General features: G+C 36.1%; 2 protein-coding genes across 3 annotated transcripts in view; one reads left to right on the plus strand and one right to left on the minus strand.

Annotated features, from left to right (window-relative positions):
* The first annotated feature begins 4,728 nt into the window (after positions 1-4,728).
* HSF2 (heat shock transcription factor 2) lies at positions 4,729-43,277 on the plus strand. 2 transcript variants are annotated; one of them, XM_033234433.1, is made up of 13 exons: positions 4,729-5,007; positions 22,046-22,154; positions 22,311-22,438; positions 23,199-23,323; positions 25,942-26,017; positions 28,921-28,982; positions 29,880-29,967; positions 31,897-32,045; positions 32,467-32,706; positions 33,317-33,422; positions 37,610-37,663; positions 41,443-41,527; positions 42,242-43,277. In XM_033234433.1, exons 1-13 carry the CDS (start codon positions 4,915-4,917, stop codon positions 42,535-42,537), a joined length of 1,611 nt encoding a protein of 536 aa, XP_033090324.1. In that variant the 5' UTR covers positions 4,729-4,914; the 3' UTR covers positions 42,538-43,277. The 2 variants fall into 2 exon arrangements, with proteins under 2 accessions (XP_033090324.1, XP_033090325.1); XM_033234434.1 differs by lacking the exon at positions 37,610-37,663.
* A 9,334-nt stretch (positions 43,278-52,611) lies between these two features.
* The window catches only part of SERINC1 (serine incorporator 1), a 28,418-nt gene continuing 8,940 nt past the window's right edge, over positions 52,612-72,089 (minus strand). The window contains exons 2-10 of the mRNA XM_033234435.1: positions 67,600-67,761; positions 65,564-65,733; positions 63,237-63,316; positions 62,844-62,981; positions 60,981-61,150; positions 60,755-60,845; positions 56,181-56,325; positions 55,834-56,064; positions 52,612-54,443 (exon numbers count right to left, since the gene is read on the minus strand). Coding sequence (XP_033090326.1) covers positions 54,308-54,443; positions 55,834-56,064; positions 56,181-56,325; positions 60,755-60,845; positions 60,981-61,150; positions 62,844-62,981; positions 63,237-63,316; positions 65,564-65,733; positions 67,600-67,761 — 1,323 coding nt within the window. The 3' untranslated portion in view covers positions 52,612-54,307. The remainder of the gene's footprint in view (positions 54,444-55,833; positions 56,065-56,180; positions 56,326-60,754; positions 60,846-60,980; positions 61,151-62,843; positions 62,982-63,236; positions 63,317-65,563; positions 65,734-67,599; positions 67,762-72,089) is intronic.

The following is a 72,089-nucleotide window of genomic DNA, read 5'->3' on the forward strand; positions in this document are numbered from 1 at the left end:
CTATAGCATTCTGTTAACATCTGGCATTTCCAGGATTCTAATATTTGTTCAGTTACTAACAGCTCCTCGTTCGCGTGCTTCTCAGTTGAGCTATCCTTAAGCTCTTCTCTTCATTTTCTTCTCTTGTAAACAAAAAGTTTTCTACTGACTGAGAATAAATTGTAAGGGGTTTCTTTATTATTAGGTAGGGCACATTTTATCCAAAGGATTTCAAAAGCTAAAATTATTCATTCAACAAATATTTATCAAGCGGCTCCTATGTTATTATTAGCACTGTGTTGAGTGCTCAGGATACAAGAGTGAACAATGCAAGCACAATCTGCTAGTCTAGTAAGGATTGCTGAGAAGTAAATGAGCAGCAATAGTGTGGTAAAAACTGTGAAAGTCAAGTTCCAGAAGTTATAGGAGAACGTGGGAGGAAAAACTAACCCAGATTTGGGGGTCATGCAAGAATAAACGGATGGTTAGCACTTACCTGTTCATGTATTCATTTATTAATTCAACAAATATTTATTGATATTTTAACATGTATCATGCACTGTGAATGTCATTGTAAATAAATGAATGTACATATGACATAGTATTTATGTTGAAGCAGTTTCATAGTCTAGAATGAAAAATACATGTAAATAAATAATTATAATATGATGTAGTAAGTGCTATAATAAATGTTACCAAGGAAGATTTCACCAAAGAACTTAGGTTTGTACAGGATTGTACTTGACCTGGAAGGCTGAAGAAGAATTTAGAGAAAAACGGTGAAGAAGAAGGGCTCTGCGGGCACAGACAACAGCCTATGGAAATATAGAGAGGTATAAAAGAATATGACCAGCAAGGTAACTACAATCATTTAGGTGTGGCTAAGGGAAGGGTGTTGTAAACAATGGTAGACAATAACTGAAATGGTAGGTGACATCAGATCAGAGAAGGCCTTTTATGCCCCTTCAGGGGTTTGAATTTATTCCAGAAATTATGGGAAGTCACTGAATAGTTTTAAGTCTGGAAGTGACCTTTTCAGATTTGTGTTTTAGAAAGAGATCCATAAAGATTGTGAAAGTGGACTGGAGGAAGAGACGATTTCTTTGATCTTCAAAACCACCCTGTGAAGTGAGTATAGCAGATATTTTTCACTCACATCTTATATATAAGGAACAAGGACTGGAAAATGTTAGGTGATTTGCCTAACGTCCCCTAAGTCATTCCAAAATTGAAGAAAATCAACACTTTGTCCAGACAGCAATATAGGTGGAAACCTCTATGTAGTTCACCTTTGGATTTAATCATCCTATCCTCGAAAAAAATCTTTAAAAGCTAATACTGGTTGCACTGTTGATTCCAATTAGTTTTGCAAAATTGATTGGATAGAATTCATGACATCACCTGATGATCTGAAGCATCAAATTGCTCCATAATATGCTTTTCTAGTTCCTAGACAAAGGTCTTGGTCATTCATATTTTCGAATGTTATTCTAAATCTAAGTCTTACATTGTAGGCTGCAAATACACCATGAAAATAATACAACTTTTAAAATTGGAGTTAATAGGAGGCAACTTCTTTAAGAAAGGGACATTTTTATTTTCTTGTGTTATGAACAGGTCAAAATTGCTGCCACTGGCTCAAATCTGTTACTTCTGATATTTTAGGGATATTATAGGTGGCAAATAATTGTGAGATAAAGCTTGATTTTGTTTTCTTCCCCTCTCAGTTTTATAAATAAGTGCAAACAAGCCAACAAGTTATAATTTTATTTTCCCCCAAAAATGTCTTCATCCAATACTTAGTTTTTCAGAAAATGTATTAATTATAATAAATATTAATGATTAAGTTCATAGAAAAACAAAACATAGTAGTTTAAGTTATTCCTGGAACATCTGGATTTTATTAAGAGATGAAGCATGGCCAGGTGCAGTGGCTCACACCTATAATCTTATCACTTTGGGAGGCCAAGGTGGCGGATCACTGAGCTCAGGAGTTCAAGACCAGCCCGGCCAACACGGTCAAACCCTATCTTTTCTAAGAATACAAAAATTAGCCGGGTTTCATGGTGCAGCCCTGTAATCCCAGCTACTCAGGAGGCTGAGGCAGGAAAATCGCTTGAACCCGGGAGGCAGATTTTGCAGTGAGCCAAGATCACACCGCTGCACTCCAGCCTGGACGACAGAGTAAGACTCTGTTAAAACAAACAAACAAACAAACAAACAATAACAAAAAAAGAAGTGAAGCATAACAATTAATCAATACATGTTAGTAGTAAGGGAAGGTCAGTTTACTAATTTTTCCTCTATAACAGCAGTTCTCAAAATGTGGTCCCAGGGCCGGTAGCATCTACCTCATCTGGGACTTGTTAAAAATAAAAATTCTTAACCTGTATCCCAGACTTACTGAGTGCCATGGAAGCAGAAGCAGCAATTTGTTTTTTAAGAAGCCATACAGATGATTCTGCGCTAAAGTTTGAGGCGCATTGGTGTAAATTTAAAAAGCATGTTTCAGACTACGAAAGACCTGGTTTCAATTCCAACCTTAGCTAGATGATTTTGGATACATCATCTAATTTCCTGGTACCAAGGTTTTCTTACCTGGTTAATAACTTATCCTTGTCGCTGCCCTTATAAATATTACAAATACTACCTGAGAAGTGATATTGCTCATCTGCTTACTGGAAGGCTCCCCTCTCCAAGTGATTCAGACACATGCTTAAGTTTAAGAGACACTTGTTTCAAACTTACGGTCTATAAGATGCCATGCACTGGAAACAGAATCAGCTACATAATTTGCAAGGTCCATTGCAAAATGAAAATGCAGAGTCCCTTGTTCAAAAATTGAGAATTTCAAGAGGATGAGAGCAGAGTATTAAACCAAGTATGGCACCCCACTAAGCCCAGCCCTATGAATGCCCAGCCTTTGAATGTCCAAAGACAAGTTTCCACTTCTATCTAACCACACCTTATTTTTTTAGAAGAAAATAATATAATGCCATGAAAGTAGGCCACATTTCCTCCTTAGACACTGCCAATCTTACCTCTGAGCTGTTGCCCTCCATAGACAGACATGATCATTAGCTTCCTGGTTTTTGCTTATTCTGGTGTTTTCCTTTTAGCTATTCAAATATATTTGTAACTCAAGATCCAACTTAAGGTCCCTATCCTCCATGAAGTCTTTCCTTATCACCTTAACCTACTAGTCTGTCTTTTTAAACTCACCTAGTACTTATTTTATACCAAACATTTAGCTCTTTTTGTATATATTAACAAGTGCTGATCACTGCGGTCATGTTGTTTCTTGAGTTTGAATATAAGCATATTGAGCTTTGAAACAGTGTCATCATTGTACAATGGAAAGGGCACATACTTTTGAGCTCAATAAAGCTTGGGTGTAAATACTCTCTCCCATTTACTTGCTGTGACTGGGGAAATTAATCAACTTTTGAGTCTCAGAATCTTCACTGGGAAAATGGGATAATAAAACCGAATTCACTGGATTGTTGTGAGGATTCAATAATATATGTAAAGCCCTTGGCATATATAGGGGCTCATCAAATACTAGTTCCTCTATCACATGTATGCCTCCATATATCTGATTTTGCTTCAGCCAACATCCCAGTGCTGAACACAAAGGCAGCATTCAATAAATATTTCCTCATTGGAAGATACTATATATATATATTTAATGTACTATTTTACATTTACCCAAGAAGTAAACCAATCCTATGTTGAATTTTTGTATAATGTGTTAGCTCTGACTTGTTTGTAAGTTTTTGCCGTCACATGCTGACTTCTGTAAAAAAAAAAAAAAGTCGAATTTTGTAGACTTCATATTTTCAAAGCATTTGCACAGCCATTATAGCATTAAAGACACTCTCAATGGGTAAAAAGATAGATCTTATTCCCAATCAAGAAATGGGAAACACTGGCACTGGTGGCTAAGGAATTGCTCTAAGTGACAGTACCAGTGTATTTTAATATACAGAAAAATGTTCAAGAGGCTTTATCTAAACTCAGATCTACTGACTCCTTCTCCATTATTTTTTTTCACTATACCAATCTCTCAGGCAAAAAAGAATGTATCTGTAAAGTATACGCAGGAACAACTATTTTAATTAACTAAAATAGTATAAACAGTCTATTTCCTTTCATTCTGGGTGTAAAGTATGCACTTGATGACTGGATTAAAAACAGCACATGATACATCAATTGCATTTCCTGGTTTACAGTTTTAAGTAATAGAGAGTGAGTTATTTAAACTGCTCTTTTTGATAAACATACTATAAAGAGGGCTTTTTGTCCCAGTGATAATGTAAGAACAAGGTTCATTATTTTTAAGACAATTTCAATTCGGGGCCTAGCACATCATGCTTGAGAGCTGGTTTTTTCCTTCTGCGAATGGATCTTCTCTAAACTGGTGCAAACCACACTTTGCCTGCCAAACTTATGACTCAAAGGCCCCGAAGGGCTTTTTGTAGCCTCCCAGCCACAGCCCAGAAACCATAAGCTGTTTCCACGTGAAACGTCCAAACACGGTCTCTCAAGCCGAAGATCCGCTACCATCAAAGCTTCTGTATAAAAGGCAAATGAGGAGGCAGCGCCCCCTTCTGCTCCCACCCCCTTCTGCTCCCACCCCCTTCATGTCAGCAGCAGCCAATCGCTTTTCTCCATCTTGTGGCAGGCCCCTGGGATTGGCCAGGGACGGGACCGGCGCGGAACCACTGCGCGCACAGGCGGAGCGCGGGGACTTGTCCGTCACGTGCGGCCGCCCGGCCTCTCGGCCTCGCCGCGCGCCTGGCGGGGTTGGGGGGCGGGGACCAAGATCTGCTGCGCCTGCGTTGTGGGCGTTCTCGGGGAGCTGCTGCCTGAGCTGCTGCCGCCGCTACCCCCGCGTTCGGGTGTAGAATTTGGAATCCCTGCGCCGCGTTAACAATGAAGCAGAGTTCGAACGTGCCGGCTTTCCTCAGCAAGCTGTGGACGCTTGTGGAGGAAACCCACACTAACGAGTTCATCACCTGGAGCCAGGTACGGTCAGGCCACGGCGGCCTCTGAACCCCCTGAATAACCGCGTCCTCACTCGCTCTCCCGCGGGGTGGTCTCTCGCGGCCTTGCGGCTCGACGCTGCCTCCGAGGCCCGCGGTACGGGGCTTTGGCGTTCGGTCTCGCGGGGGACCCCCTGTATTGTTCGCTAGGGGAGCCCCGGGGGCCCGGCCGGCAGCTCCGCTCGCCCCAGGCCGCGGTGGGGGAGGGGCGGCCCGCGTGGGGCGTAGCGGCCCTGGCAGCCCCTTAACGGTCTGGTCCGCGTTCGGAACCGGCCCGGCGTCGCGAGGGGAATCGGCGAGCCGAGGGCGCAGGAGCCTCTTTACTGCACACTCATCCTCCGTCGTCCCGCCCGGCTCAGGGGTTACAAATCACAGAGGGGACGGGGAGTCCAGGGCCAGGATCATCGACCTGGTGCTTTACAGGAGGCGATCTTTACCTCAGCGACCGATCACCCCCTCCCCGTTCCCCCAACACTGCTTTGCATCTGGGATCTTTATGTGGAGAGCAGTCAGGGAAATAGACATGTTCAAACGCAGGTTACTGCTTATCAGTTGGTTTTAAAAATATATAGAAATTAACACATTCTTTCGAGTTTCTGTGCTATTTGTATAGTCGGATTATTAGGATTGTTTTAATAAAGTCCTAATAGGTGGTCAGTAACTTAGTAGTTACTAAATTTCACTGAACTGTTAAATTTAGGGGCATATCGATGTGTTGATTATTGGTCTGATCTCAACTCTGCTTGTAAACAAGGATGACCTTAGTCCAGCTCCTTTTGTTGTCTGGCCTAAGTTAAATCCGTAAGATGGATGGGTTGCCTAGGTGACCCAAGACCTCTTTCAGTTCCAAATACGAGATTCTAGGCAGAATGATTATTTACATCCACACTACCTTTACATTCGAATACAATCCTAGGCTGTTGGAATCATTTTATGAAGCGAAGTGATTAATTCTTATTGTAGATGATCACCTATTAAGGCATATTTTCATGTGTGTAGTTCTTGAGAAGAGTAAGTGAAAACTACCTGCATAGTGCCTGGCACCTGTTAAGTGCTGAGTAAATGTTATCTCTCGTCGTCCTCTCTTTCCTGTTCTCCTCCTATTATAGGAACTCTCAGTTTTATTTACTTTTATCTTAACAGGGAGTGAGCACCATATTAAGACCCTGAAGTTTTGACTGCTGTAATACCATAGTTTGCCTTGTGTTATTATTTGTTCTTTTTTCTAACTTCCTTCTAGGGTTTAATTTTTGTGTGTTCCTTATGAGCAACTGAGTTATCCTTTTAGACCCACTCCCTGCTTGGAGTTGAGTGCGGGGAGGTGGTGGGGCGGGGGCATCGTGTGAGTGTTTGTATTAAGAATTTAATGAGTTCTGTACAATTGTACAAAGCTAGGTGAAAATAAGAAAGCCAGCCACTAGCATGTACTTAAAATAAACACATGTCTCATGCTTTTCATCAGTTAGAAGGATTAAAAGTTGACAAGAAGGGTCAGCACAGACTGTTATTCAGACATGTATTCGTGTTAGAGATCGGACTGAGATTCTCTCCCCACGAAAGCTGACTTTATCATACCTTTTTGTCTTTTACGGGCCAGAAATAGGGGCCATATATATTGGCAGTTGCTTTTAATCAGAGTATCATGTCAGTCGTAGGCCTATTAAATTCTGATTAGTAACAGTGTTTTAATAGCGTTCTTATTTTCTGAGCAGTGTCAAATGTAAAGAGTTTCGTGCTGATCCATAAATGCATCATTCTGTGAGTTCTAAGCCAAATAAACAAGCCACTTAATCATTTTTTAATCCCATTATTAACTTTAAGCTTATGTGTTAACTAATTTTCTAATATGCCTATGGGACAATCAAAATGTAAGCTCAGTGAGATCACTGTGGCGGAGACACAGTAGATGTTTAATAATTGATGAATAAATGAGATCCCTCGAAAATGTAATGGAGTGGTAGGAATGATGAAGATAAAATTATATTTGAAATGAATCTTAGAGATCATCTAGGTTAGCCTCTTCATTGTATAGATAAGGATTTGAGGCTTGGACAGGTGAGATTATTTATCCATAATTATACAGCTCGCCAAGATTGGAGATGAGACTCTAACATAAGCTTGTCCAACCCGAAGCCCACATGTGGCCAAGGATGGGTTTGAATGCGGTCCAACACAAATTCATAAAGTTTCTTAAAGAAACATGAGATATTTTTGCAGTTTTGCTTTTAAGCTTATCAGTTATCATTAGTGTTAGTGTATTTTATGTGTGGCCCAAGACAGTTCTTCCAGTGTTGCCCAGGAAAACCCGAAGATTGGACACCCCCACCCTAATAGATTTCTGAGCTCCCAGATCAGTCTTCCACCAATAGAACTAGACAATACAAGTTGACATCATATTTAGTTTTATACCAAAATGTTGCTTGCCACAAGCCAGTGGACAATTCTGAATAAATGTTGTCTAGGGCTAAGCCTAGTTGCTTAGTCAGTTGTCTCACTCGTGCTCTCCATTAATTTTTCTAAAAGCAGTACTAACACTGAAAAGTAAAACTTTAACAATAATGTTAGGTGGAAAAACCAAAATAAGTTACTTTCATCTTTCTCTTTTCTTTGATGAATAAATGAAATCCCTAGAAAATGTAATGAGAGTGGTAGGAATGATGATATAATAGTCCTCAGCAGGCTTTGAATTTCTAAGTGGCAGAGACTATATCACATTCTTTTTTTTTTTTTTTTTTTTTTTTTGTAGTAGATTATCACTCTGTCACCCTGGAGTACAGTGGCACGATCTCAGCTCCCTGCAACCTCTGCCTCCTGGGCTCAAAGGATTCTTCTGCCTTAGCCTCTTGAGTAGTTGTGATTACAGATGCACACCACCATGCCTGGCTAATTTTTGTATTTTTGGTAGAGAGGGTGTTTCATCATGTTGGCCAGGCAGTCTCAAACTGCTGACCTCAAGTGATCCGCCTGTCTTGGCCTCCCAAAGTGTTGAGATTACAGGTGTGAGCCACCGGTGCCCAGGTACTCTCATTTTTTGAAAGTGGCTATTTATGGTGGTTTCTGGTTTCCTTAAAACTTGTGTTGTACTTCTGTTGAGCTAATTTAGCATTTATACTATGAAAATCATTGAGAACTTTTAGAAGAAGCAGTTGTTTTGGGAACCAGACAACCTTTTGTGCAATTTTTTTTCAGTGGTGGAAAATAATTTATTTCTCTACCTTGAGTGTAAGGCAAGGGGAAAAAACTCTTACCAACGGCGTTTTTCCAAAACCAACTGCGTTATCCAAATTATCTCTGGATAATATCTCTGGAGACTTATATAACTTTAATTTTCCTTGAAGTTTGCAATATGACAAAATTGAAAAGTGAAATAAACCTCTCACCATTAAATACAAGAATATAATGGTCTGAACAATTGAAATTGTACTTAAATGTGTTACTGACTCTAAAATAATAGAAATGCCTTAATTCCAGACTGTCTTTAAGAAAGCATAACGTGACTAGGTGCGGTGGCTCATGCCTGTAATCCCAGCACTTTGGGAGGCCAAGATGGGCAGATGGCCTGAGCTCAGGAGTTTGAGACCAGCCTGGGTAACATGGCGAAACCCTGTCTCCACAAAAAAATACAGAAGGTAGCCAGGTATGGTGGCATGCATCTTTAGTCCCAGCTACGCAGGAAGCTGAAGAGGGAAGATGGCTTGAGTCCACGAGGCAGAGGTTGCAGTGAGCTGAGATCACACCACTGCAAGCCAGCCTGAGCAACAGAACAAAATCCTATCTCAAAACTACGACGACAACAACAACAAACAGAAAAGAAAGAGTGTTTTACATATTTCCATTTTATCCTTACTCTTCTGAAAAACAAAAATGAAAAGTTTCATTTTTTAACATTTCCTTTAAATGTAAAATTTTATATATCTGCTCTTGGCTTTGGTAGTCTGTTGTCAGAATCAAGTACAGAGATTGTACTGTCAGACAACCTAAAGCTGTTTTAAATCTTAAGTGTCCTAAAGAGAGGGCACGTATTAGCTTGGAAGCAACTGGTGAAACTTGATATTCAGAGAAGAGAATGTAGAGATTAAATGAAGTTATATAGTAAAAAACAACCTTTACAAGTTAATGAAATGTGGTAACCAGTGTACGCTGAAGTGAAGCAGTATAAAAGAAGGAAAGAACTGGAGGGTCATTCTTTCGTCAGTGTTGTTACCTTTGTCTCTGTTTTTCAGATTGTTTGAGAAAATGAAGTGATTTCCACCAAAGACTTCATACCCAGCTTTTCCCCCCTTGTGTGTCCTTTGGCATTCTCTGCTTCTCTATCCCCCTCATGTCAGCAGAAATGAATTAGGAAATAGGTAGGAGGGAGAGAGAGCAAAAACAGAATTTTTCCGTTGTTTTCTAGCTGTTTTGGATGAATTTGAGCAGTAGGCCCTTGGACTTCACAAAGTACTAGTATTGTTTTGAACATCCCAGCAACCATTGCATTATTTCAGTGTTTCAAAGTCAAAATAAGAAAGACTGCAAGTGTGGGAAGATGGGGGTAAAATCCAACTTAGATAGACCTGCAGAAAAGTTGAAAGATTGATTTTCAAGTATTTTTATTTGTATATATAAGAGAAAGAATGAGCTAAAGACTCCAAAGGAGTGGCTGGTACATATTAAAAAATTATAGATTGGTAAGTCACAAATTTCTGTTCTGAAAAATGTTTTAAAGTAATGTGGCTGAAGTATTAGATTATTAGGAATATTTTGAGTGTTCTAAACCAAGAGTGCCAAATGGTTAATTTGGAGAGTAACTACCGTTTCTACTCTTTGGAATCTTGCCAACATTTGTGGGTAGGGTTTAAGGAGAAGGTGCCTGTCTTTCCCACCTCACTCAGTAGTAGTTTTCTGATCCTTGTAAATACTTAGAGAGAGGGAGATTCTGTGTTGTATTGCTTGAACCTCACAGGTTTAAAAGGGAGGAAGATGAATTTTTGCACTCAAGTTATTTACTAATTTTAGAATAGAGACTGAGGGAATACAATAAGCAGAGATAGAGTGATGTGAATGAATAAGGAGTGTTTGTGAGAGAGAGTGAGCACAGGTCTAAGCAAGAGATTATTGTCATCTCCCTATTTTATATAATCAAATAGTTGAAACTCTAAAAATTCAGTTTGTTTGGCCAAAGATTAAGTTAGTCAGTCACAGATATTTGTTATGAATCTGTTATGACCTGATAGTGTGCTGGGTATTAGGAATTCATTCAGTAGTGAACCAAAGTGCCTACCTTCATGGAGCTTACATTTGAGTGGTGGATATTAATAAGTAAAAAGTAAGCAAATACAGGCTGGGTGTGGTGGTGCATGTCTGTAGTCCCAGGTACTGGGGAGGCTGAGTTGGGAGGATTGCTTGAGCCCAGGAGTTTGAGGCTGGCCTGGGTAACATACTGAGACCCCTGTCTCTTAAAAGAAAAAAAAAAAATTAAAAGCAAGCAAAACACAATTAATATAATTTCAGTTAGTGATAAATGCCTTTAAAAAAGCAAGATAAACTGTGTATTGATTAAGGTCCAATCATAAGTCAGAAGCCACAGGTATTTTCAAGAGGGTAAGTTTAATAGAGTTACTGATTTTATCAGGGAAATTAAAGAAAATTCAAGGAATACAGGAATAGTTTTAAGAAGCAGCTACTACTGATAGGGCTGAGATAGAGTGCCCAAGTAAGAACGCTTTTTGCCAAGGCTAAGATTCTTACCTTGTTGGAGAGGATATGGCCATGACTCAGTAGCAGAGAAGTCACTGGTGTTGCTTTGGTGGAACTTACTGGAAATGCATCCTTCAAAACTTGCTGGAGAATATGCCCTCTAGGTGAGAGATTGGCAAACTACAGTCCTTTTGCCAGCTGTTTTATAAATAAAGTTTAATTAGAACACAGCTATGCCCAATCTATTTACATATTGTCTGTATCTCTTTCTCACTACAAAGGTAGAGTTATGATGTTATAATCTGCAAGCCTAATTTACTATTTGTTCCATTAAGAAAAAGTTTATAAATCCCTGTTCTGGAGTACCCTAAAAAACTGTTTATGGGGAGATATCTTGTTAGAGATATTCTGCTTTGAAACCTCCCCAGAGAGGGAGAACCAGGGAAAGCTGATGGCCTTTGAGTGTCGCTGACCACCATTAATATCAAGAGGTAGGCACTAGAGAACCTTCCTCCACTGCAGAAGCTTGCCAAGGATACATGAGTCAGGAACAAGAACTCCTTTTTCTTGGAATATCTCTGTAGTATCCCATACTGACAAAATTTAACATTATGGCACCTAGAAAAATAAAGATATTGATTTAAGGGACCTAGCTCTATGCTTGTAGAGCAGACAATGAAGAATGAATTTGGAGCAATACATTGATAACTGACCCATAAACAAACTAGGATTTGTGGATATTTTAGGTAAGGTGATGAGGAAAGCCTCTCCAAGGAGATGATATTTGAGCAGAGATCTAAATGATTAGAAAAGATGGGCCAGACAGAGGGGAATGACAAAAGGAAAGGCCTTGAATGTGGCTGTTCAAGGAAGCAGGAAGGCCCATGTGGTTAGAGTATCTTTAGGGAATAGGAGAGTGAGAGTAGGGAGGTAGGGATGAGCAGATGGTATAGGGCCCTAGATCTGTAGTAAGAAAATTGGAAATGAGGGGACCGGTTAGAAGACTATCACAGTTTTCCTATATGGTATTGAAAATATTGGTGGTTGAGACTAAGGTAGCAGCAGTCGAGGTATTGAGAAGTAGTCAGCTTTGAAATATTCTTTGAAGGCAGAGCTGCAGGATTTGCTGATAAATTGATAAATTGGCTATGGTTGGAGGAACGACAATTAAAAATGATTCATAAATTTGGTTTGAACTACAGGATAAATCCATTTGCTGAGGGAAGATAAGTTAGAGATTCTTTTTGGCCTATTCACTTTGAGATTAAAAATGGATCTGTAGTAGTATTTGAAATTTGAAAATTGTTTAATTTTTCTTAAGTTTGACCATGCCTAGTCATATGGCCACATCTGATTTCAAAAGGGATGGGTAAGTGCAGTGCTAGAAAAAAAAAAAAGAATTTTTTGAACAGCTTGACTGACTTCCATACTCCAGGATGTCCAAGTGGAAATGTTGAATAGGTTGTTGAGTATAAGACTTTGGCATTCATGGTGGAGTTTGGACCTTGTAACTGGTAAAGCCATGAGACTAAATGAAATCATCATCTGTGAAGATAGAAGGAACCAAAAGATTTATTATTCCAACATAGAGAGTATGAAGACAAAAGTCAGCAAAGGACACTGAGAAGGAACAGTGAAAAAGAAGGAAAAATCAAGGGAGTGAACTCATAGAAAGTAATGAAAGAAAATGCTCAGGAAGGAGATCAACTGTGTCACATGCAGTTAGGAATATTCTTGTATATCTCTCCTGATGTATATAAGCAAGTTTCTCTAAGGTCTGTACACTCACATCAATTGCTGGGATATAGGGTATGAAATGTTTAACCTCAGGATAGTGCAAGTTATCTTCCAAAGAGACCACACCAGCTTATTCCACTCTTAGCCATTTAGGAGATTTTTCTGTTAATCTACCTCTTCAAAACTGTGTATTAGTTATTGTTCTTAATTTTTACCAATCTAATTGATGTAAAGCATTGTCTCAATGAGGTTTTGATTTATATTTTCTTGATTATTAATGAGTTCTAAAACCTTTTCACGTTTCTTGGCCATTTGTGTTTCCTGTTCTGTGAAATGTTTGTTTTGCCATTTTTCTGGTTTTTTTTATTATTTGTGAGAATTCCTATATATTCTACATACTCACTTTTCAAGTTTATGTGTTGGCCATATCTTCCAGTTTGTGTTTTTTTACCTTTTAGTTTTCTAGCACCTTTACTGAGTAGTTCCTCCTTTTCTAGTGATGTGTATTGCCACTTCTGTCTTATGTCACAAGTACATATAGATATTGTCTTAATCAGTTGGGCTGCTGTAGCAAAATAACATAGACCAGGTGGCTTCAACAACAGAGATTTATTTTTTACAGTTCTGGAGGCAGAGAAGTCCAAGATGAAGGCACTGGTCATTTCAGTTCCTGCGTCAGAGCTTTCTCTGCTTTGCAGAGAGCTGCCTTTTCTCTGTGTCTTCACAATGGCAGAGAGAGAGAGAGAGAGAGAGAGAAGAGAGAGAGAGAGAGAGTGAGTGAGTGTATGTGTGTTCTGGTCTCTCTCATCTTATAAGGACACTAAACCTAACTTGGGGGTCGTATCTTCATTACCTCTTCTGAACCTAATTACCTCCCAAAGGCCCTGCCTCCAAATACCATCATATCAGGGGCAAGGGTTTCAACATAGAATTTTGGGGGACACAAACATTCAGTGGTTTTGTTTCTGGAGTCTTTATGCCATTCCATTGGACAATTTATCCTGTGCCTGTCTTCTGCTATCTTAATTACTGTAGCTTCAGAAAAAGTATTTTGGTAGGGTAATCTATTCTTCAGGAGTGCCTTAACTATTTTTGGTCTTTAGCTCTTCCATATACGTTTTAAAATCAAGTTTCATTAAAAAAAAAAAAAAAAACCTTTTGGATTCTTGCTGCAATTGCATCAAAACGATATAAATCAGATTCGGGAAAATCGATATCTCTATGTTGTGTATTCTCATGACAAGGCATATTTCTAAATTCATTTTGTTGATTTATAAATGTTTCCTATTAGGCCTTGTGGATCTTTGTTCATTTTCTTCCTGGATGTCTTATATGTGTTTTAAATGGTGTTCTTGACTTAAAAATAGATTTCTAACTGTTGCTGGTAATTAGAAATACAAGTAATTTTTGTATATTGATAATCAGTGAGCAAATCATTTTACCGATTTCAGTTTTCTGAGTACACCCATAGTATCTGTGATTGATATTTATTTTCTTCCTTTCAGACCTTTATGCCTTCAGTTTTTCTTTTGGCAGTAACTAAGAGTGAATAGTAGCAATTATCATGGGATTTCGGCTTTGTTCTTAATTTTTAAAGGGAATGTTTTTAATGTTTCCCCCTTACTAGCTGTTAGAATTGAGAGTTTTTAACTTCGTGTTTTCTTCTTGACATCAAATGTCGAGTAACTTAGTGGGGAAGGGACTTACTAGAATGGAAGACACAAGAAAAGATTGACTTCAGGGGAAACAGGAAATGGGTTGAGAACATACTGAGTTAACATAGTGTAAAAAATGTTAAAAATTTTAAATTGAAGTGTGTAATTTGAGGTGATCATGGACAGGGATGTAGATGTGTTTATCATCATATAAAATAATAATAAGATACCCTACTGTGGATATAAATATTCTTTTATATATATATATATATAATATATTCTTTCCTTTGTCTTTCCTTTGTCTAAGGAAAGAATATGAATGATGCCATAATCAAGGATAAAAACCTAAAAAACACAACTACTTCTTATTTGATAGGTGGAAGAAATTGAAAGGAAATATGAGAGATAAGAGACTCAATAGTGTTTAACATCAAAGCCCAGAGAGTAGAACATTTAAGGAGGTAATTGTTAGTTGTACCAAATGAAATGCCACAGAGAGGTATAGGAAGATCAGGACTGAAAAGAGGGCATTGAATTTGACATTTGACATTTTAGAAATCTGGTTTCAGTCAAGTGAGGGAACCAAAACCAGTTTTCAGTGAGAGTAAGTGGATGGTCCTAAATTGGAGAAGGGGGGTTTAAAATACCTGCTTGTTAAATTTTGCAGTTAAGGAAGAGACAAATGGGTAGATTGAAAAAGAAAGTGTAAGAGGGAAAGTTCTTTTAAGATAAGAAAAGATGTATGCATTTTAATTTTGATAATTACCTAGTTGCCAATACTGGTTATTGTCAAAGGTTGTAAATTTAATCTAATAAGGGAAAATCATTATTTGTTTTGCTTTACATTGTTCAATTATGAGTCTGGGCTTCTGCTAAATTTCACAGTGTGTTTTTCATCAAAATTGTGTTTCTGTTAGGAAGAAAGTAGAGGAGAGTAGAGATAGAGTAAGAAGCTAGCAGTCTCCCTGGATAAATTTATATTTTATCTATATGTCTTCTTTGTTTATTATGTCATGTCTCCAAAAGCTTGGTTGTAAAGAGTGAGAGGGCATTGAGCTCTTATTTTTCTTCCCAAATGGAAAATTTCTTAATCCTTTTTTGTCCTGATTATCCCCCAATTTGAATGCCATCTTGACTTATTACCTGGTAAATTCTCAAATAGAGTTGCTGGTTCATCTATCCTTTCTAGTCAGTCCATTCATCTATTTAATCACTTTTTCTTTTGTACTAAATTGTTGACACTATGATTTTATAATCTGTGTTGGGTAAGGTTAAAATACTCCCCATTGTTCTCAATATTTTCTTGTTTGTTGTTATGTAATTATTTTGACAAATGAACTTAAGTACCTAATGTTTGGTTATAATAGCATCAATTCATCTTTACTCCACAAGTCATTTGTTTAATAGAGAATTTAATGTATTGGTTAATTTAGAGAGGATTGACACCTTTACAATACTGCATTTGTCTTCCTTTTATATTTCTGTAGTTTTAATATTTTTAAAGTTCCTGTATATGTTTAAATTTTATTTTCAGATACTTAACATTTTTCTATTATTATTGGGTTTTTTATTCCATTTTAGTTTCTAATTTTTTTAATTATGGTAAAATATACATAAAATTAACCATTTTAAGTTTGTTAAGTTAGATTCACATTGTTAGACAACCATTATCACCACCCATCTCCAGAACAATTTTTATCTTTCCACGCTGAAACTTGATACACATTTCACAGTAACTTCCAACTCCTTCCTCTCCCCAGCCCCTGACAACCACCATTCTACTTTTTGTCTCTGAAATTGTCTATTATGGAAACTTCATATAAGGGAAATTGTACAGTGTTTGTTCTTTTGTGACTGGCTTATTTCACAGCATAAAGTTTTCAAAGTTCTTTCCATGTTGTAGCTGTGAGAATTTCCTTTTTAGGTGAAATAATATTTCATTGCATGTATATACCATATTTTATCCATAGATATTTCACAATGTGTTGGTGGATACTTAAGTTACTTCTACTTTTTGCCTATTGTGAAAAATGCTACTGTGAACATGGGGTACAAGTATCTGTTTAAGTCATTGCTTTTATGTTTTGTTGTTGTTGTTTGTTTGGTTTTTTTTTTGAGTGTATACCTAGGAGTGGAATAGCTAGATTATATGTTCTTTGTTTAATTTTTAAAGGAACTATCATATTGTTTTCCACAACAACTACACTATTTTAACATTCCCAACCAATATTGCACCAAGATTCCAATTTCTCCACATCCTTGCCAAAACTTTTTTAATGTGTTTTTGATAGTAGCCATTCTACTGGACGTGAAGTGGTATATTGTTTTAGTTTTGATTTTCATTTCCCTAATGATTTGTGTTACTGACCATCTTTTTATGTGCTTATTGGAAGTTTGTATATATTCTTTGGAGAAATATCTACTCAGTTCCTTGCTCGTTTTTTGATCGGGTTGTTTGGGGTTTTTTTGTCTTTTGTTGTTTTTGAATTTTAAGAGTTCTATCTATGTTCTGGATATTAACTTCTTATGAGATATATGATTTGCACTTTCTTTCCGTTCTGAGGGTTGTCTTTTAAATCTGTTGGTAGTCTTTTCATAAAAGTTTTTGGATTTGATGTAGTTCCATTTGTCTGTTTTTGCTTTTGTTGCCTGTACTTTTAGTGTTACATTTACTAAATCATTGCTAAATCTAATGTCATGCTTTACTACTGTTAAAAGTTTCTTTAGTGCTTGTGTTTAGGTCTTTGATTGATTTGAAGTTAGTTTTTATATATGGTATCAGCTAAGGGTCTAACTTCATTTTTTTTTGTATGTAGATATCCAGTTTTCCCAGCACCATTTGTTGAAAAGACTGTCCTTTTTTAATTGAATGGTCTTGACACTTGCCAAAAATCCTTTGGCAGGGTTTATTTCTGGGCTCTATTTTATTTCATTGATCTATATGTTTGTCTGTATGCCAGTACTGTGCTACTTTGATTACTTATTTTTATAGTGTTTCCAGGTGTTTGTTTTTTGTAGAGAAAAACACTAGTGACGTTTAATATTAATTTAGTAACCACGTATCTCACTGAATTCTTAAAGGATTTTTTAATTGATTGTACAGCGACTAGGATTGCAACCCCTGCCTTTTTTTTTGTTTTCCATTTGCTTGGTAGATCTTCCTCCATCCCTTTATTTTGAGCCTATGTGTGTCTCTGCACATGAGATGGGTCTCCTGAATACAGCACACTGATGGGTCTTGACTCTTTCTCCAATTTTCCAGTCTGTGTCTTTTAATTGGAGCATTTAGCCCATTTACATTTAAGGTTAATATTGTTATGTGTGAACTTGATCCTGTCGTTATGATGTTAGCTGGTTATTTTGCTCATTAGCTGATGCAGTTTCTTCCTAGCATCGATGCTCTTTACATTTTGGCATGTTTTTGCAGTGGCTGGTACCGGTTGTTCCTTTCCATGTTTAGTGCTTCCTTGAGGAGCTCTTGTAGGGCAGGCCTGGTGGTGACAAAATCTCTCAGCATTTGCTTGTCTGTAAAGGATTGTATTTCTCCTTCACTTATGCAACTTAGTTTGGCTGGATATGAAATTCTGGGTTGAAATTTCTTTTCTTTAAGAATGTTGAATATTGGCCTTCACTCTCTTCTGGCTTGTAGAGTTTCTGCCGAGAGATCCACTCTTAGTCTGATGAGCTTCCCTTTGTGGGTAACCTGACCTTTCTCTCTGGCTGCCCTTAACATTTTTTCCTTCATTTCAACTTTGGTAAATCTGACAGTTAAACCAACAAAGATCAAAAGAGACAAAGAAGGCCATTACATAATGGTAAAAGGATCAATTCGACCAGAAGAGCTATCTTAAATATACATGCATCCAATACAGGAGCACCCAGATTCATAAAGCAAGTCCTTAGAGACTTACAAAGAGACTTAGACTCCCACGCAATAATAATGGAAGACTTTAACACCTCACTGTCAACATTAGACAGATCAATGAGACAGAAAGTTAACAAGAATATCCAGGAATTGAACTCAGCTCTGCACCAAGTGGACCTAATAGACATCTACAGAACTCTCCACCCCAATCAACAGAATATACATTCTTCTCAGCACCACATCTCACTTATTCCAAAATTGACCACATAGTTGGAAGTAAAGCACTCCTCAGCAAATGTAAAAGAACAGAAATTATAACAAACTGTCTCTCAGACCACAGTACAATGAAACTAGAACTCAGGACTAAGAAACTCAATCAAAACCGCTCAATGACATGGAAACTGAACAACCTGCTCCTGAATGACTACTGGGTACACAACAAAATGAAGGCAGAAATAAAGATGTTCTTTGAAACCAATGAGAACAAAGATACAACATACCAGAATCTCCTGGACGCATTTAAAGCAGTGTGTAGAGGGAAATTTATAGCACTAAATGCCCACAAGAGAAAACCAGAAAGGTCTAAAATTGACACCTAACATCACAATTAAAAGAACCAGAGAAACAAGAGTGTTTACGTTCAAAAGCTAGCAGAAGGCAAGAAATAACTAAGATCAGATCAGAAGTGAAGGAGATAGAGACACAAAAAACCCTTCAAAAAATCAATGAATCCAGGAGCTGGTTTTTTGAAAAGATCAACAAAATTGATAGACCGCTAGCAAGACTAATAAGGAAGAAAAGAGAGAGGAATCAAATAGACACAATAAAAAATGATACAGGGGATATCACCACAGAACCCCCAGAAATACAAACTACCATCAGAGAGTACTGTAAACACCTCTACGCAAATAAACTAGAAAACCTAGAAGAAATGGACACATACACTCTCCCAAGACTAAACCAGGAAGAAGTTGAATCCCTGAATAGCCCAATAATAGGCTCTGAAATGAGGCAATAATTAATAGCCTACCAACCAAAAAAAGTCCAGGACCAGACGGATTCACAGCCGAGTTCTACCAGAGGTACAAGGGGGAGCTGATACCATTCCTTCTGAAACTGTTCCAATCAACAGAAAAAGACAGACTCCTTCTGACTCATTTTATGAGGCCAACATCATCCTGATAGCTAAGTCTGGCAGAGACACAACAAAAAAAGATAATTTTAAACTAATATCCCTGATGAACATCAATGTAAAAATCCTCAATAAAATACTGGCAAACCAAATCCAGCAGCACATCAGAAAGAAAGGTTATCCACCGTGATCAAGTGGACTTCATCCCTGGGATGCAAGGCTGGTTCAACATACGCAAATCAGTAAACATAATCCAGTATATAAACAGAACCAAAGACAAAAACCACATGATTATCTCAATAGATGCAGAAAACACCTTTGACAAAATTCAAAGCCCTTCATGCTAAAAACTCTCAATAAATTCGGTATTGATGGAACGTATCTCAAAATAATAAGAGCTATTTATGACAAACCTATAGCCAATATCATACTGCATGGGCAAAAACTGGAAGCGTTCCCTTTGAAAATGGGCATAAGACAGGAATGCCCTCTGTCACCACTCCTATTCAACATAGTGTTGGAAGTTCTGGCTAGGGCAATCAGGCAAGAGAAAGAAATCAAGGGTATTCAGTTAGGAAAAGAAGTCAAATTGTCCCTCTTTGCGGATGACATGATTGTATATTTAGAAAACCCCATCATCTCAGCCCAAAATCTCCTTAAGCTGATAAGCAACTTCACCAAAGTCTCAGGATACAAAATCAATGTACAAAAATCACAAGCATTCTTATACACCAATAACAGACAAACAGAGAGCCAAATCACGAGTGAACTCCCATTCACAATAGCTTCAAAGAGAATAAAATACCTAGGAATCCAACTTACAAGGGATGTGAAGGCCCTCTTCAAGGAGAACTATAAACCACTGCTCAGTGAAATAAAAGAGGACACAGACAAATGGAAGAACATTCCATGCTCATGGATAGGAAGAATCATTATCATGAAAATGGCCATACTGCCCAAGGTAATTTATAGATTCAGTGCCATCCCCATTAAGCTACCAATGACTTTCTTCACAGAATTGGGGAAAACTACTTTAACGTTCATATGGAACCAAAAAAGAGCCAGCATTGCCAAGACAATCCTAAGCCAAAAGAACAAAGCTGGAGGTATCACGCTACCTGACTTCAAACTATACTACAAGGCTACAGTAACCAAAAAAGCATGGTACTGGTACCACAACAGAGATATAGACCAATGGAACAGAACAGAGTGCTCAGAAATAATACCACACATCTACAGTCATCTGATCTTTAACCTGAAAAAAACAAGAAATGGGGAAAGGATTCACTATTTAATAATAGGCTAACCATATGTAGAAAGCTGAAACTGGATTCCTTCCTTACACCTTATACGAAAGTTAATTCAAGATGGATTAGAAACTTAAATGTTAGACCTAAAACCCTAAAAACCCTAGAAGTAAACCTAGGCAATACCATTCAGGACATAGGCGTGGGCAAGGACTTCATGACTAAAATGCCAAAAGCAATGGGAACAAAAGCCAAAATTGACAAATGGGATCTAATTAAACTAAAGAGTTTCTGCACAGCAAAAGAAACTACCATCAGAGTGAACAGGCAACCTACAGAATGGGAGATTATTTTTTCAATCTACTCATCTGACAAAGTAGAACCTACAAAGAACTCAGACAAATTTACAAGAAAAAAACAACCCCATCAAAAAGTGGGTAAAGGATATGAACAGACACTTCTCAAAAGAAGGCATTCATGCAGGCAACAGACACATGAAAAAATGCTCATCATCACTCGCCATCAGAGAAATGGAAATCAAAACCACAATGAGATACCATCTCACACCGGTTAGAATGGCGATCATTAAAAAGTCAGGAAACAACGTGCTGGAGAGGATGTGGAGAAATAGGAACTCTTTTACACTGTTGGTGGGACTGTAAACTAGTTCAACCATTGTGGAAGACAGTGTAGTGATTCCTCAAGGATCTAGAACTAGAAATACCATTTGACCCAGCCATCCCATTACTGGGTATATACCCAAAGGATTATAAATCATGCTACTATAAAGACACATGCACACGTATGTTTATTGCGGCACTATTCACAATAGCAAAGACTTGGAATCAACCCAAATGTCCATCAGTGACAGACTGGATTAAGAAAATGTGGCACATATACACCATGGAATACTATGCAGTCATAAAAAAGGACGAGTTTGTGTCCTTTGTAGGGACATGGATGCAGCTGGAAACCATCATTCTCAGCAAACTATCGCAAGAACAGAAAACCAAACACCACATGTTCCCACTCATAGGTGGGAATTGAACAATGAGAACACTTGGACACAGGAAGGGGAACATCACATACTGGGGCCTGTCGTGGGGTGGGGTGGCGGGCGAGGGATAGCATTAGGAGATATACCTAATGTAAATGATGAGTTAACGGGTACAGCACACCAACATGGCACATGTATACATATATAACAAACCAGCACATTGTGCACATGCACCCTAGAACTTAAAGTATAATAAAAAATAATAAATAAATAAATAGATTGTACAAAGATACAATTATGTCTACTGCAAGTAATTATAAAATGGTACTTCCTCTCAAAATCTTTTTTTTTTTTTTTTGGTCTTTATTGCACTAGTTTTAAAACAATGTTAATTCTGCTGGCTACATAATTGTATTTCATTTCCTCATTTCTGGTTTAGTGGAAATTCTTCTAATATTTCACCATAGAGTGTGATGTGGCATTTGGTTTGAGATATATTCCTAAACTTTTGAGGTTGACATCAAAAAGCTTAGTTGCAGTTTGGTATTTAATTGCAATTCATTTGTTGTTCCTGTTATCAAGAATAGAATGTTAGTCTGAAGACATCTAGGAAGGACTACTCAAGACAGTTCTGCGATGTATAAATATATCACCATGTGTCATAGGAACTTAACTAATTGACTTTTTCTTCTTTTTTTTTCCCTTGTAGAATGGCCAGAGTTTTCTGGTCTTGGATGAGCAACGATTTGCAAAAGAAATTCTTCCCAAATATTTCAAGCACAATAACATGGCAAGCTTTGTGAGGCAGCTGAATATGTGTGAGTATGGACAGCAGTTTATTTGGAATACTATTATCAGCTACTGATGAAGGCATTTTTTCCCCCATTAGGGTGGTAAAGGAAAATTATCCCATACCAGCACCACCAAATTTTGACTCATTTATTTTAGTTACTTGAATTTTGAATCTTTTTCAGATGGTTTCCGTAAAGTAGTACATATCGACTCTGGAATTGTAAAGCAGGAAAGAGATGGTCCTGTAGAATTTCAGCATCCTTACTTCAAACAAGGACAGGATGACTTGTTGGAGAACATTAAAAGGAAGGTGAGCTGTTGTGAACATGAGCTGATTCAGGTATTGACCTGGAGTGTGCTTGACCAAGATTTTTATTTCACCTGTTGAAAGTACAGAAATACACAACTGTTCCTTGTTGGGATGAATTAGGAAAATAAAGTTTTACTTGTTTCCCTGTATTTTTTTCCTAAGTTAGCTTAAAAATAAATAAAATAAAATAAGTTCCTGCTAGAATGTGAGCTCCTTGGAAGGCTTTTTCTATAGTTTGCTATTGTATATACAGTGCCTACAATAAGTCTTTTCTAATAATATAAATATGCCCACATAGTAGGCTTTCAGAAATACATTCAGTAATACATTTTTTAATGCATAATATCTTTTGGTAAAACAAGATATTTTACTAAATCTATAAAAGGAGTGGACCATGGAAGAAAATGGCCTAGCATGAACCTCTTACTGCATAAATTTAATTAAATGTGGAATGTGGCAATAAAGAGGCTTGGGGGAAACTGCAAGGAGTTTGGCATAAGGGGAGAATAAAAGACCCTAAGATATTCCTGCTTGTGGAAACTTTTTCACATTAAAAAACATTTTTTTAAGTACATTATTCCTTGCATTCCCTCCCATTGAGCTCTGAAGTTTATTCTTTCCCTAGCATTTCATCCCGGGCTTTTGGAACCAGATCTCACTTCCTGAACAGGCTACGAAAACCTCTTCTGATAGGGAAGCTTTGAGTTACAATCATGAGTGTTTACTGTTCCTTTGATTTTCTAAATTTACTTTTTCAAAGGTTTCATCTTCAAAACCAGAAGAAAATAAAATTCGTCAGGAAGATTTAACAAAAATTATAAGTAGTGCTCAGAAGGTTCAAATAAAACAGGAAACTATTGAGTCCAGGCTTTCTGAATTAAAAAGGTAAAGTTTTATTTCCAAATATAATTTTAATATGGGAATTGGGTATTTGTCTGTGTGTGTTGGGTTTGGAGGTTGTCTGATGTTTTATTGTAAGTACTCAGATCACTTTGTTGAAGCCAAGATCAAAGGTCATTTTTCTGCAAGTATTGGTTCCCTTTACTTTGATTTGTGGCCATAGACTTTACCCTAATATTGTTTTAATTATGATAGTCAGAAGAAGATATAAACCTAAGCATATCAAAACAATTTGATGTATAAGTCTTAGCGATAAACATTAGGTCTTTAAGATGATGTAGGAAATAGCATTCTACTTAGGTTAGCTCATATGGTATTCATAGACAATGGGGGCATATGACGTAAAAACCCTGTATGTTACCCATCCTTTGTTTAGTGGCTGTCGCTTAAGACTTCTCTGGGTGGGCTCTTAGGAAAAAGTAGGACACAAAAAAATCGGAAAACAATAATACAAGAGAGTTGCCCTGCTTAATACTTACTTCATATAGACTTGGAAAAGTGTTACTCAGACCTTTTATCTACAGAAAAATGCTTCATTGTATTTTACTACATTTCTTGGCACCATTATTCTAACTTGCCATACTAATAACTTGTATATAGAGTAGATGGTGTATTACTCTTCTTAGTAAGTAGCTGGAATTTTTCTGTATCCTAATAGGTGCCAAGGGCTTAAGAGTAGTTAGTTTACGTATTCTCTCTTCCATATCAAATGTGGGACATTACTTTAGTTAATCATAACTCAAATATCTTCATTAAAATGGGAACCTATGACTTTGATTTCTTTTTTAGTAAGCTTTAGGCTTTCCCTTTTTGTGTACTTTATTTAACAACTGGTTTACTGTATGTATCTTGTGTATACTAGCTGCTCTTTGACCCAGTTCCTTGGACCACAGTTTTAGCCCTTAAAGAAAGTGATCCCCAAATCATCTTTTGTGTCTTAGAGGAAGCTTTCTTCTTATCTTTTGTTTGTTTGTTTGTTTTTGTTTTTGTTTTGAGACACAGTCTCACTCTATTACCCAGTCTGGAGTGCAGTGACTTGATCTCACCTTACTGTAACCTCCGCCTCCTGGTTCAAGGGATTCTTGTGCCTCAGCCTCCCTAGTAGCTGGGATTACAGGCATGTGCCAGCTAATTTTTGTAGTTTTAGTTGAGACGAGGTTTCACCATGTTGGCCAGGCTGTTCTCAAACTTCTGACCTCAAGTGATCCGCCCACATTGGCCTTTCAAAGTGCTGGGATTACAGGCATGAGCCACCACACCCAGCCCTACGTATCTTTATTTAGTAAGCAGGTAACAACATTTTTAAATTTGAATCAGAAAAATACAGTAGTTATTCAGTAAATATTAAAATCTCCTTTGGTCTACCTTTATATGTAAATCTCCAGTTCCTTTTATATTAGTTTGGATTAAAGAAGAAGATTTGTGGAGATTAACAAAAGATGGAAAATTAAAGCATTTAATAAGTAGAGTGTCTGTCATGTCTTTTCAGCATTATCCACGCTGCTTACATTTAACAGCATAATGCAGTTTCAATTTAAAAAGGTGAACAAAGAAGAAGCTATTCATATTTGGCAAGTTATCGTGCAAGTTAATATCCATATTATTGGATATGCTTTTTCAGAATAACATTTTAGTGGTTTACATATGCTTTTGTTTGAGATAGATCTTAAGATAGTTTTAGAATCTGACAGACTTTAGTTTGACTTCAACACTTACCAAATTATTTGTATGATCCTGAGCAATTCCCTTCAATTCTCTGTACCTCAGTGTCCTCATCTATAGAATAGAGATAATGACTTATTTCTTGGTGGGTTTTAGAGAAGTTTTAAATAAGTAATACACATAAAATGTCTAGCATAGTGCTTGGAGTATAGTAAGTACTGGGTATATATCACTACCCTTTGTTTCCCAAGGTTAGATTAGGAAGGCCTGAATTCACTTGGTAGCCACAGTCGAAAGACTAGCTTATTTTTTTTTAAGCAAAAAGTAATGAGCCAGATTGTCAAAAGTAGTAAATTGCCAACTGCTATATGGATGTAGGCATATGTCTTTAAGTTTGTGTGTATATATTGCCACAGATAATACACTTAAGGAGGAATGATTCTGGTGCTGGGCGTGGTGGCTCACACCTGTAATCCCAGCACTTTGGGAGGCCGAGGTGGGTAGATCACCTGAGAGTCAGGAGTTTGAGATCAGTCTGGCCAACATGGTGAAACCCCGTTTCTACTAAAAATACAAAAAAATTAGCCAGTTGTGGTGACACATGCCTGTAATCCCAGCTACTTAGGAAGCTGAGGCACGAGAATTGCTTGAACCTTGGAGGCGAAGATTGCAATGAGCGGAGATCATACCACTGCACTTCAGCCTGGGTGACAGAGCAAAGCTCTGCCTTTTTTTTTTTTTTAAAAAAGGAATGATTCAGGAGTTGTGTCAAGGTAGTTGTCATTCCTATGTAATTGAACCAAAGTTGTCTTAGTCTCATAAATATATATATAGAGTAAAAATAAGTGTAGTTAAGTTGTCTGGTATTCTTAATTAAAGATATTGTGGTATGGTTTTCTGACTGATTTTTTTGTTTTATTTTGTTGCTTAATAAATTATAGTGAGAATGAGTCCCTTTGGAAGGAAGTGTCAGAATTACGAGCAAAGCATGCACAACAGCAACAGGTTATTCGAAAGGTAAGATGCTCTTTTCCCTAGAACCGAAATTTGCATTTGTTTAATGGGTACTGTATTGTGACCCAAAAAGGTCAGTATTGAGTGTCTGTGATTGATCTTAGTTTCTTACATATTGGATGCACAGATTGAAGTAAAAAATGAAATGAAATTAAGCCAAGTGTTACATATTTTTAATAAAAAATTTCTCACTAGCTAAAGATAGTTATTCCATACTTGCAGATAATGTCTCAGTAGCTTTTAGTAAATAATCTTTTGCCTAATGTAACAACTTTGAAATACTTTATTTTTATGGCCTTAATTAATACACTACCAATTTCTTTTACAATTAGAAAACATAGCCTTACTGGTTTTTTTTGTTGTTGTTGATTTTTATTATAAAAGGCATAGTTAAGGTCTCAGAAGATAAATGACAAATATTTTCAAATCAGTTGACCAAATTATGACTTCAAAAAATTTCTCAATGTATGCAGTTATTAGTCTGTGCAGAAAAGCAGTTAACATAGTAAAATGAATTTTAGATTTTAGTATGTGAGCTAAAAATTTAATAGAGGAGTTGGAATCCCTCCGTTTCATTGTGTCCTTGTGATTTAATCTTTGCATATCAGCTTTCATTTGCTAATAAGAGATGAAACATAGTAATTAAGGCAGCTATTTTTTGCTCATGAGTAAACTAGACTCTTGAGTTAAAGCAACAGGTTTTTTGAAGGGGAGCTTCTGATTGCTCCTGCTTAGAAGGCCCTTGAACTAAAAATAGGGTTGTGACTGACAGGATCAGGGTCTAATGGAGAAGGCTTAAAGCAGAGATGAATAGCAGTTGCAGCCTGTGGCCTATAGTCAACATAGATTTACTTTTTTTTTTTTTTTAAATTAGTGTGCAAGTGAATTGAATGTAGTAGAATTCAGTTCTAAGTGTTTAGTACAAGTACATATATTTTTAAAACTTTCATAGGCAACTAATGTGCAGCCTGGTTAAGAATAGTTGATTTAAAACAATAGATGTACCTTAACCTGTACTTTATGGAAACAGTCTGTTGATAGTTTTCAGAAACAGTGTTTTGGTAATATATTAACTTACAACACTCTATAATGTGTAGATTTTTTTGTTTTTTCCTGAAAGCAAGAATATTTGATAAAATAGCTATATGACATTTCCGTTTTTCATAAATGCTGACGTTCTGTCTTCTAAAATTTGAGTTTGAATCTCTGTGCTTTGTTGAGTGATGTTTATATAATGCATGATGACAACCAATAATTTTTACTCTGCTCCTGGAATTTACTGTCAGCCATGGATTAATTGAGAATAATATGTGTGATGGTCCAGTTATAGGACTTAACAGGTACAGAAGTTACATGCTGTAAGTGTTAGATGCCTTATCTTCTTCAGATAAAAATCCCTGTATAATGTGATCTGAAAGTGTCAAAAGAGAATTGAGATGTAGAATAAATTTAATTTAGCCACTGATTGATGTTCTTATAAATTCAACCTGTAGTTTTTAGAATTTTCCCATAACATTTATTAATTAAAAAAAAAACTGAAGTCGAGTTGTATCATAGACATCTTTAAGCTTACATATTGTCTTTTCATTAGCTGTTAGCATTTTCTCTTGAATAAGCAATTTGGCGGCTACCTTCCTTTTCATAGACTCTAATACTATCAAACTCTTCAGTTAAAATGTCTATATTTTGGTCCATTGAAAAATTGATATTGATTATAAGGCAGACCTCTTAGTAGCCTTTTTTTTGTGAGGAAATGCTCACTGTTAAAAGCTATACAGTAGGTATTCTTAATTGATAATACTCTATTTAATCATGTAATTTCACAAAGCTTGTAAGCACACTTTCTGCACAGAGTCTAAATAGTGCTCCAATCAATTTTGGCTTTTATTCATAGCTTCTCAGTGATACACTACTTTTTATAGTTTACCATATGATCCTCACCTTTTATAACACCTTTAGGAAGTTGGCAATGTAATTTCAAGACATACTCTTAAGCCAGTGGTTCTTATACTCACATCAGTATCCAGTCACACTTAAAGGGCTTTCTAAACACATGCATTACTGGATCCTATGATCTGAATTTCAGATTCAGCAATTCTGTAGTGGGATTGAGAATTTAACATATCCATAGTTCCTAAGCTAGTGTTGTGGTTTATGGGCCACACTTTAAGAAACACTACTATGAAATATGAAAGCTTGTTTGTGTGTCTTGACAGTTTTCTCTCTATATTTAATCAAATATTAAAGATTAGCTTCCCTTGTCAGTAGGAAGTTTTGACAGGTAGGTCTCAACATTAATCTTTATAGAATCAGGCAATAAACTTTTTTCTTTTTCTTTTTTTTCCTTTGGTTGCAAGCAGAGTTTGTTTGTTTGTTTGTTTGTTTAGAAATGGAGCATCACGATGTTGCCCAGGCTGGTCTTGGACTTCTGGGCTGAAGCAATCCTCCTACTTAGGCTTCCTAAAGTGTTGGGATTACAGGCATGAGCCACCATGCCTGGCCCATCAACTGTTTCTAACTTGAAAATTTTATGATTATTCTGAAGGAACTGAGAGTTTCTTTTGCCTCTGTTACCAGGTATAAGTAAAATGTTGCCTATCAAACACCAGTTTTCTCTTTTGCACCATAATGTAATCTTCTTTAAAGTATTTGAAGTAAAAAAGTTGGGATCTACACCCAGGCAACTTTGGTACTTATCACCAAAACAAATAAACTGCCTGGAAGCTGGTATATTTCTTTAGACAGCAGTTGTAAGGTGCACCTGGATTTCAAGTGGTAATATGTGAGAAATTATGAGACTTAGAATAGAGGACAAATTACTATATGAATTTGTTTTATAAGACTTGGTAATAGAGACAGAAGAATTAACAGTACAATGAAAGAATTTTTGTTTATATTTTTTTCAGATTGTCCAGTTTATTGTTACATTGGTTCAAAATAACCAACTTGTGAGTTTAAAACGTAAAAGGTAAGTTTTTATGATATAGCATTATGGCCTGTATATAGACAGACTTGTTAGCGTTTAACTATGAGTAGCCTACGTTAGCTGAGTATATGCTTGTTGTCCCAAAAGAACAATTCTCCTTTGTTAAATTATACTCTTAAAATCTCTAGAGTGATATTATTTTTTAGTTTTACCATTCTACTGATGTTTGTGAGAGATAAGGATAGCCTAAATGGTCACTTTATAGACATACATACAGTTAATAAAGAATATTCACTTTTCATTCACATTATTAAAGTAGCATTAGAAGGCCTGAGTGAGGGAAATTTAAAAAGAGGCCATATGTTCAAAAGAAAACATCAGCCTTTGTTTTACTTGACCTCTCAGTTTAATCTGCTCGTAGTCTTTTTAAATCTGTATCTCAACCATGGGTTGTGATACCTGTAAGTGTCAGTAGCTACTATCATCACAGCTAAAACATTAGAAGAATAATGGACAAAAGGAATAGTTTGAAAGGAAAAAATGATCTGTAACACTAAGATTTGGGGAAAACTTGATTATGATCAGAACTTTATGACCTTAACTACTTCCACTAATTAGTTCTTATGATATTATCTTTTTTTTTCTATATAAATACAGTTCATAGAGTTGTGTAGTTCAGTAAGCAATGAAGTATAACTGGAGAGAATAGTTTATTATAACAAAAAGAGTGTAGAAAAATGGAGAATTGAAAGTCCTAGATATTCTCATCCAGCAGTTTCTGTTCCTAAGATGTAATCATTTTTAAGTTTATTTATTGTTACTGAAATTTTTTATGCATTATTAAAGTGAGTGTGCATGTGTGTGTGTGTGGGTAAGTTAATAGAGGGAGTTTAAATTCCTTGTGTTTGTCACTGAACTGCATATTCTTCTGGTTTTCAGGCCTCTACTTCTAAACACTAATGGAGCCCAAAAGAAGAACCTGTTTCAGCACATAGTCAAAGAACCAACTGATAATCACCATCATAAAGTAATTTTTTAGTTAGAGTCTATTTTATATTTATTGTGTCAGACTAAATTTTATTATGGCAGTGTTTCATGCATTCAAAGAAGTGTGGTGAATAACAATTCAAGTGTTCATCCCACAGCTTTGTTAAACTGTGACATTTTTTATTATTTGCTTTAGATTATTGTAAGAAATAAATCATCACAAATCTAGTTGTTCCAGTTGCCTGTTTCCAGGTTTTTCTCTCTCCCCGTCTCTTGTCTCACCTCTATACTGTCCCTGCTTACCCTAGAGGTAGTCACTATCTTGAATTAGTATCTGTCATTCTCATGGCCATTTTGTATGTGTGAATCCAGGAGCAGTACTTGGTATTATTTTGCATATATCTAAACTTCGTATAAATAATATAATTTTGTGCATATCATTTGACAGTGTTGCTTTTTTTAACTTGGTGTTGCTTTTGAGATTTATTAAACATAGAGATTAGTTTATTCATTTCTTTTTTTTTTGTCTTACTGTTGTTTTTTTTTAATTTTTTTGAAACAGGGTTTCACTCTGTCACCCAGCCTGGAGTGCAGTGGTATGATCATGACTCACTGCAACCTCCACCTCCTGGGCCCAAGCAATTCTCTTGCCTCAGTCTCCTGAGTAGCTGGGACTACAGGTGTGTGCCACCACACCTGGCTAATTTTTGTATTTTTTGTAGAGATGGATTTTCATAATGTCACCTAGACTGGTCTCGAACTCCCAGACTCAAGCCATCTGCCTGCCTCAGCCTCCCAAAGTTTTGGGATTGCAGGCATGAGCCACTGCACCTGTCTTATTCATTTTAATATTATATAATAATTGAATATTTTGAAAATGTAATTATAATAATTTAATGTGATTATATATTCTTACATTGGTTATTTTATTTTCAACTTTTTTTTTAAATTGTGCACCAACTAGACTGCTTTTTACTCCAGCAATTTAAATTTTTACTTTCATTTTGTCACAGGCTCTCAGGATAATTTGTCAGATTTCTATCCAGTGACAAATTAGTCCAGTCCAAAGTCAGATCGTTTTTATTATCTTTTTGTTACTACTTTCAAACTTCAGAATTCAAAATAGTTCTTCAGATTTATTATTAAAGTAACAAGATTTTTGTTCTTGGACAATCAAACTTAACCTCACGTCTGATTTCTTTTCCCACTACTATTAGAAAAGAAGCATACCTATTTTGTTTTTAGGATTGAAGGCTCATGTAAGTGGATGAAGAGTTTTACATTTTTGACTGGGTTTATATATTTTAAAGTACTTCACATCCTTTGCCACTTTATTATCTAGTATTGGAATTTATAGATTTTTTGCATTTTAATCATGACTTTAGTTTGCTTTACAGGATTGAACTTACTTTGCTTATACAGCTATAGCCTGAATATATCTGTAGATTAAGTTTTAAAAAATCATTGCTAAAAAGCCAAGCTAACCTGTAACTGAGATAGGTGAAGTGCGTTTTTTTTCTCTTAGTGAAGCTATTTAATGAATAAGAATAAAACATATTTCAAAACAGAGCAGCTTGAGCTGAAACAATATCCCTGTCAGCACGGTGGCTGTCTGGTTGTGCTTGAAATTTCTAGTGAAGTCCTAAGACTTTTTTACTCTTTAGGCATAAAAAATACTGTAAAATTTGAAGATCTTTCCATAGAAACATTTTTAGGGATGTCATCTTCAGGGTCCCTTACAGTAAAAGTAGTAGTTAAGTGTAGAATACAGTTAACATACCTCATACCTCTGTGAATTGGTGCTACTAGTACCAATTAGTATGTAAGTTCCATAAGAGCAGAGAACATACTTGTTTTGCATACCCCGAGATTCAGTAAGTAGTAGTTGCCCAGTTATTTTGTAAATGATATCTTGTTTGGTAGTCAATGATTTTGATTTTTAGATATATTTTTCTCTCTGAATTTTTAGGTTCCACACAGTAGGACTGAAGGTTTAAAGCCAAGGGAGAGGATTTCAGATGACATCATTATTTATGATGTTACTGATGATAATGCAGATGAAGAAAATATCCCAGTTATTCCAGAAACTAATGAGGATGTTATATCTGATCCCTCCAAGTAAGGAGTTTGTGAGATAAAATGTATGAAAATATTGATTACTTTTCTTATTACAGAGCAAAATTCAAAACTACTTTGTTCTTTGAAAGACTAACAATCTTTCTCACATTTGGATTATTGAACTGAATAATTAAGCTAAATTATTCAACCAGATAAAGCCTCACCTCCTCTTCCTCTCAAAGGAGGTAATACTGAAAATTAATTGATTTTTAATTTTTATTTTGTAGTTAAGCACTTCTCATTGAATCGTTATGGTCTTTTATACTATGAAGTACCAATATTGTGATTAAGCTGCTCGCTCAAGAAATTTAAGCCTTTCAGTATGTGGTATGGGGAGAGAGTTTCCATTTAGAATGAATGGATAGTATGAACTTATTAAATTTGAAAATGTAATAGATTCTTTCTTTTATTGCTGATCTAGCTGTAGCCAGTACCCTGATATTGTCATCGTTGAAGATGACAATGAAGATGAGTATGCACCTGTTATTCAGAGTGGAGAGCAGAGTGAACCAGCCAGAGAATCCCTAAGTTCAGGCAGTGATGGCAGCAGCCCTCTCATGTCTAGTGCTGTCCAGCTAAATGGCTCATCCAGTCTGACCTCAGAAGATCCAGTGACCATGATGGATTCCATTTTGAATGATAACATCAATCTTTTGGGAAAGTAAGTGCTTATCTAGATGTCTAATAATTATTTGCTTTCTTTGTTCACTTCACGTGTTCTATTTCTCTTTTGAGTGATCTTTCAGATGATGAACCCACATAATCCACCTTTCTCTGTTTTGGTTAGTGTTGAATTCTGTAATGAATGGGATTTAATCATCCCAAGAGTAGTCCTGGTATTTTCCTGCTAGTTTCTCAGATTCGTTTGATGATATACTTACTTTGAGTGTACATACAGTGTTTGTGATTATATATATTTGTGTATCCGAACTGTAGAATATTGTAATTTCTAGTAAGGGACTTAAAGAAAACTTAGTAATAATCAGTAATGAGATTAAACATTTTATAATATATAGAGGAAAAAGGTAAATCAGACTGTTCCTGCAGGGTGTTTTTTTCTGTAAATACTGAAGTTTTCTGTAAAGGCTATGAATTTTCAGTCAACCAAATTTGCAGGAATTCCTATTCTTGAATAATATCTCTTAAGATTAAGAACCGGTAAAGATGCAGCAGCTGCTGGAAATATCTTGCCTAGCCAAGTTGTAATGGTGATTTTTAAACATAAAAACAAGGATATCTAATATTCGATTTAAATTTTTTTTTTCCCTTAGGGTTGAGCTGTTGGATTATCTTGACAGTATTGATTGCAGTTTAGAGGACTTCCAGGCCATGCTATCAGGAAGACAATTTAGCATAGACCCAGATCTCCTGGTTGATGTAGGTACTTTGGGTAATCTTTGCTTTACTGGTAGTTTGTGTATTTATGTATATTATTTAAAAATCAGTACGCCATTTTGTTTTGTATTCTACAGGTTGTTTTTGCATTTTCTTTTTTTAAATTAATGATTTTGTTTATCAGAAAGATAGGTTTGGGACATTGAAGGAGAGTGATTACCACCTGCCTTGGAGTAGCAATTGAGCTAATCTCCCTGTGGGAACATATCATATCTTTTCAGCAGTACTGTTAAGTTCAGGTCTTGTCTGGACTTGTTGCTGTTTTATGTTTTGCTCTAGAATGATTGTCAGTAAATAGGAATTTGTGGAAATTAGTAATAGAGGTACATAGCCGGGAAGTAGCATGGAGACAGCTTTTAATACTTTGGGGATTAACATTTTTTACTCAAATATATTTTAATATATTTGCCTTATTTTTTTACATTTTTACATTTTGAGTCACAAGATTCCCCTGCTCCAATCCACCATCCCTATGAAGTTGACCTCAATATTGACTGGACTGAGAATTCTTTTATCTACGGTTTCTGCCACTAACCACCTTTCTTACTCTGTTCTTTCTTGTCCCTGCTATTCCTCCCTTCTTTATCTAAAGCTTCCTACATGGCCTGGTCCCACTCAGATGAATCTTGTTCTGTCTCCTGTTTCCATTTTCTGATGTGAACAGTTTTCTCTCTTTATCCTGGAAAATTATGTTGTCTTTTTTCTGTGTTTCTTGCCTTACATTGCAGCTTCTCTTACCCTTTTAAAAGCCTCTCAGGCGAAACAAGAATTAGTTCTTTCTGCTGTTCAGTCTTATTTCAAGTTCATTAATTTACTGCATTACTCCTCTGCTTCTCACCAGTCCTTGTCGATGTCCCAAGGACTTACTCTTACTAAATCGTTAGCACCTCACAGAGTGAATTTTACTTTCTTTGAAGATTTCTTTTCCATTTTGACCTGTGTTTCTATCTTATGAATACGTGTTAATTTGAATTTTACATCCATGTTGATGACCTACTTCAACTTAGCAGTAACATGACAGTGTTTGTTGATCCTATCAGCCCTTCTCCCCTCTTTAGATCCAGAGATCTTTCAAAATAGTTTTCCTTTAGATCACCAAGAACGAAATAAAATTCCATAATTCTGGCCATGTTCAAACCCTTACAGTCTTCAGCTAGGTCATTTTAATTCAACTTTAAAACATTTGCCACATTTATTTGTCGTAAAGACCTTATCCAGTCAACAATCCCTTATTGACAGATGATAATTAACTATACTCTCATTCTTTCATAAGTAATGACTGTTTCCAATCTTGTATCCTTTCTTAGAATTCCTTAAACCAATTTGTCCCCCTGTCCTTTGCCTCTGTATTTGTCTCCTCTATCCTTGATCTTTCCCATCTGCCTTCAGTAGTTAGAGATCTGCCACATCTTAAAAAACAACCATTTTGACATCTGGCTTTGTTCATTTACCATTCTGCTTCTCTAACTCCTTTACTACAAAACTTTAGAAATGAGCAGCTGTATTTACCTCTTTTTTACTCTATTTTGTCTGAAGCTTTGTATTGTGTTGCTTATAACTCTAACTCTGCACTGCCTGTGTTGTTTTGTTTTTTTCCATTGTAAGTATGCTGTGTGTGATTTTTCTTTTCTTTTTTGCTGTATTAGTCCATTGGGCTAGTGGAAAGTTTGTTTTGAATCAGACAAGTTTGGGTTCTATTATTGGCTCATGTTACTTACTAGCTGTGTTACTAACCTTGGAAAAGTTACTCTCTCTTGCCTAGTTTCTCCATCTGTTAAATGTTGCTAATGTCTAACATGAAGGGCTATTGGCAAGAATTAGAAATAATTAACACTGTTATTAACATTATTGGGCATTCTGTGCAATAGATCTTTTATTGTTGATTTTGGAGGTGCTGTACTTTTTTGTTCTCTCCCTGTCTGCCTAATCTTCTGTGTTTTATCTAAGAGCTTTTCTTTTTTCTACTATCTTCTACTTAAGGGCATCCCCTAATGCACCCAATCTTTCAGTCTCTTTTATTTTTTCTATCTCTCATCTTTTTCCATTCTTCCTCTGTGAAGAGATTTTGGCTTGTAAGATTGCTTTTAAATGTGTATATCCAGCTCTTAACATTTTTCTAAAGTAAACTTGACTTGAATTCTAATTCCATGACTTTGGGATCATCAGTTAGCTCTTACCTCAGATAATTTGATTTAACAACAAACTTCTTTATTCTCTGTATTAGCTACATTTTACAACTTTCTCATTTTCTGTAATGGTATTAGACTTCTATTTACTTACGAGGATAGTTATTCACAGAATCACCTTGAATTCTCTTTCTCTCATCATTCACTAGGTCCTGTTTTCTAAAATAGCATTCACAAGTCATCCCTATATTCTGTTTTCACTGTTGCTTTTCTCATCCAAGACCCTCATTATTTTATCCTTGAATTATGCTGTATTGTCATAAATAAAAAGTCCACCTATACTGCTTTGTTCTCTGAGACGACAAAGATGGTAAGAATGTGAATAAGTATGCTGAAAAGATTACAGCTTCTCTCTGAGGAGTTCAGTACTGGTAACCCAGAGTGGGGTCACAGCAGGAGAGGCCAGACCTTAGAATTCAACCAGCTGTGTCAGCTTATATATGATCTACCTTTTCTACCATTTGTCTCCTGGGAATACATGTAGGATATCCCTGACTTAGGGGGTAGGGGTTGTTGGGCAAAGAGGAGAATAGAGGAGCATACAGTGCTGGTCCTCCTCAGATGCCACTCTCTGTAGGGACAAAATGTAGGTTAGGCTTCTTAGGCAGTGATAAGCTAAACTGGTAGAGATTGATTATCATGAGTAACTACTCTCAAGGATCTGAGCTTTCTTCCTTTTCTGAGGTTAGTAGTTGGTAAGAAAGGAGAAGGAAATGAAAAGGCAAAGCCAGGGATTTTTGTAGGACTACCATGAGTGTGGAACTTTAAAGAGAGGAATCAGTGTCTAGAGAGAATGGGGAAAGGATCTGCCTGTGGCTTTTTTTGCATCTCATTCTATCCTGTGAACCATTTGGTGTGTTCATTCTCATAAAAGGCCAACTTAGTGACTGCATTTCATCATTCAGGCCATTCCCAAGGCTCTTATTGCTGACAGGATGTGGCCTCTACTTTTTGAACCTATGTTTATAACTTATTCAACTTAGAACTTCTGTGTTATTACTATTTCTGGAACATATCCTACTTTCTTTTTTGATGCCACTAGTGTTATACACGTGTTCTTCCCCCCGTCTTCTCCTTTCCAAGTTCTAACCTAATATTCTCTAGGTACTGACCTATATCACATAGTTTTATCAGCCCTTTTTGTTTCATTATGTATGTTTCTATGTGCGCTTTCCTCCCTTCCCATTCTCTTAACTCCTTAGTGCTTTTGAGCACCACCATCTTCTGTTAAAATACTGTATTGTATCTGAACATGTGTTGCTATTTGATGTTGGTCTTACCTTGTCCTTTTAGATTGTAAGCTCCTAGAGAGCAGGAATGATGTCTTTATGATGTCATTTATTAAAGATACTCAGTAAATTTCTATGGAATGAATGACTTTAAAGCTTATGACTTATAGTTACATCTATAAACTGGCTGGACTGAGGAGTACAGTAAGCAGTGATCTTAGCACTTACAATTTTCCTTGTGAGATGTGGTGAAAAGAACCAACAAGTAGATATGCCATTTGTCACAGGGCTTCAATTGAAGCATAGTTTAGGAGCCACTGTCATAGAGCATATTCTGTAAATTTTTTACCTAACCAGGTATTCAGTGAAGGCTCAGTGTCAGGGCAGAGATCTCAACCCTGCGCACCACTTAAGGCCAAAGACATTTAGAGAGAAAAAATAAAGGAAATGAAATTGAATGATAAATAATGAAGAAGGGAGGAGGTGAAAACCACTATTTGTCTCAAGTGATTTATTCCAGTGTTTTTTAGAGAAATTCTTACAACATGAAATTTCATCTAATGCATGGGCTAGCTTGTTCTGCTTTTGTTTGTTTTTCTTTCTGCTTTTCTCTTTCAAACTTGTTTAACTGTATAGAAGCTTCCTAGTGTAGGGGCTACATCTCTTCACCCAACATGGCTGTGTAACAATTTTGAACACACAATTATTTTAAATTATTTTTTAAACTTATCATCTTTCTTGTTTGGTCTTTCAGCTTTTCACTAGTTCTGTGCAGATGAATCCCACAGATTACATCAATAATACAAAAGTAAGTTTTAATTCATGTTGCTCAGGACCCATAGCTATAAAAATCTACAAAAAACATCCTAATAAGTAGAAAGCAATATCACTCCCTGCTACAAAAAACATTTTATATTCTTACTCAGTATGTGTGATCAGGATAATAAAATTCTAGTTGAAAAATTAGCTTTTGGTTATGTGGTGAACCATTACCCACTTTTGGCACTTGTGGGATTAACTACCAGTATGAAATGAACTTCTTTTCGTGCTGGGAGATCCCCTGACTAAACTTGGTATATTGAAATAAGTAACTAAAATATGATTTCTTCATGTTTTTATGGGCAGCATTTTACATTCTTATTTTTTCTATTCTCAACTTTTTTATTAAAAATTTATGGTACCCATATTTTTTATGAGTTCTATCATTAGCATATAGTAAAAACTCAGGAATTCTTATTTATTGCAGAAAAGGGAAGTTGAAACATGTATGGATTTTTGACTTAAATTTTTTAAGTAATAAGGATTTTTTTTTTTTTGTAACATATGGGAACTGCACTTGGGCTTAGCAAGTGTTGAAAAGAGATTCTGTGGAACTGGTTTTTTTTTTTTTTTTGAGACGGAGTCTCGCTCTGTCACCCAGGCTGGAGTGCTGTGGCCGGATCTCAGCTCACTGCAAGCTCCGCCTCCCGGGTTCACGCCATTCTCCTGCCTCAGCCTCCTGGGTAGCTGGGACTACAGGCGCCGCTACCTCGCCCGGCTAGTTTTTTGTAGTTTTTAGTAGAGACGGGGTTTCACCGTGTTAGCCAGGATGGTCTCGATCTCCTGACCTCGTGATCCGCCCGCCTCGGCCTCCCAAAATGCTGGGATTACAGGCTTGAGCCACCGCGCCCGGCCGGAACTGATTTTTAATGAGTGGTAAGGACAGTTTGAAGTTATTAGAGCAGATGTTTATATATCATTGTATTTTGTATAAGTTATTGTCATGAATGGGTGTTCACTCCCTTTATATTTTATTTGTACCAAATTGTTTAGTAAGCCTGATTAAAGGTAAATCAAATCCAAATTCCAGATTAGTGAAGCCAGAATTTTGATTCTTTTGAGTCCAAAAATGAGCACATCTCAAATAAATATGAGTGATTAGGGTGAGGGGTGGAATTTATATGATAATTGTCATATGTAAGCCTGACCAGACTTTCTGTATTTTCAGAGTTACGTTGTGGATAACTTAGAGCTTAAAAAATTTATGAATTTGTGAACTAGGAAGTTGATTATACATTCAGTATTCAGATAATTTATATTGGAGGTTGGAATACTTTCTCCATAAAGGGGCAGCTAGTAAATACTTTATTTTTCAGGCCATATGTTCTCTGTCATAACTATGCAGTTCTGCAATTGTAGTGCAAAAGCAGATACAGTATGTAAAAGAATGTGTGGCTGTGTTGCAAAAAAACTTCATTTACAGACAGGCAGCATGCTAAATTTGGCATGTGGACCATAGTTTATCTGGATTTATATTGTAAGATTTTGTGTAACATGCTCTGTGTTTCAGTAAATATATTACTGAATGTTATTCTCATGGACCGTTTAAGTTGAATGGACCCATATCATTTGTTCATTTAGTGAATGTGCTTTATTTTTTATTTGTGACTAGACATTGAGTCCTTCTTTATTTGTGGACCATCTTCTTATTCCAGAAACCAAGAACTTGATTATAGTTTTCAAAAACTGTAAGCAGTTAAGCAACAAATTGCATTTTGCTCTACAATGCTGTAGAAAAATTACATTTGAGAGTGACTTTTCATTATAGTTCTGAATCTAGATTTTAATGTTTTCAAATAATTGCCACATCAGCTGTCCTTCCCTTGCTCATGACAGGTGTTACATAATATGGATTACAACACTTTCCTAATAAATCAGATGCCTTATACTCCTCAGTACAGCGATCTTAATTGGCCACTATGAATGAATAAGAATTTGCATGGGAAATGAAATCTCATTCAGTATGATACTGGCTGTGGGTTTGTCATAAATAGCTCTTACAATTTTGAGATATGTTCCATCAATACTTAGTTTATTGGGTGTTTTTAGCATGAAGGGGTGTTGAATTTTATTAAAGGCCTTTTCTGCATCTGTTGAGATAATCATGTGGTTTTTGTCATTTGTTCTGTTTATGTGATGGATTACATTTATTGATATGCGTATGTTGAACCAGCCTTGCATCCCAGGGATGAAGCCAACTTAATCGTGATGGATAAGCTTTATGATGTGCTGCTGGATTCAGTTTGCCGGTATTTTATTGAGGATTTTCGCATTGATGTTTATCAGGGATATTGGCCTGAAATTTTCTTTTTTTGTTGTGTCTCTGCCAGGTTTTGGTATCAGGATGACGCTGGCCTCATAAAATGAGTTAGGGAGGAATCCCTCTTTTTCTATTGTTTGGAATAGTTTCAGAAGGAATGGTACCGCTCCTCTTTGTACCTCTGGTAGAATTCGGCTGTGAATCCGTCTGGTCCTGGCTTTTTTTGGTTGGTAGGCTATTAATTACTGCCTCAATTTTCAGAACTTGTTTTTGGTCTATTCAGAGATTTGACTTCTTCCTGGTTTAGTCTTGGGAGGGTGTGTGTGTGTCTAGGAATTTATCCATTTCTTCTAGATTTTCTAGTTTATTCGTGTAGAGGTGTTCATAGTATTCTCTGATGGTCGTTTGTATTTCTGTGGGATCAGTGGTGATATCCCCTTTATCATTTTTTATTGTGTCTATTTGAAATCCATTTGTCATCGGGTTCTCATGTTTTAAGAATAACAGTGACATCGTTGGAAAATACCTATTTTAGGAAGCCTAAAAATAAAGTTGGTATTATTTCATTAATGTTTATATATTTATTGTGAATGCTAAGTGATGAAATATTTTTATGTGCACTTTTGGAAAGGTTTCGTAGTTTTTATTATATCTTGGAGCCCTTATCTTCTCTAAATCCTAAAACTTATACAGCTTCATTTTATGTTAAGTATCAGGGGAATTACTGGAATTAGTTTACAGTTGGTTACACCATATATATTTAGCCAGCATGTAGATATCTGGGACTTGTAGATGTCTGGGACTTACAGGAAAAATTAAGAACCTCTGCACCTCAGAGTTTGAACATCATTGAAAAGAGCACTGAAGAAATTAACAAGGTAAAGATATAATTTCCCTACCACAATCAGATGTGAGGAGAGAAGAAAGTGGTTCAAAGAAGCAATTTAAATGACAGAAAAGAACTGACAGAGCTACAAAAAGGACAAGAAGAAACACCACCTCAACTTTGAGGCTTCTAAATAGTGATAAATAGTTTTAAGGATGTCATTATGTCATCCTGAGCTACTCTGTGTTCACTTATGCTAAATATTCTGTTTATGAGTGAAATGTACATTTTTTAAATCAAAACTACTTAAAATGAATTTAATTGCTTAGTTATCTCTCAATTAACATTTTGAAACCAGTCATCTTTGATTCGTTCTGATCTTTTACTTTTGACAAATTCTATCTGTTCTGCTGTTGAAATCCCCCTTCATTTCATCCTTAATATAGAACATCCTAATTCAGGTTCTTTGTTTTATCCCCTCAGTGACAGCAATAGTTCCTTAACCAGTCTTGTTATCTCTACTGAAATCTCTTTCTGTAGCCCATTTTTCTTGATGTTTCCCCATCTCATATATTTCAGATAATATACCAGTATTTTCATATTGTATCAATTTTTCATTTTTTTCAGAAACATATAAAATATGAAACAAGTACTTATATATATATATATTTTTTTCTTTTAGTCTGAGAATAAAGGATTAGAAACTACTAAGAACAATGTAGTTCAGCCAGTTTCGGAAGAGGGAAGAAAGTCTAAATCCAAACCAGGTAGGTATAAATATAGTATTCAGTCTCTGTAGGTTTTTTTAATCCTATGTAGAAACAAGTGCAAGCCAAGGGTAATCTTTTTTTTTTTTGAGACGGAGTCTCGCTCTGCCGCCCAGGCTGGAGTGCAGTGGCCGGATCTCAGCTCACTGCAAGCTCCGCCTCCCGGGTTTACGCCATTCTCCTGCCTCAGCCTCCCGAGTAGCTGGGACTACAGGCGCCCACCACCTCGCCTGGCTAGTTTTTTGTATTTTTTTTTAGTAGAGACGGGGTTTCACCGTGTTAGCCAGGATGGTCTCGATCTCCTGACCTCGTGATCCACCCGTCTCGGCCTCCCAAAGTGCTGGGATTACAGGCTTGAGCCACCGCGCCCGGCCGCCAAGGGTAATCTTAACAATTGAATATGCTGGCTTTAGTTCTGTGAATAGTGTGTCAAGGTATAAAGCAAGTTGAATTGGTGAGGTAATAATTCTTTAAGCTTTTTTTTTCTTTCTTTCCTATTTAACTTTAGGAAACTGAAAGACCCCTCATTTCTTAATTATTGAATGAGAACTACTGACTTGCACATTTTAAAATTTATTGACATAGTGCATCATGTCATTTCTTGTTTGGCTCTCTGAGAGTAGTAATTGCCTATGTGTACATTTGTTTTCATTTTTCCCCTCAGCTTGAACTCAATATAAGCTGGTGATAAGAGTGTTTTTCTGATCTTTATAGATAAGCAGCTTATCCAGTATACTGCCTTTCCACTTCTTGCATTCCTCGATGGAAACCCTGCTTCTTCTGTTGAACAGGCGAGTACAACAGCATCATCAGAAGTTTTGTCCTCTGTAGATAAACCCATAGAAGTTGATGAGCTTCTGGATAGCAGCCTAGACCCAGAACCAACCCAAAGTAAGCTTGTTCGCCTGGAGCCATTGACTGAAGCTGAAGCTAGTGAAGCTACCCTGTTTTATTTATGTGAACTTGCTCCTGCACCTCTGGATAGTGATATGCCACTTTTAGATAGCTAAATCCCCAAGAAGAGGACTTTACATGTATATATTCATCAAAATGATGAACTATTTATTTTAAAGTATCATTTGGTACTTTTTTTGTAAATTGCTTTGTTTTGTTTAATCAGATACTGTGGAATAAAAGCACCTTTTGCTTTTCTCACTAACCACACACTCTTGCAAAGCTTTCAGATGTTACTCAGCTGCATAGTTACACAGATTTAATGCACATTATTGGCATATCTTTAAGTTGGATTCAAATGGCCATTTTTCTCCAATTTTGGTAAATTGGATTTCTTTTTATTACAAATATGACCATTAACCTCAGTTAAATTTTTGTTTGTTTTCCTGTTTGATGCTGTCTATTTGCATTGAGTGTAAGTCATTTGAACTAATGGTATAACTCTTAAAGCTTTCTCTGCTCCAGTTATTTTTATTAAATATTTTTCACTTGGCTTATTTTTAAAACTGGGAACATAAAGTGCCTGTATCTTGTAAAACTTCATTTGTTTCTTTTGGTTCAGAGAATTTCATTTATGTTCAAAGAAGTTTATTCATGTTCCACAGGAAAGACAAAGTGTACATGAATGTTCACGGTCTGATAGGGTTCCAGCTCCATATATATAGAAAGATCGGGGGTGGGATGGGATGGAGTCAGCCCCATCCACTTAGTTGGACTAGTTTTAAATAAAGGTTTTCTGGTTTGTGTTTTTTTGAACCATACTGTTTAGTAAAATAAACACAATGAATGTTGAGTACTAGTGTCTGTTATGTGTCTTCTTTAGAGGTGACACTCACATGAAACAATTTTTTCTTCTCATAGGAAGCAGTGGCTTTAAACTGTCTATGGTTCATTACTCTCAATATGAGTCACACCAAGATCTTTGTGCCTCATCTCGAAAATGTATTGTATATTGCAATGAGGGAGATATATCTCTAAATTTAATGTATTTTAAAGTTCTTTGTTTAAAAATTACACTGGGTTGCTTTCTATGTTTCTAATAAAAAAGTGAGAGAAGTATGCCACTCATTGTCCCAAATAGGGTAAGAGTATTATCACTGGATGTCTGGAGAGAAGATAAGAGAAATAGTAAAATCACCTCTTTCCTTTGAAACAATTGCCCAAGAGAATTATAGAGACTTAATGCAAGGCCAGGGCACTTTATCATGTGAAGAATTTCACCTTTCGGCAAAGGACTGAAAGCAATACAATTAATATTGTATAGGGCTATTTAATGAGGAGTTTCAAGGCAGGTTTTCTATTGGCCATATTCTGTCTGTGTCTTAGAATTTCTTTTATTATGATGTAATGATTCAAAGTAAGGGCTAGCACAGAAGAATAGGAAACTTCCCTTAGGGGAATTTTAGTTAGATCCTAAAATACTTGGCTCTGACAGTGGGATCTTGGTGAATTAATTCAAGACCCTACAACAGTGCTCTGCGTGAGCTGAGGAGGTTACATTTCTAAGGGTGGTAAGAGTTTAGAAACTGAGAGGAGAAAACCTTAAAAGACTTTTTCTTCATTCCTTTCTCATTGTGAAATATAATCAAGTTTCTTCTTGGGGGCATTTTGGAGCTCTAGAAGCACTTAAAAAATAATTTTGAAAAACTTGATTACGACCCTGGTACTTTTAAAGTTGACATTTAAGATTTTTCATCTTAAGTTAAATAGTTGGAAGGAAATTAGGATATAGTTAATATTGCTGTTCTAAAACATAATTGTTATATGTGTCTCTAACATTTACCTAAAGGAACTTGAATGCCATAATGATTTGATCTCTCATCCAATCTACTTGCTCCAAACAATTTTTTTTTTTTTTAAAGACAGAGTTTCACTCTGCCACCCAGGCCAGAGAGCAGTGGTATGATCTCGGCTCACTGCCACCTCCATCTCCCACATTCAAGCGATTCTCCTGCCTCAGCCTCCTGAGAAGCTGGGACTACAGTCATGTGCCAACATACCCGGCTAATTTTTTATTTTCAGTAGAGACAGGGTTTCACCATGTTGGCCAGGCTGGTCTTGAACTCCTGGCCTCAGGTGATCCACCTGCCTCGGCCTCCCAAAGTGCTGGAATTACAGGCGTGAGCTACCGTGCCCGGGTTCCTCCAAAGAATTTTATCCTGCTTTTTTATGTGTGAAAGTTAGACATCGATGGTCTTTCGTGACACCTCTTTACATCTAAATTTGAGATTGTTTCCTGTAACTGTAAGATTCTAGGCATTTAAAAACTTTCTCTCCGATTTTATACTGTATAACTACACAGTGGTTTAAAACCGTATAAATATATATGGTAGAGACTTAACTGATTGCCAAACCATTTCCTTTTCCTATCATGTGGCTAGATTATTTCCACCACTGCAGATGAGGTAGCCATGTAACTGAGTTTTAATCAGTAAAACAGGAGAAGTGATGTGTAGCACTTGCAGTTCTGGTGTAACTTCCCCCATGCCTTTCTTCCATGCCATTTACCCCTCCACTGGCTTGATGCAGAGTTGTATATAGCTTTCAAATATACAATTAAGAAGGAAAATAATGGCTTCTTGAATTACTGCTTAGAGGAGGGCAACCCATCAGTCCTGGATAACCATTTTACACTTCAGGTGAGGGGAAACAAACCTTTTTTCTGCCTGAGTTTTTGGGGGTTGATCTGTTACAGCTTTTAATGTTTACAATTATAGTTTAATTTTGATCATCTGTTAAACAAAAAGTTTTACCAAAAATATATTTTAGTGGGATAAACAGGTCTTCCTGGGTTTTCATAATAAAAGTTAGTACCAATTTTATTCCTATTTTTGTTTTCATTGATGTTAAAATCCTGAGAATCTGTTTATAGTACAAAATGACAAGTAGATGAAAAAGCAATTTTATATAGTACTGTTAATTTTTTTAACGCCTTTAGAATTATGTACCAGAATTCTATCAGTTGATGACTCAGTTGGATCATATTTCAATTTTGTTGAAAGCAAAATACTAGAAACCAGCTAAATCACAAGAAAAGTGTTTTAACTCAGTGTCATCTCTTTCTCACCAATATTTTTTAATGTCCCTTTACCAATTGTCTAGAGACTTTTTTCCAAAATGCATTGGTAAGATTCAGAATGGATAAGAGGTATGTCTTTGTTTTGTCAAGTATGAAAAGAATAATTTTTGTTTTGCTTTTATTTTTGTTTTTTTGAGACTGAGTTTTGCTCTGTTGCCCAGACGGGATTACAATGGCCCATTCTTGGCTCACTGCAACCTCTGCCTCCCAGGTTCAAGTGATTCTCCTGCCTCAGCCTCCGGAATAGCTGGTATTACATGTGTGCACCACTACACCCAGCTAATTTTTTTGTATTTTTAATAGAAATGGGGTTTCACCATGTTGGCCAGGCTGGTCTCAAACTCCTGACCTCAGGTGATCTGCCCTCCTCGGCCTCCCAAAGTGCGGGGATTACAAGCGTGAGCCACCGCACCCGGCCAGAATAATTGTTAAAAAGGATGATGCCGTCTGGGCGCCATGGCTCACACCTGTAATCCCAGAACTTGGGGAGGCCGAGGAGGGCAGATCACGAGGTCAGGAGATCAAGGCCATCCTGGCTAACACGGTGAAACCCCTTCTCTACTAAAAAATACAAAAAATTAGCCGGGCGTGGTGGTGGGTGCCTGTAGTCCCAGCTACTCGGGAGGCCGAGTCAGGAGAATGGCATGAACCCGGGAGGCGGAGCTTGCAGTGAGCTGAGATCGCGCCACTGTACTTCTAGCCTGGGCAACAGAGCCAGACACCATCTTAAAAAAAAAAGTAAAAAAGGAATGATGCCTTGTCCTGAGGCCTGTGGCACCATTCCAGCCAGATCAGTTTTAGGAAAGAGCACACACAGGAATTAAAGATGTGGTTTCTTTAAAAAACAATCTAGCTTGTGTGTACCAGAGGGAAGTCTGCCTGTACTCTCTGGGAAACTAGTACCACAGTGTGAAGACAATATAGGGGGTAGGTACCCTCATTATCCCACTTCCAGCTTTTTTTTGTCTGAGGGAGATACAACTAGGACCATAAAAGCTTGGAATTACAGACAGCTAAACATTCTTTTAGGTTGTGTCAGTATGTGTTTGATTACAGATGGCATACTCAGGAATCTGGAGCTTGAGATGTGAGAAAAATGATCTGCAGACTGGAAGAATACCGAAATGACATTCACTATGACTTAACGTATATAAAATGTCACGTTCAAGACTTAGAGCCTAAACCTTCATTTCAAGCATACATGAAGTATTTTCTGAGAATCAATATAGCATAATAGGTCATAAAGTAAGTCAACAAACTTCTAAGAATTGGTATCAAATAGACTAACCACAATGCAAATAAGCTGGAAACCAGTAGAACCATTTTGAGATTCTTTAACATTTCTGGAAATTGGAAAAGAACTGCTAAACTTGTGGGCCAAACAAAAAATGTTGGAAATACTGATGTTAATGATTAAAAAAAAAAAAAAAAAGTACATGCCAAGATTTATGAGATGCAGTTTAAGTGATATCTAGAGGGGAAATCTATTCTTAAGTGCCTTTTCAAGATAGGAATAAAAACAAAATGAGCTGGACAAAAGCCAAGTAAAATAAACTTGTTTATTGAAAAAGCACTAAAACAATATCTTTTCATAAGATTGAGCAAGAAAACACAAATAGAGAATGGAAAAATGAAAATGTTATAAATGCAGTTGAAATTTGAAAATGTGAGGATATTATGAACAATGCATTTGAAAACTGACAATAATAGACAAATTACTACAAGTCTTTTACTCAAATTAATTGAAGATAGACATGTAATCCCACAGCTCAGTAATTAAAAATTTTCCCCCAAAGCATTTTATAGTAAATTCCACTAACCTCTTCCATATGGTACCAGTTCTTAATCTAACAGTTAACAGTTCATTCAAAATAACAGCAACAATGTATTTGATTATATACATATATATTTGTGTGTGTGTGTGTATAGTCTTCATACTTAGGGGTGCTTATATATAAGTGGAATGACAGCAATGATACATGGGATAGGAAAGAGAAATTAGGATTATTTTATTACTATAAGGTACACTGCCCATGAAGCAGTATATTATTATTTGAAAGAGGGGTTGCATTATTTGTAAATGTATACTGCAAACACAAGGGCAACCATACAAAAAACCACACTAGAAGACAGAGAATAACAAAATGCCAAATTAACACCATCAAAGGCACAAGAAGAATGGAAGTCAAAAATAGGAATAAAGAACAAGGTTATTAACAAATAGAAAACAGTAACATGGTAGATGTTTATCCAAATACATAAATACTTTGAATGTCAAGGGTGTAAATGTACCAATTAAAAGACAGATTATTCTATGGGAAAATTGGGCCAGTTTAAAAAGAAAAAAAAAATTGTCAAAGCAGATCAAAGAACAAAACCCAATTATATGTTGGTTACAAGCAACCCACTTGAAATGTAGAGACATACAAATTAAAGGGAGAAAAATATGCCAGGCTAACACTAACCAAAATGAAGAAATAGGTATATTATAGGATAGCAGACTATACAGCAAGAATTATCGGGGGATAATGATGTAGTACAAAATGATAAAGTGGTATATTCTCCAAGAAGACATAACTATCCTTAACATGTATGCACCCAAGAACAGAGGATCAGGATACATGAGGCAAAAACTGATAGAACTGCAGGGAAAATGATTCAGTTTTGAAGTTTACCCCTCTAACCCTCACATTGAATTGTAATCTCCAGTGTTGGAGGTGGAAACTGGTAGGAGGTGACTGCATCATTGGTGCAGATTTCTCATGAATGGTTTAGCCCCATCCACTTGATGCTGTCCTTGTGATGTGTGTGCTCATGAGGTTTGGCTGTTTACAAGTATATGGCTTCCTCCCTCACTGTCTCTTACTCTGACTCTCACTATGTGAGACTTCGGGTCCCTTTGCCTTCCACCGTGATTGTAAGCTTTCTGAGGCCTCACCAGAAGCTGAGCAGATGCCTGGGACTGTGCAGCTTGTACAGCCTACAGAACCATAAGCCAATTAAGTCTCTTTATATTACTCAGCCTCAGGTATTTATAGCAATATAACAATGGCCTGAAATGAAGAAAAGCCACAAGCACTAAACTCCAACCCTTTACCCTGCAAAGTCACAAGGGCAGGGCTTCCCATGGCTTTGGGAGCCCACCCCTTATACCAGTGTGCTCTTGTGAGGCACAATGTTAAGACATGGAGTCAAAGGTGGTTATTTGGGATATTTAAAACTTAAAGACTGCACTGCTGTATTTCAGACTTGGATGGGGCCTGCAGCCTTTCTTTTGGCTAATTTCTCTTTTTTGGAATGGTAATACTTATCCAATATCTGCACCCCCATTGTATCTTGGAAGTAAATACCTTGTTTGAATTTTAAAAGCTTATAGGTGGAAGAGACCTGCCTTGTCTCAGAAGGGCTTTGTACTTTTAAGTGATGCTGGTATTAAGATTTTTGGGAGAATATTGGCAGAGGATGATTGTATTTTGAAATGTGAGAACATGAGATTTCAGGTTCCAGGGCGGAATGATACAGTTTGCATGTGGTCTCCTCTAAAACTCATGTTAAATTATAATCCCCAGTGTTGGAGGGAGGACATGGTGGGAGATAACTGGATCATTGGGGCAGATTTCTCATGAATGTTAGTGCCATCCACTTGGTGCTGTCCTTGTGATAGTGAGTTCATAACACTATCTGGATGCTTAAGTGTAGCATCTTCCCCCTCATTATCGTCTGCTCTTGCTATGTGAGATGCCAGGTCCCCCACTGGCTTCTGCCATCATTGTGTTACCTGAGGCCTCACCAGAAGCTGAGCAGATGCCTTGCACCATGCTTCTTGTACAACTTGCAGAATTGTGAACCAATTAAACCTTTTTAATTTACAAATTACTCAGTCGCAGGTATTTCTTTACAGCAAATTAGACAATAGGTTAACACAGAAATAGTTGAATTCACTATTACAGTTGGAGACTTCAACACTCCTCTATCAGAAATGAAGAGATCCATCAAGCAGAAAATCAGAAAGTCAACGGAGAAAATTGATGAAACCAAAAGCTGGCTTTTGAAAGATGAAATCAGTAGACCTCTGTCAAGCCAGACTAAGAGAGACAAAAATTAGTATCAGAGATGAAAGAGGGGATATCACTGCAGATCCCACGAACATTTACAAGGGTAATAAAGGAATATCACAAACAATTGTATGCCTACAAATCTGATAACCTACATGACAAAGTCCTTGAAACACACAACCTGCCAAAACTCACACCAGAAGAAATAGATACTCCAAATACACCTGTATCTATTTTAAAAATTGAATCTATTGCCTTCACAAACAAAATGCTAGACTGAGATGGGTTCACTGGTGAATTCTAAAAACGATACTAATTCTGTAGAAACTCTTTCAGAAGGTAGAAGCAGAGGGAATGCTTCCTAACTCATTCTATGAGGCCTAAAACCAAAACCAGACAAAAATATCACAAGAAAACTACAAAATAGTATCTTTAATTAACATAGATGTAAAAATCCTCAATAAAGTATTGGCAAATCCAATTCAACAATGTATAAGAATTACACACCGGGATCAAGAGGGATTCATCCCAGATATGCAAGGCTGGTTCAAATATTGAAAATGAACTAATAGAATCTATCACACAAAGAAACTCAAGAAAAATCATATGATCACATCAATAGGCCAGAAAAAAAATGACAAAATCCAAAACCCATTCATGATAAAAATTTTCCATAAACTAGGCTGGGCGCAGTGGCTCACGCCTGTATTCCTAGCACTTTGGGAGGCTGAAGCAAGCAGATCACTTGAGGTCAGGAGTTCAAGACCAGCCTGGCCAACACGGTGAAACCGTGTCTCTAATAAAAATACAAAAAATTAGCTGGGCATGGTGGTGGGCACCTGTAATCCCAGCTACTTGGGGGGCTGTGGCAGAATTGCTTGAACCCAGGAGGCGGAGGTTGCAGTGAGCTGAGATCGTGCCACTGCACTCCAGCCTGGGTGACGGAGTGAGGCTCCGTCTCCAAAAAAAAAAAAAAAAAAAAAAAAAATTCTCCAATTCTCTGTAACTAGGAATGGAGGGGAACTTTCTCAACCTAATAAAGAATATTTACCAAAGATCCCCACCAGTAACATCATATTTAATGGTGAGAAATTTAGCAGTTTTCCTACTAAGGAGGAAGGCAAAGATGTTTCTTTTCATTATTTCTTTTCAACATTGTAATGGAAGTCCTGGTTAATGCAATAAAACAAAAAAAAAAGGAAATAAAAAGTATACTACCTGGGAAAGGAGATACAACATTAACATTGTCTCTGCTAGCCGATGACATGATCATTTATGTAGAAAATCCAAAAGAATTGATTGCAAATCTCCTAGAACCTATATGCAATTCAAGGTTGCGGGATACAAGGTTATTATATGAAAGTAAACTGCCTTCTTATATAACAGTAATAACTCAAATTTGAAGTTAAAACCCAATGTCATTTCTATTAGCACCCCAAAATGAAGTATTTAGGTAAAAATTAAGAAAATATACATAAGATCTACATGAGAAAAACTACAAACCTGATTAAAGAAATCAAAGACCCAAATAAATGGAGAGATATTTTATATTCATGGATAGGAAGACTCAATATTGTCAAGATGTCAGTTCTTCTCAACCTGATCTATAGACTCAATGTAATCCCAGTCAAAATCCCAGCAATATTTTGTGGACATTTGATAAACTGATTTTAAAGCTTATATGCAGAGGCAAACAACCTGGAATAGCAAACACAATATTGAAGGAGAAAACCAACATTGGAAGAGGAATGATTGATAGTACTCATCCTCAAGATTTAATATAAAGGTATAATAATCAAGATAGTGTGGTATTGGCAAAAAAAATAGACAAATGATCAATAAAACAGAACAGAGTTCAGAAACAGACTCATATTTAGTCAACTGATACCTAGCAAAAGGACAAAGGCAATATGTAGTAAAAACAGTCTTTTTGACAAATGATGCTGGAACAACTGGACATCTACATGCAAAAAAATGAATCTAGACACAGACTTTCCACCCTTCACAAAAATTAACTCAAATGGATCACAGAACTAAATGTAGAAGTATACAACTCCTAAAAGAAAACACAGAAGAAAATTTAGATGGTCTTGTGTTTGATGGTGGCATTTTAGATACAACACGAAAGGCACAATCCATGATCCACAAAGCTCTCTCTCCCCTCCCATCCGACCCCAAACAACCATTAATCTGTTCTTCCTTTCTGTAATTGTTATCATTATATGGATGCTATATAAATGGAATTATATCATATGTGATCTTTGGGGACTGGATTTTTTTAAAACCCAGCATTCATGTTGTTGCATGTACTAATGGTTCATTCCTTTTTCAAGTAGTATTCTATGGTATAGGTTTACTAGTATGTTTGTTCATTCATCCATTGAAGGACATCTGGGTTGTTTCCAGTTTTGTTTGTTACAAATAAAACTGCCATGAACATTTATGTACAGGTTTTTATGTGAACGTAAGATTTTATCTGGGATAAATGCTCAAGACGGTTACGGGCATTGTGCTGCTCACAATGTTGGAAAGACCACTTGACAAGAATTATGGAATAAAATATACTAAAGCTTGGTAACTAATATGGGTTGGAGTATTTTATCAGTAAAAGTACATTCTTTTTTATTAAGGGAAATTTTTATACTATCTGAAATATTTGCGAAAGAAGACAAGCCTCAAAACTGGCAACCAGAAAAAAATAGCTGGAAGACACAGTAGATGTAGAATATCCACTGAACATTAATATTCTCCAAACTCAACTGGTCCGTATACTGAAGACTCTTTGGGGGAAGAATGCCTCTTTACCTTTGAGATCCTACTTCTGGGGTCACTTATAGACAACCAAAGGGTAACAACCTCCTTCTAGACAATGTAATTATCATTACAGAAAACAGGCAGTTACTTTCTAGTGCCAGCTCCTTTTTCACATAGGAAGAAAGATCTAAATGTTATTATGGCCACATAAAGTTAAGCTGCTAAATAATCAGTACACTATCCACTTTCTCTGAATTCATTTATTTAGAGGTAAAACACAGCCATTCAAAATTGTGGAATACAATGTCTACACACAGAATAAGGTTGGGGAATTAAGCTGAATTGTTATATTCCATTCACATTAATAAATATTTTTAAAGAAGAAAATGTAGATTTTAAAAGCTTCATTAGACACTAGTGACACATACAAATAACTAAACTGTCATACTGCTTGATTTTCAGGGTGAAAGGTTACAATAATCTATATATTTCAATTACATGGCAGTAAACACAAAGCATTTTAAACATCTTTTGAACTGTGTAGTATACTATAAGCAGGAGTTTATTCTAAAACATTCGATCATTCTTCTGACCTGTTTATGGGTCATGCTGGACACCAGCAATGCACATCACATAAATTATCCACCAGTAATGAGGTGTAAAATCAATGATGCATGTATTTTGAATAGAAATTATTTTTAAATGTCAGAGCGAATGCTATCACTGGCCAATTTGAAATTTCCTAATTAGCTATCTGAGCTATTTAAGTCTGTACTTCAGTGTCTTCATTTTTTAAAATGAGAGAACTGGACTAGATTTTAGATAAGTACCTACTAAAGCCTAGTGTTTTGCAGTTATTTCCTTCCCTGTCAAAATTTTGCCTCCTTTGATTTTCAATATATATATATATTTTTTGTCTCACTTTGTTGCCCAGGCTGGAGTACAGTGGCGTGACCTTGGCTCACTGCAACCTCTGCCTCCTGAGCTCAAGCAATCCTCCCACCTCAGCCTCCTCAGTAGCTGGGACCACAGGCACATGCTACAAAGCCCAGCTTATTTTTTGTAGACATGGGGTTTCACCAAGTTGTCCAGGCTGGTCTCGAATTCCTGGGCTCAAGTAATCCACCCACCTCAGCCTCCCAAAGTGCTGGGATTACAAGGGGTGAGCTACCATGCTGGCCCAAAACTAACTTTCAAAGTGAATTTCAAACACTTCCTTCTAACCCATGATTATCCTTTTCAAAACCTTGTCTAAATCCTTCAGAGTTCCAAACATCTCCACTGAACCCATATCTCATGAGTTTAAAACCACCAACAGTTCACTTTGTTGGCAAAGGCCATCTCTACCCAAGTAAGATTATTTACTCATTATTCAATTTAGTACCCAAACCTCCATCCATAACCTACACTATTGTCCACTGAACACTCCCTACCTATGTAAGTCCCATATCAAGGGTAAAACCTTCTAAGATTTTTCAGACAATTGGCATTTAAGTGACTTGTGTATAAATTTTAAAATAAGCCATGTTCTTTGCAGTATCCTACCAGGCAACACATCAAATATTTCAAAAGGCAGCCATACGTTTGCTTTAATGCTTCCTAAAACAGCTTAAGGTCTAACATAATTTTAAAATAGGCAATTTTGTTTTTACTCTTCATTTCACAAGTATAGAGCAGAGAATAAGCCCAATAATGTCCACTTTTACTAACTCATCACCATATTCATAAAACTTTCCCTCTGCAATTCATTCTACTTCACATATCAATGCACTTGGCAAGAAAATAACAAATAAAATGACAAGCAGTAAAATCTAATTCATGCCAGAACACTGGAGAAGTTACATGGGAAGCACAAACATACACAACTTTACAAAAGTTGGGAATACTGTTTTCAAATAAGCAATAATCAAAGTGGGATTTTCATGCTAGAAGTCCCACTCAGTCAAAATCACGATTTGTAAGAACAAGTGGTGCCACGAGTGTCCAAACATACAGCACGATGCCAATCCAACTGGAAGAGATTTTCACCCAGACAGCTGTCCACTGACTTTTCATCTCACGAGAGGGTTCATACCTAAAATTTCAGGGAAAATTATTAAAAAGGGGCAAGTGGGTTGAATTATCAGCCATCAAGCTACGAAGCTTCATTAATTCAGAAGTGTTCTTTGTATACAGTTTGTGATTTCAGATATATATCATTGCTGCATCTAATCTGCTCCCTTTCTTTCCACACTGCTAGAGGGAAGGTAAAAATCTGTTATTTCCTTTAATGGAGTAAAGTACACAGGCCTCTGAAATAGTTATTTTGCATAATCTCTGAAGCACTTTATGCATGTCTGCCATGTTATTAGAAGAGAAACTGAATGTGACCTCTGGATAAATGAGATGTCACTATTACATAAGATTGTTCAAAGTGTATATGGAACTCCTCATCTGATTTCCACCCCACCCCCCGCCCCTGCCTTCTCAGAATTAAGAGACTGGTATGACTCAGAGACATCTCCTTAAAAAAAGAAAGAATTAAGAGACTGGGAAGGAAATATATCTCAAGTTTAACTGATTTTTGAGTTAATGAAATAAACCAAAATCCTTCTGGTATAAAGCCTTAATATCTACCGTTATCTGACAGCCAAGGATCTGAATTAAGAACCAGCTGGATTCTTACAGCTGAACACACAACAGTGTAGGAATTTTAAAAAATATATATTCTTTTCAATAATAAAAATCAGTAAAGGCTGCACTCAAAGAAATACAACAAAGAATAATCTTTTTCCTCCATCTTTTGCTGATACTGAAGGCCTTCTTGTAAATTGTTTATGAATATTATGCATTAAAAAGTTATTAAAAACAAAACTTCCCCAACCACATAGTTCAATCTGAATCTTTGACCAAATCTTTCAGTAGTCATTTGGACAAAACCAGAACTTTCAAAAATGAAAACACTATAAATCACTACCTTCCTCTTAAAAGAAAAAGATTTATGGATTAAGTTTGAAGTGATAAAAAAGAAAAAGCATAAATTGTAGCTTGTAAGAATTCTAAGAATCTATCTATGTTAATGAATTCATACTTAAATTTAAAAATTTTCAGAGCTTTTAATAACAGTTCAAACAAAACAGAAAAAAGGATATATCCTTCACTATGTTTACAGGATTGAAAAAAATAAATGTTATGTTAGATCCCCTATCAACATGGATTTTGTAAAAAAAAAAAAAAAAGTATTAGTTTCGTAAAAATTTTTATTTTAACCTCTCCAAGATTTGGAACTATTTCAATGTTTCAGTTATTGTTAAAGCAAGGAAGTGAAGATTGCATTTCTCATGCTAATCTCACTATTCATTTAGCTGTACATTTTGAAATATATCAGGATAAAAAGTACTTCATATCACATCATGGTTTCACAAGAGAATCATAAAAACGCCATCAGAATTCACACATCCAGAGTTTTCATGAAATATAAATACCTGTACCAGTTGGTAAGGGTCATCATGATATAAAGTGAAGCCAGGAAAAGCATGAAGTGAAAGAAGGAATAACTGTAAGTGACACCATCCCTTTCATTATCTACAGCTCGGTGAACATCGTCACCATCCTCCAGTGATCCATCACTTCTAGCTCCACCATCTTCTATTAACGTAGATTCATCACTTGTTAAAGTCAGTTTATTAACCTGACTATTGTTTGAAGTACGGATGCTGTATGAAAGAGAGTTTAGTAGGAGAGAAAGAAAAGAATATTTTTAAAAGAAATGATTCATAAATAAACAGCTAGACTTCTTGTTTAAAGAAAAAAATTCCCTAGTTTTTCCTACCTGGAATAAAATACACACAACAAAAAGAGGATTAGTCCTATAATTCCTTGGGCATGCCACCACTGGACTGATTGCCCTTCCTTTGGGACAGTGCTTGTTGTATTGTAGCCAATTATGCTTAGCAGACTTGGGTTGCAATTTGTTTCTGTAACATAAAGTCAAATTAAAATGTTAGAATATATTAAAAAAATGTTTTTCAGAGCAAACAAAAGTTATGTTTAACTCTCTATACCCCTGCAAACTGAAAAACAATTGCTGGAAAAGGCATCAGTATAACAAAAATAACCGAAGACACCTTGCACTTATGAATAAGACCTCTGAAGGGTTATAATTCTGATTTTATAGAAGTACCTGGAAAAGTTAAATCATTTAACTTTCAACAACATGTGAGAGCTGAGAGAGAATTAGCTCTACAATCAGGAATATAGATGACCTTTCCAAGGTTAGTATAATTCTAGTAGATTTAGAAAGAAAATTCAGAGATTATAAACCACAGTGCACTGGCTTTTCTATTATATGTTGAGATTATGAAATGGACTTTATGAAGCTTATCCATTTGATACAGCACACTGTTAAAAAAGCAAGATGGCTTACACAAAAACCAGTTATAAGGACTCCAGCAAATGCCTCGGGGGAATTACCCAATAAGGTGTAACAACCTACTGCTTGCTTACTCAGTTTTATTCTTTTATAAAGAAGAAAGTAGGCCAGGCACGGTGGCTCATGCCTGTAATCCCAGCACTTTGGGAGGCCGAGGCGGGCGGATCACAAGGTCAAGAGATCGAGATCATCCCTGGTCAACATGGTGAAACCTCTTTTCTACTAAAAATACAAAAATTAGCTTAGCATAGTGGCGCGCACCTGTAGTCCCAGCTACTCAGGAGGCTGAGGCAGAATGACTCGAACCTGGGAGGTGGAGGTTGCAGTGAGCCGAGATCACGCCACTGCATTCCAGCCTCCTGATGACAGAGCAAGACTCTGTCTTAAAATAAAATAAAAATAAAATAAAATAAAATATAAAATAAAATTAAAATAAAATATAAAAGAAAGTATGATTGGTGAAATATTCACTACAGTGTCTAAAATACGTATTTTTCTCCCACAAAGCCAGATCTGTCAAACTCCATCTTACTAATGAAAATGACTCTTATCTTAAAGCCAATTAAGTGAGGCTGTTTCCTTCTCTAAAGCAAATTACTAGTAATTTTTTTCTAACTACTTACCTGGGAAAAAAAATAGAAATCCTTCTGTAATACATCAAAACAAAAAACAAAAAAAAAAATCTTGGTCTCCAAGTTATAAAGTACCTATGATAAAATACCTTCAGTTTGTAAACTCAGTGAGATTCATGTAACATCAGATAAATTTTTTAGGAAAAGAGATCATTTTCTTTCTTTTAATAGGTAATAATTTTTTTCTATTCTAATTTGTCTCTTTTCAACATATTCTATTCTCATGGTATGCAATATAACTAGTCTATAGTAAGATGCATTACAAAGCCCAATTATCAAATTCAATTGCAAGGTAGTGACAGGCTAGAAGAGTAATTTAATAATGTGAAAAAATTATACTGTTCAGGAATTTGAAGAGCTTGTCTTTATACAACGATCATATGCTCTATGCAAATTAGATACCTCCCTTATAATTTCACCCAGTTTCTTACAGACATACCTTGTTTTATTGTGCTCTGCTTTTTTTTTTTTTTTTTTTTTTTTTTTAGCATTTCACAGATACTGTTCTTTTTACAAATTGAAGGTTTGTGGCAACTCTGCATTAAACAAGTCTACTGGTTCCATTTTTTCTAACAGTATGTACTCACTTTGTGTCTGTTTCACATTTTGCTAATTCTCGTAATATTGAACAATTTTTCATTATTATTAATTAATCTGTTATGGTGATCTCTCTACAGTGACCTATTATGTTACTGTTGTAATTTCTTTGGGGCACCACAAATCACACTCATATAAGATGGTGAAATAATCAACAAACATTGTGTGTGTTCTGACTGCTCCACCAACCAGCCATTTCCTTGTCTCTATCCCTCTCCTCGGGCCTATTTCAAGACACAACCATATGGAAATTAGGCCAATTAACAACCCTGCAATGGCCTCTAACTATTCAAGTGAAAGAGTCTTCCCTTTCTCACTTAAAATCAAAAGCTAGAAATGATTAAGCTTAGTAAGGAAATCTTGCGAAAAGCTGAGACAGGTCAAAAGCTAGGCCTTCTGTGCCAGTTAGCTGAGTTGCAAATGCAAAGAAAAGAAAGAGTTCTTGAAGGATATTAAAAGTGCCACTCTAGTGAACATGAACACACAAATGATAGATAAGAAAGCAAAGCAATCTTATTGCTGATATGGAGGAGAAAGTTTTAGTGACCTGGATAGAAGATCAAACCAGCAAAGCACTCCCTTAAGCCAAAGCCTAATCCAGAGCAAGGCCCTATCTCTCGCTTCAAGTTTATTAAGGCTGAGAGAGATAATGAAGCAGAAGAAAAGTTTTAAACTAGATGGGGTAGGTTCTTGAGGTTTAAGGAAAGAAACTGTCTCCATAACATAAAAGTATAAGGTGAACCTAAGTGCTGATGCAGAAGCTACAGCAAGTCATCCTGAAAATCTAGCCAACAAAATTAATCAAAAAGTAGGTACACTGGCCAGGAGTGGTGGCTCACGCCTGTAATCTCAGCACTTTGGGAGGCTGAGGCAGGTGGATCAACTGAGGTCAGGAGTTCGAGACCAGCCTGGCTAACATGGTGAAACCCATCTCTACTAAAAATACAAAATTAGCTGGGTGTGGTGGCGCAGGTCTGTAATCCCAGCTACTCAGGAGGCTGAGGCAGGAGAATGGCTTAACCAGGAGGCAGAAGTTGCAGCAAGCGGGGATTTCACCATTGTACTCCAGCCTGGGCAACAAGAGTGAAATGCCATCTCAAAAAAATAAAAATAAGAAAAGAGAAAGCAGCTACACCAAACAACAGATTTTCAATAAAGACAAAATAGACTTCTACTGGAAGAAGATATAATCTAGGACTTTCATAGCTATAGAGAAGTCAGTCAATGCCTGGTTTCAAAGCTTAAAAGAATAGGCTGACTCTTTTGTTGGGGGCTAATGCAGACAGTGATTTTAAGAGAAAGCCAATGTTTGTTTACCATTCCAAAAGTCCTAGGGCCCTTAAGAATTCTACTAAGTCTATTCAGCCTCTCTATGAATAGAAAAAAGCCTAGATGACAGCACATCTGTTGAAAATATGGTTTATGGAATATTTTAAGCTCACTGTTGGGACTTATTGCTAAAAGAAAGATCCTTTCAAAACATTACTACTCACTGACAATGCACCTGGTCACCCAAAAGCTCTGACAGAGATGTACAGGGAGATTAATATTTTCATGTCTGCTAACACAGTATTTATTCTGCAGCCCATGGAAAAAAGGAGTAATCTGAACATTTAAATCTTATTATTTAAGAAATGTATTTTGTAAGGCTATAGCTGCCATAGAGTAATTCCTCTGATGGATCTGGGTGGGCAAAGTAAACTGAAAACCTTCTGGAAAAGATTCACCATTCTAGATGTTATTAAGAACATTCATGATTCATGGGAAAATGTCAAAATATCAACATTAACAGGAGTTTGAAAGAAGCTAATTCTAACCCTCATGGATGACTTGAGGATTTCAAGTAGCTACAGATATGGTAGAGAGAGCAAGAGAACTAATAAGTGGAACCTGAAGATGTGACTGAATTGCTGCAGTTTCATTATCAAACCTGAATGATGAGGTGTTGCTTCTTATGGATGAACAAAGTAGTTTTTTGAGATGGAATCTACTCCTGATGAAGATGCTATGAATATTATTGAAATGACAACAAAGGAGTTAGAATTTACATAAACTTAGTTAATAAAGCAGCAGCAGGTTTAGGAGGACTGACTCCAATTTGGAAGGAAATTCTACTCTGAGTCAAATGCCAGCATCACATGCTACAGAGAAATATTTTGTGAAAGGAAGAGTCCATCAATGGGCAAACTTCCTTGTTGTCTTAAAGATACAAAAACAGCCACCCCAACCTGCAGCAACCAACACCCTGTTCGGTCAGCAGCCATCAACATTGAAGCAAGACCTCCTACCAGCAAAAAGATTACAACTCGATGAAGGCTCAGATGACTGTCAGCATTTTTTGGAAATAAAGTACTTTCAAATTAAGGAATGCACATTGTTTTTCTAGATATAATGCTATGGCACACTTAACAAACTACAGTGTAAGATAAACAAAAGTTTTATATGAATTGGGAAACCAAAAAATTCTTGACTTGCTTTACTGTGATGTTTGTTTTATTGTGGTGCTCTGAAAATGAACTCACAATTTCTCTTAGGTATACATGTAACCTTCTTATAATTTTGTTAGTGATGGAAGAAACTAAGGGAAGAAATAGTAATACATCAAAGATGAAAACTTTTCATACTTTATTCCTCTGGGAGCCTAATTTTTAAGTAATTTAATCTCACCAAAAGACAATTTCTGGAAAAACAACAACAACAATAACTGCAGAACCTTTAGAAACACGTAATATAAACAAAACACACCTGGTTCATTGGTCATAGCCGACCATGTCAAATACATTGTGTAGACTGTAATCACTGAAGACTGTAATAAACCAGATCTTGGTTGTGATTCCTACAAAAAAAAAAAAAATAATATATACATGTATATAATATATTAAGCAACACAGGTATTCTAGACATCATTCTAGATTTTTGAAAACTTAAAAAGGTACAAGCTTCATAAAAGCTAATACTTTAAAGGGCATACTTGGATTTTTGGCAGTATAGACATTACAGAAGCACCAACGCAGAGGAGCATGTTGACACTGATGAACGCCTTGTTTTCTGAACAACTGGCTGGATGAGTGTAGTAGACAAAGAACAGGACGACAGCAACTAAAGACAGCAGATAATTCAGAGCTGTAGCTGATAACAAGGCTGTGAAAGAAATATAATTGGATAATTAGCTTTTTATCAGAAATATTAGCAATTAGAAATGGGACCTGTTTTATAAACAATCTGTCATTCTGTCAAAAAATATATTTTAAGCAACTAACATTGTCAGCATTATAAAGGCTTATAAAAGCAGGAAAGAAAATTAATTCTGACCTTTATTGCTTAAGAATTCTAGTTTTTACACATATCTCACTATTACACATTTGCAAGGATGGCAAGTTAGTAAGAAACTAATATGATTTATTAGTAATATCTATATTAGAGTTTACAAACTATGTTTACATGTTAGCCATTATTTTCAAAATAAGGAAAAATAACTATAAGAGGAATATTACTTAAGATTCTTAAAGAACCTTTATCACTCAGTTGTACACAAGGGCATTAAGAAAATTATTTTCATTGTTAATGTTAAGCCCTCATAACAATGATGCTTTTCCTCATGAACTAAAATCTTAAAAGATACATATTATGCAAAGGTAAGTCATTATTATTTAATAAGTCAACCTATGCTTTTTCTATGTAAATTTCAACATACACAAGTTGTTTAGCCTTTATGCTAATATGTGCTTAATACACAAGTATTTATGTAGATTTGCCTCACTGACAGGGGATCCATCCAACAAATATTTATTGAATGCCTGCGTTCCAGGCCCTGGGGATACAGCAGGGAACAAAAGAGACAGAAACCCTTGCATTAGATTTTGCATTTAGAGAACAAGGTATTCAATGTAAGTGAAATTTCCAAATGACTAAAGCTTGTTTCTTTGAGCACCAAATTATTTTAACTTGAACCAATGAGATCAAACACCACAAATTAGTTGTGTGAGAGGAATATTAGGTCAGCAGAAACGGATCTGGTTTGCACTCCAATTTAAATTTTTTTTTAGCTGACACTCAGGTCATTTAGCATGAAAATCCAGATTTATGACTTCTTTTCAAAAACATTAGAAAAATCAAGCAATACTGAGTTCACATTCCCACAAGGCAACTAATAAATGGAGCTGAGCAGTAGCAATGCACTTTAGATGGGGCATTCATACTCTCGAACTCATTGTAGTCCCTACTATTTGGACAAAGCTTATGCACTTAAACTTTGTCTTCCTGTTCCCTCATTTTTGTTACCTGGTTTGGTCCTGTAAGCATCTGAATTGTGATATCTGTTTTCAAGTATAACCCCAAAGAACTCGACCTCATCATTAAAAATAACCATTAATTACATCACTATAGGAATTCCTTTAGTTGTTACTGATGCATATAAAAGCATCCTTTGCACTTATATAAAACGTCCAAGTTGCTTTTTATATTTTTTATTTGCTGCTGTTTATGAATTGTATCACTGTGTGTTTATCTATTCCTAGCAATCCTCTTCCCTTTAATATTTTACCTTTAACCCATTGTACGCTAGAAAATTAGACTATAAAGTGCACATGCTTTATATTCAGGTTCTTTTGGATTCTTTCCTGGTTCTTGGGTTATGTTCTCAGTTAACTTGCTAAAAGATCTGATCACCAAGTTGCTGATACAATGTGATATTTTGACACTCACAAAGTTTAAATTAAAAACCTCTTCATAGGAAATTAGACCATAAAAATCTTAAGTGATTTACCTAGTCTACATATCTATTCTTGACTTCAAAGTTCAACTATATTGAAGTTGTTCTGCGACAAAAGCTTACCTGCATACCAACATCTCGAGTTTCCTTCTTCCATTTTTTCAACCCATGATTCATTCCATGAATGTGCAAAATCAATAAGTAAGACTAATTGTATGAGGATGAAACAAAAGGCACCTGCCATGCCTACATAAAACCACACTGAAAGGGAAAAAAAAAATACATAAGTGATTGGTTAATTTGATTTTTATCAATTCCTTTAAAAATCACAGTACACAAAAAGGAAAATAAAATTTTATATGAACATCTTGATTTTGCCAACTGGCAAAACACACACACACACACACACACACACACCCAAAAAGACAAACAACTACAGTTATAGTTCCAGGTAATAATTATTTCAGATTCCTTTATAAAATATCAACGTCAAACAACTTAAAAAGGATTTCTTACCGGTTGTAAAAGTTCCTTCTGGAATGAAGAATGCCCCAATAATAATTGCAATTGCTGCAGCAAATTTAAAGAACCAAAATCTAAAACAAAAAGAAACATAATTTTTATTAATAAACATTCATTCATCAAATAATTTCAAATATGAACTCATTTAACTGCATCTTAACAAACAGCTACTCTTTATGTGAATGTTCTACTTCTTTCTGAGGATATTATGATGATCTGGACTGTAGCCATATTTGTAATTACAAAACAAGGTAATCATCATATTTAGATAACTTAGTTTGGAGAGAGAGTGAAATTAACCATTACCATGAACCCAGGCTTATATTATAGATCTTTCCAATTGGAAAGAACAAAGCAAAAAAAAAATCTGATAAGAAAGGCAAGTCAAAACGTGAAAGGAATGGATTAAAGCCCAGACTGCGCTAGAGGAAGCATCAGAGCAAATGGCTGGAAAAGAAAGGGAAATGATAAGACATTTCAGAGACTACTGGACACTGGCTCTGAGTTGACACTGATTCCAGGGTACCCAAAACATCATGGTGGTCCCCCAGTTAAAGCAGGCGCTTATGGAGATCATTGGGTCACTCCACCAGTAAAGAAACCACGACCTGCTGAGTTGCTTGCTGAAGGCAAAGGGAATAAAGAATGGGTAGCAGAAGGCAATCATCAATACCAGCTACGACCACATGTCCAGCTGCAGAAATGAGGGCTGTAATTGTCGTAAGTACTTCCTCGTTTTGTCCAAAACATGTTCATGCATGCATATACTCGTACTAAGAAAATATTTTCATTTCCTTTCTTCTTTATCATGTGACATAAGATTTATTGACTTCACATCAGCATTTAGGTATTGTTAACTCTATGTAACAGTATTTAGGTTGGGGACTGGTGTGTTTTCAGTTGTAAGGTTAGTTGTATGACCTTATTTTTGTCTTTATTTGCAGATTATGTATGGTCTCAGGAGGTGTATTCGGGTTCAAGTTGACAATGGGTAGACTTCTGATAGTTAATATTGAGTGTCAACTTGAATTCAAGGATGCAAAGTACTGACTTGTGATGGTTAATAGTGAGTGTCAACTTTATTGGATTGAGGGATGCAAAGTACTGATGTTGGATGTGTCTGTGAGGGTGTTGCCAAAGGAGATTAACATTTGAGTCAGTGGGCTAGGGAAGGCAGACGCACCCTTAATCTGGGTGGGCACCATCTAATCAGCTGCCAGCAGGGCTAGAATATAAAGCAGGCAAAAAAAAAAGTGAAGACTAGACTGGCCTAGCCTCCCAGCCTACATCTTTCTCCCATGCTGGATGCTCCCTGTCTTTGAACATCAGGCTCCAAGTTCTTCAGTTTTGGGACTCGGACTGGCTCTCCTTGCTCCTCAGCTTGCAGATGGCCTATTGTGGGACCTTGAGATCATGTAAATTAATACTTAATAAACTCCGCTTTGTATATATATCTATCTATCCTATTAGTTCTGTCCCTCTAGAGAAACCTAATACACGTGATTATCAGAAAAGACAACAATTATATAAACTGCTTTTAAGACCATTTTGAGAAAGATTTATTTCTCACTAATTCATTATGAAAAAACGAGAATGTTAGTTCCATTTCACAGGCTTATTTCACATAAGTGGGATAATATATCAAAGTATAAGGTGAACTGTATAAATGAATAGTTTTTATAAACATGATAAATGCCTCCATCTAAAACTCTAATAATTTAACAAAATAATCAATGACTAAAGGAACACAATAAAAGATAATCAACCTGTCACATATTTTCTCATTAATATTTATATTCTACTTGTTTATTCCTTTTGTCTTTGGTAGCACATGTTACTAGATAAGCAACAGCAGATATTAAAACAGTCAAATAAGGGTACCAGAAGTAGTGCTTTATATGAAGGAAGATTGATAAATAAACCCTGAAGTTTCTTTCTGGGTTGTCTAATACAACCAACCTAGAAAAATCTGCTCTCTGGGTCTAGGGAACTGAGAGTTCCACGTAAGTGGACTGGTCCACCAAAAGTTAAGAGGAGAAGGAGAAATAGCTATTCCCTTAGTAGTCACAAATATAACAGAGTCTCTTTTTTAGGATGAAAATATAAAACACTGTGGATCAGAGGTTATTATAGCTATTATTCAATATACAAAGTCTGACATTCTCCAGTAAAAACAAGATTTTCTCACCCTGTCATTCATGAATAAAGTAATTCTGTAAATTGTATAAGTTTATTTTACCTTAAGGTTTCCTTAGATAAACTGGCAATTACCAATAAGAGGCTACCCAGGCTTTTATACTGAAGCTTATTTGAAAACTTACCCATTGTGCACTGCAGCTCTAGGATCACTGCTACTCTTCACTTTGATCATTAGTAAAGAGAGAAGAAGATAGAACATAGCCAAACCAAAGCACAAACGATATACAGCTTTATAGCCAACCAAAATATTACAAGGGACAACACCTTTCTCATTCTCACAAAATCCAGGAATCTAGAAAAACAAAAGGGTTTGATCCATCATTTTTTCATTAAGTAAAAGTAAAAATTATATGTAATCAAATAGTTTAAGTAAACGTTTAGAAAACTGGAATTTGCTTTACAATTTATGATGAATATGTACTCAAGATGAGTCTGATACATTTTAATCACATCCAGTGGGGAAAAAAGAGTTAAATCCCCATCTGAGCAAATCATAAACTATAATACCAACTCTATGCTGGATGCTTATTTTGAATTATAGATTTATCTTACATTTTAAAAACTTGCATTCTACTTGAATAGCATGATATACTTGTTTTGGTAGTGTAAATGCTATTTCTGAGACTACTGTTCAAAACTATTAATACATCTATTATTCATATATATAAGAATAAATTATTTCCTCCCACTCCTTCCAGTCCCAGCACTCTAAAAAGAACTGCTTTTTCAGCACACTAGTCATGTACTAGTTTTCAAATCCAAAGGCTACTGCTTAATCACATTCCTTAATCTCATTTTTATATAGACACTATCCCTGTCATTCTTAAAACTTTCTTCCTAGAACCTGTACATGTTTTTTGTTCTTTTCTGTTATCCCTTCCCTCCCAGTTTTTTAGGATCAGAACCAGGTTTTCCTTTCTCCACTAACTCCCTTAAGTAAGAGATTTTGGCAAAGTTCTAGCTCTGCTCACTCTGAATGATCTTCAGCACATGATGCCATGGTTTCAACATTCAATTTCTATCCTCAAGGCAGTCTCTAGCTGTGATTTCTTTTAAATTCCTTCATGTTTTCTACTTGCTGCTGTACATTATTATGGACTTCATGTTTGTGTCTACCCAAAATTAAATGCTAAAAGCCTAACCCTCAATGGGAAGATAGTGGGAGACGGGGTATTTAGGTGGTAATTAAATCATGAGTGTAGAGCCCTCAGGATGGGATTAATGCCCTTATAAAAACAGATAGAAGAGAGCTGCTGCTTTCTCTCAATAATGTAAGATGACCATGTGTAAACCAGGAATAAGACCCTCACCAGAACTTGACCATGGTGGCCCCTTGATCTCGGACTTTCAGCCTCCAAAACTGATAAATAAATTTTTGTTGTCTTAAGCCACCCAGCCTATGATATTCTTGTTATAGCAGCCTGAACTAAGACATACATATATATATATATAAATATACACATGTACATGATACAATACCACCAAGTCAACATGTTAGAAGCTAAATTTATTACATGTTCCCCATCTCCTTCCACAACCTGACTCTCTCTAAAAATTTTTCTTTCTGGGTTAATAGCAACACTTTCCTCCCAGTTTTCTAGGATCAGAACCTGGTTGTTATATATGATTCCATCACTGCCAATATTTCAGCGCCAGGTTCAGTCAATTTTACAACCAGAAAATCTTACTTCAGGTCCTCTATTCTCTTCTTGATTATACCACTGCAACAGCCTCCATATTTAACTGCTTGACTTTTATACTTTATTAATTGTAAGATTAATCTTCCTAAAGTACAGATACTTTGCTCAAAAAGCTCTTTCATACTCATTATGCTTTCTATTTTTCAATCTCTGTATATGAAAGTTCTAATCATTCTTAGAATATCCTTTTTTCCATGACCCACTGAGATTCTGACACCTGATTAGAATTATACTTCTTTCTGTGTATTACCACAGTACATTTCCTGTACCACCATCAAAGAACTTAACAAGGTAACGTATATTATCTTTGTTTTTCCTAAAAGATTATGAACTACAACTAGGATTACATACTGTCTTATTCTATATTATTCTGTTTACAATATCCCTGAATCAGTTTTATTCATATACATACATACCCTATAGCCTCAGTTAATCAATAAATAAGAAATGAGACTAACCTTATTTAGTTGTTCTTCCATTCCTGGTATCAACATTACACAAGCTACACATACTCCAACAAGCAAGAAAAGTGCATAGATCAATCTAGTTACTGTGGAGTTGTTTCCACTAGGACAGCATCGGCATAGCAAACACGGGGCACTTCCACACAAACATGGTATCTGGGAAAAAGAATATTATTAAAAATATTATTAAAAGCCAGTAAATCAGTAGATCTTAAAATGATACAATGAAAATTGACATTCTATCCAAAAAAGAAAAAAGACTAAAAGTAAATACATCAAGGGACATAAGGTATCTGGTTCATATAAATTATCTATACCACAAAACTTAGCAACTGCTAAGAAGGAGTAAAGACAAAAAAGCCCTTGGACTCTATGACAAGTAAAATGAACAAATAAGCTAAAACAAAAAGGGGGAAAAATCATCAGTAGTAACCAAAGTTTAAATAAGAAATGGAATATTCATGAGTAGCACAGCTGCTAAACCCACCACCTCTAGCCCCTGCCCTTTAGCCCCCAGATACTAGACTGATGAATACACAAAATTCTGAGGATTCTCAAATACATCCAGGGAGGAAAAAAAAAGTGAATTGGTATGTTTTCCTTCTTTTGACCTGGTGATAGTGATAATAATGAAAACTACAACTAGAGTGAGCCAAAAAGGATAATAATACAACTGGGGCTAGCTAACTTTCTCCAGTGACCACCACACTAAACGAGCAGCATGCTCCCAAGGGATCAGAGACCACCACACTAAACTAGCAGCATGCTCCCAAAGGAACAGAGTATCTTCCTGTCCAGGAGACAGGAACACTGGTACAGAGTATTTACCAGTATTTAAGAAAGCCACAGAGTAAATATTCTCATAATACCATAACTTGGGCTGAGATGTCAGACTTCTAGAAGGTGGATGAACCAGATCTTCCAGCCCTAGAATTACAACTCTAGGGAAAAACAGTCTTAGATACCACAGTAAGGGAATGTTGTAGAAGCTAGAGCACTACACCAACCAATATAAGGTAAGAATAAAGCTGCTTTATATTAAACGTCCACAAGACAGAAATAAATGTCATGGCAACTATGTAAATATACTTTAGCAAAAATGAAACATAAACATCTCCCCTCAGAAAAAGGAATGAAGAAAATATAAGGCATATGAAGAATTCAGTCTGAAATAAATATAATCCAGTAAGGAAATTCCCTACCAGTATTTCATTTGAGCTATAGAAAAATAACAAAAATATTTTTTTTTTAAAAAAAAGGAGACCTTAAAAATGAAATAAGAACAGAACACAATGGAAAGTGGGAATCAAAGGGCTAAAGAAATGAGAAGGGGAAAAACAGACTTAACTAATAACTATCAAGAAACAAAACAGACATAGGTAAAAATAAAATTACTGATGAACAAAGGCTTGGGATAATCACTATAAATCAGGTCAAGATGGAGAAACCATGATCACTTAAACAATGGAAAAAACAAGTTTTTCAGACAATGAACAACGGGCAATGTAAAGCAGTAATTTCTAAGAGGAGACAATGTGAGCCCTATGACTGGCCCTTATTTTACCGATTGATCGATTGACAGTCTCCTTCTGTCGCCCAGGCTGGAGTGCAGTAGTAGTGCGATCTCCGGTCACTGTAACCTTCCCCGCCCCTACCCTGGGTTCGAGGGATTCTCCTGCCTCAGCCTCCTGAGTAGCTGGGATTGCAGGTGTACACCACCACACCCAGCTAATTTTTGTATTTTTAGTAGAGATGGGGTTTCACCATGTTGGTCAGGCTGGTCTCAAACTCCTGACCTCAGGTGATCGCCTACCTCGGCCTCCCAAAGTGCTGGGATTGCAGGCGTGGCCCACCTTGCCCGGTCAACTAGCCCTTATTTCTGCCTGGGGCGAACGTCCACTGTAGAGAGGATCTAGGAATTTTACCACCCAGAGGTGAAAAACTTTGTAATCCATGAGGCATTGGGTAGAGATATCAGAAGGCAATTAATACTGGAGAAAAATCAGCCATCAAACTGAAGGCTGCACTAGTTGCACTTAATGAAACCTAAAGGCAAATAAAAAGATCACACCGTCTCTAAGTAAAATCACCCAAGTCAAAGATAAAAGCCCAATAATTTTTTTTTTTCTTAAATAAAAGTATATCCAGCACTGATCAAGGAAAAGTTTACACTGGACAGCTAACAAAAAATTAGCAGGCAGGCAAAAAACAGAAAAATACAATCTATAATGAAGATCAATCAGTCAATATCAACCTGGAAATGATATAGATAACTGAGATCATTTATAAATAGGGCACTGTAGTATTAGTGTAAGTATATTATGTCACCTGCTCAAGGAGTAGAGGAAAACTTGATCATGTTACGGACAGACATGCAAGATAATTTAAAATTAAGACCCATATCGTAGTTCTCCAGATGACAAAATAAGCCCCCTAAATATCAGCAAGACAGAAGAAAAGATTAATAATGAACCTAAAGACATAAGAAACTAAATGATCCAAAATGAAAAAGAAATAAAAATAAGAAGATCAGAACATCATGAGACAACTTTAAATAGCCTAATATAAGTGGAATTAGAGACGAGCTTCACTTGGAGAGACGAGAACCGGAGAGAACAGACGCAAGGGTGCTTCTGAGGAAGTAACTGCCACAATTTTTCCAATTTTATGAAAACTATTAATTCACAGATCCAGGAAACTCAACAAAGCCCTAGCAAAATAAGCATGAAAACCACACCAAGTCACATCATAATCAAATTACTTTAAAAGAGTAATAATCAGAAAAACCTTAAAAGTAGGCAGAAAAATAAAATGTACATTATAAACTGAGGAGCAAAGAAATAAATCACGCTTCTAGTAAGAAACGGTTCAAGCCTAAAATCAGTACTGAAAGAAAAAAATATATAAACATAGAATTTTGTACTCAGTGAAAATATCTTCCAAAAATTAAGGCGAAATAAAGACCATTTTCAGGAACAGAAAAGACAAAATAATCCAAACAAGCAGACTTAAACTGCCAGAAATGTTGAAGGAAATCCTCCAAGAAAGAAAATTATACCAGACAGAAATTTGGATTTGCATACAAAGGAAGAAAAGAAACAGTAAATAGATACATTCTTCTTATTTTAAAAAAATGGGCCAGAATTACTGAGACTAAATCCAAAGACATCATAAAAAAAAATAGACAAATATCCCTCATAAACATAAACAAAAACTTCTTAATGATATTTTAGCAAGTCAAAAACAGCAATATGAAAGTATATAAAAAGGGTAACATATTGTGACTAGGTAGAGTTTAGCCTAGAAAAGCAAGGTTGGTTCCACTTTTAAAAATCAACCAATGAACTCTACCGTAAAAACAGACTAAAGAAAAAACATGGTCATCTCAATCGATGTAGAAAAACCATTTGACAAAATTAAATACCAATTCATGATATAAACTGTCAACAAACAAGGAATAGGAGATAACATCCTTAATTTGATAAATGGCATTTACAAATATCTATAGCTCTCCTCCATAATTGATGATGAAAGTCTGAATGCTCTCCCCGTAAGATATCAAACAAGGCAAAATACCTCTCTCACCATTTGAATTCAACTTCACACTCGAGGTCCCAGCCAAAATAACGAGGCAAGAAAGAAAAACTGAAACATAAAAATTGGAATGGAAGACACGAAACTGTCCCCTTTACATGTAGCACAACTGTCTACATAGAAAATCCCAAAGATGGCCATGAACCATGGCTCACACCCGTAATCCCAGCAATTTGGGAAGCTGAGGCAGGAGGACCATTTGAGCCTAGGAGTTCAAGGATATAGTAAGCTATGATAGTGCCACTGCACTTGAGTCTGGATGACAACAAAATCAAACAAACAAACAAAAAACAACAACAAAAATACCCCACAAAAAACCTACAAAAATGCAACTACAACTAACTCTTCAAGGTCACTTGATAAAAAGTCAATATACACAAATCAATCATGTTTCTACATATTAGTAACAACTGAAAACAAAAAGAAAATAGTTATAAATCTAACAAAACATAGAAAAGATCTCAAATAATGAAAACTACAAAACATTGGTGAAAGAAATCAAAGACCTAAATGAATGGCAAAATACACAGAGTTCATGGATTGGAAGACAATTATTTTCAAGATACCAAGTCTTTCCAAACTTATCTACAGATTCAGTCTAATTCCAATCACAATCCCAATATCAGATTTATAGAAATAAACTAGCTGAAAAGGCAAAAACACTAGAATAGCTCAAACAAGTCTGAAAAAAGAGCAAAGTTAAAAGATACACTACCTGATTTCAAGACTAGCATTAAAGTGACAGTAGTTAGAGTGATACAGGGAAAAGGGTGGACACACTAAGCAGAACACAATGAAGTTCAGAAATAGACTGATGCAAATATGATCAAAGGATTTTTGACAAAGATACCAAAGCAATTCACTATGGAAAGGATACTTTTTAATAAATG

The sequence above is a fragment of the Trachypithecus francoisi genome, unplaced genomic scaffold, assembly GCF_009764315.1.
Source record: "Trachypithecus francoisi isolate TF-2019V2 unplaced genomic scaffold, Tfra_2.0 Lachesis_group15, whole genome shotgun sequence".
In the NCBI taxonomy this organism is placed as follows: domain Eukaryota; kingdom Metazoa; phylum Chordata; class Mammalia; order Primates; family Cercopithecidae; genus Trachypithecus; species Trachypithecus francoisi.

Bases quoted from the DNA above. Each gene is read 5' to 3' on its own strand.
- HSF2 (XM_033234433.1), top strand. From the start codon at position 4,915: ATGAAGCAGAGTTCGAACGTGCCGGCTTTCCTCAGCAAGCTGTGGACG. The intron at 32,046-32,466 runs GTAAGGAGTTTG...TTGCTGATCTAG, and splicing joins GTTATATCTGATCCCTCCAA to CTGTAGCCAGTACCCTGATA. The intron at 41,528-42,241 runs GTAGGTATAAAT...TGATCTTTATAG, and splicing joins AAAGTCTAAATCCAAACCAG to ATAAGCAGCTTATCCAGTAT.